Genomic DNA, 72,089 nt, shown 5'->3' with positions numbered 1-72,089 from the left:
AGGGGAAGAGTGTCTGCAGCCTGGCTGAAGAAGCTCAGCACAGGCTAGTGAGAGATGCAGGAGAACATGCCAAGGACTAGGGTTGTTGCTCCAAGCTTTTGCTCCAAGCTTTTGCTGACCATCCTAAGGGGCATTAACAGTTCTGCTGAGATACAGGTGCCTGTGGCAAATGTCAGCCTGTGCCTGGGCCTCTTCTTCTCATTCACAGCAACTTAAGTGTCCCTGCGTGACCATTTTGGACTGATCCCAGCGGTGCTTTCTCAGCTTTCTCCAGTGGAGAAGCTCATTGTTTCCTGTGAAATGGGTATCCATTTCAGGTGAGGATGCCTTATTACTCAGTGCCTAGGATATCCTTGGTTAGCCCTGTAGTTTCATGTCTTAAGTACTTCCTCCCTATGGCAGCGGAGAATATCAGGCATGATGCATTTCCCATCTGCCCACTTCAGCTTTTCTTAATTGTAAAGAGGTTGTGGTGGTAATATTAGTAGGTAGTATCAGAATCCAAGACGTTGCCCATTGACATACATGAGTGAAAGGCCATGATAAGCAATCAGCACTAGGATTACTCATTCTGAGAATCTAACCTATGCTTAGCTCACCAGATGATGTCGGTATTGTAATAAAAGGTTAGAGCAAGAGTGTCTGCTAGGATTGTGGATTGCTGTGAAGTTTCACAATCTGAAAGTCCTCTGAAGGAATAAGTCTGTTCTGCATAATAAAGCTGGCTATGAAAATTTGTCCTAAAGTTACCCTGAGAAAATGATTTTGTTTCAGACTCAATAGATATCCTAATCACCAGATTTTTTAATGCATTCTCCAAGCCAGTAATTTCTAAAAGAGGGAAAGAGGATTTTCTCCAGCCACAGGAGGAACTCTCTAATGTCTCTGGTCTCATCAGAGAATTATATAAAAAATAAGCCTGTGCCTATTGTTACCATCTGTTTGGAAGCTGAACTGGTTGAAAACAGTCTTTCAGTTCTTCTTGGTTTTGGATAGATGTGAAATATAAGAGGGACGTGTCTGGGAATGAAGGACTTTTCATCATTTCTGTTTCTGCCCCAGCTAAAGAAGGAATTGAGTCACGAACTTGAAATGAATAAATAGATACCAGACAAACAATCACTTACAAATCTAAGGCAACCTTTCATTCAGGAAGAAACCTAGCCCTGAGCTACTTCATATCTCATCATATTCTGTTCATCCAACAGCAATTGTTTTCCCCACTCTTACAGGAAAAAATATATGTTATGTGAAAGATGAGTCAGAAAACCCAGAGGGACCTTGGAATATCTGGATAATTTCATGGCGTACCTCTTTAGTCTGGAAAAAAAAACATTTGCTCCATTCCCCAGAAAAAGAGGGGGGAAAAAGTGGATTTTTTAAAATTAAGACTTAATTAAAGGAAAAATAAAGCTTATGTGTGGGTTCCAACTCAAGTAATATACTGCAGTTGCTTTAGCTTGCAAACGTTACAAGTGCAGCATAAGGACAGCATCAATACTTGCTTGTTCTCCCCAGGATATAACAACCAGAAAGACACTATGCCTTGATTCAATTTTAGCAACAGCTCAACATAGAAACATAGGACTTGGTATTCCATATCATCCTGCTCCCTTGCAAAAAAAAAAGCTACAGCTGGGATGGAAACAAACAGAGAGCAGTATGAAACTGCTTGTAATTGATGGCAAACATTTTGCCAAAACAAATGAGCCTGATTTCTGCTTAGAATAAGAAATGTCTGTGTCTGAAATACAGCTGCCCAGGTAGAGCCTATGGAGTAAGCAGAGAAAATACAAATGGTCTGTGCTATCTGCAGTTAGCAGCATTGGAGGTGTTTTTCTCCTTTATGTGCATATCCTGGGTGACAGAAGGGCTGCGTGGGGAACGAAGAGGAAAAAATGTATGTCTTGAAATGTCAGTGATCTCGTTGCCTGGAATGGAATTGCAAGCCCAAATCTGACTGTGTGAGCGTGCGGAGTTAAATCCTGGCCCTGCTGATTTGATGTATGCCTTTATACAAGGGCCAGATCCCACATTTCTCCAAGTTGCCGTAGCCTCAAACCACTCACTAGGGCTTTCACTTTGTCACATTCAGCTCCAAAACAGAGCCAGGCTCCAAAACCATTAGAGTAGAGGGGAAACTTCCCTCAACATTCTGGCAACACTCTTCCTAATGATCTCCAGGAGACCATTAGCCTTCTTTACCACAACGGCACGTTGCTGGCTCATGGTCAACTTAGTGTCCACCAGGACTGCCAGGTCCTTCTCTGCCAACCTGCTTTCCAGCTGGTTGAGCCCCAGCGGGTACTAGTACATGGTGCATTTCTGCACCTCCCAAGGTGCAGAAATTTGCACTTCCCTTTGTTGAACTTCATGAGACTCCTCTCCACCCATTTCTCCGACCTGTGAAGGTCCCTCTGAATGGCAGCACAGCCAACAGCTGCATTACTCTCTCTTCCCAGTTTTATATCATCTGCAAACTTGCTCAGGGTGCTCTCTGCCCCATCATCCAGGTCATTAATGAAGACGTTAAACAGTACTGGACCCAGTACCCCCTCTGTGGTACACCACTAGTACCTGGCTTCCAGGTGGACTTTGTGCCACGGATCACGGTGCTTTGGGCATGACAGTTCAGCCAGTTTTCAATCAACCTCACTGTTAACTTATCTAACAAGTACTTTGTCAGCTTGTCTATGCAGATGTTACAGGACACAAAGTCAAAAGCCATACTAAGTTGAGGTAGAAAACATCCACTGCTCTCCCCTCATTCACCCAGCCAGTGATGTCATTGTACAAAGATATTAGGTTGGTTAAGCATGATTTCTCCTTTGTAAATCCATGCTGACTTCTGTTCACCTTGTTGTCCTTTATGTGTTCAGAAATCATGTCCAGGATTATTTGCACCATCATCTTCCCAGGAATCAAGGTGAGGCTGACTGGCCTGTAATTCCCTGGATCTTCCTTCTTGCCATTCTTGAAGATGGGGGTGACTTTTGTTCTCTTCCAGTCTTCAGAAACGTGCTCTGTGACCTTTCAAAGAAGGTAACCATGAGCGGCCTTGAAAAGACAACAGCCCACCTCCTCAGCACTCATTGGTGCATCCCATAATTCTCATGGACTTGTGTATGTCTGGTCTGACTAAATGTTTTCTAACCTGCTCCTCCTCCACCAAGGGTAAGTCCTCCTTGCTCCAGACTTTTCTTCTGGTCTCAGGTGCCCGGGATTGCTGAAGGCCAGTCTCACCAGTAAGGACCAAGGTAAAGAAGGCATTGAGTACACTGGCCTTTTTCATGTCCTGTGTCACCAGGACCCCTGCCCCATTTAGCAGTGGGCCCATGTTTTCCCTGGTCTTTCTTTTGCTGCTGATGTACACATGGAATTCTTTCTAACTGACCTTCACCTCCTTTGTAGATACAACTCCAGGTTCCCTTTGATTTTCCTAACCCCATCCCTGCACAATTGGGTAGTAATTCTGTATTCCTCCTTGGTCACCTGCACCTGCTTCCACCATTTAAACACATCCTTCTTACATCTGAGTAGTCAAGTACTCCTCGTTGGAGCAAACCTAGAAAAGAAATGGAGACCTTTTGGTTGCTCCCAGAGGGATGTCTCTTTGAACCTCTGGCTGCGTCCATGAATCACTCTCACTCCATTTCACTGGCAAGTCAAGAGCCTGTAGTTGTGCACAAAAGGACTTGCTACAATTTTCATGAACCATAGCAATTTTATGTTGTATGTTTGTTGTCCAAATGCAGCTGCTCCTCTTATTGCTCCTGCACAAAAACAGGTTTCTGAGGGAGGAAAGCAAGCTCTGTGGCAGCTGTTTTGCACAACATATAGAAACTGCTAGGATGAGTTGAACTGCAATTGTATGAATTGCATTTGGATGACTTGTACTGTTTGATGTGCCTTACCACTTCCTAGCCCATTTCTGTACAAATGAGTGTCTGTGCCAGGGCTGGTTTTTTCATTAGTATGGCCTGTGTACTCACAGATGGTAGCTCAGTGTAGCCAAAACATCTGTGATATAGGCAATTACCTTCTGATGATACGAGTGTATGAACTAAATCCAAAGTGGGATGTGGATGACAGTCTAGTTGTCTCCAAAGCAAGCATGGATACGGAAGCTTATTTCCTGTGACTCCTTTTAATCACACAACACTTCTCATCTAAAGTAGTCTTCTAGATTTGGTGAGATGAATTGCACTCTAATCTTCATTTACTATTTTCTCTGTCTCCAGGATCAACTAAGCTGGAAGAGAGCAAACTCAGTTTCCAAGCTTAAGAATTGAAAGAGAGCTGCTTCAGATTGCAGCAATATAGTTCTGTGACTGTAGCAGATGTTGCCACATGTATAAGGCTTTTTAAGCCAAATATTAGAACCCTGTGGGAAGACCTGAAGGTACCAGGATGTGGAGAGTATTCAGCAGTCTTTTCTTGCTGTTGTAGGTGAGAAACACATGTCACTTCAGTTAACAAAAGGTTTATCCCTAACTGCTAGACTGAGGTAGGGCTGCAAGAAAAAGATTAAATTAAGGACTTCTGAAGCTTGGAAATGTGGATTCGAGTTTAAAAAGAGAGGGGAGAAACAGCAATTTACTGAATTTCCTGAATTTGATAATGAAATGTTGCTTCTTTTATTCCTGCGTAGGCTCAAACAATGAGATCTTGAATCTCAATCTCTGGTGCCTAGCTACAGTACTAAGAGTTAAAGCATTAGTATGAGCCCACCAAACAGGCATTTGGGCACAACTTGCAAAAATGTTATTACTTCCCTGTGTTCACACTCTTCTTGAGGAGTTTCATCCAAACATGCCTTAGCATAATTGCTGCTGTGCTTAACATCAGTGCTGCTGTGCTGCTCCAACCTCAGAGTGAATCCTTGTTGAAGGTGCCATAGCTCAGTGGAAAAGTCCTACCACCTCTAGCTTTCCATGCTGGAGCTACAATTTCAGGTGGCAAGGACAGAGGAGACAACAGGAGGATAGAAACAGAAGCAGCCAAACAACCCCAAACATGCTTTATATAAAGGACTCTCCTCCTCTTTTGAAATATTCCACCTTTCCAACAAGCAAATCCAAGCCATTGGACCACTTTTCATCATGGACAAAGTAATTTAGAGTCCAGTTCTGAACCTTAGTGTCTAGTCAACCTCTCCTATCAGTGTTTTATGCAAGTCCCTTCATTATATGATGAAAACACAATTATTTTTTTTATTATTAGAGACAGCACCTAATTCTATTTTCAGCTTTTGACACTGACTTGAACACCTTCAAGGAAATGACGGTCTACTTGCTGACAGAGAGAGGGGCCTTTATCCAAAGGAGAGAATGAAATGTCAGCAACATTTCTCCAATTAATATGAAATTGTGTCCAGACTTTCACCCCAGTATCATTAAAAAGGAAATTGCAAATGTTATAGCTGCCATTTAAAGAACCTTAAGTGGAGATTGGTGTCATTTTTCTCTCTGCTCTTCTGTGTTTGTCTCCACAGGGCTGTGTGTGCATGTGTGTGTGTATTTGCCTTTCCAGTGGAAAGAATTAAAAAATATAAACAATAGGGCCGCAGGATATTTATGTTGGAATAAAAGAGTTTGTGGCAGAGTTTCTGCTTATGTAACTCAGCAGCTGGCAGCAGTCAGCAAAAAGATTAATTCCCAGTCCTCTTGAAAGCACCTGCTCTTTCAGGCAAGGTGCCTTAGTGGAATCAGACCTGAATCCAATAACCACAGCATATGGTTATGTCATCAAGGTCTGAAAATGTTTGATAATAAAGCACATAAGGACTATACTGTTTGGCCCAGGATCCCAGAGGTCTTTGATGTGCCTAAGTCTTATTAATCTGAATGAGAACTATGTATTTAAATACCTTTGAACATCTGGACCTTGAACACCAGTCTCAATCATACTATGTTGTTGCAAGTGTTCAGTCAGAGAGAGACAGCTGCATTTCTGTGAATCATGTTCTCTAGAGGCTTACAGGGCCTGTTGTATCAATTTCACAGTTAGTTACAGTGAACTCTTTTTTCTTTGACAAACTTCATACTCCATTCATTTCCTGTAAATCAAGGAACATTTATTTGAAACATGGGACTGGTTGGACATCATTTGCACAGCCCCTGAAAGTGGCAGTTTGGCTTCCCTAGTGTGTATAGGAGGAAGATCTAACTACAGCAGTCTTCTGGCAGCAGCTTAGCACCATCAGCCTATCTCTTAAGCATCTCAACAAGCCCTAAGAATTGCATAACCATCAACCCTTTGGATGAGGCAAATGTGGTAATAGGGGCTTTCCTTATTCTCTCTTAGAGACTGGGCAACCATTTCTGATAGTAAGCACTGACCTCTCTCAAAGGGAGCACAGTGTCAGTTTGAGATCCATTCCAGGGGACCTGAAAGAGTTCACCATACCTTCCCACCTGGAAGAGAAGCTGATGGTGCACGATTACCATTTGAACACGGATGCCTGAAAAGGGGAGGTTCAGCAAAAACACAGTCTGTGGAAAGGTGAACAGAAGGAGCCAGGACTACTCCACTGACAGCTTCAGTGACACCATCCTCATTCTGCCAACCTGTCTGGATGCTGGCAGAAATGGTTGGACCAAGTTCACCAATAGTGCGATCAGGGTTTGGTAGCCAGCCTGCTGGTCGTATGCCCTCCTCATGACCCAGAAGAGGCCCAGCTTGACCCTGCAAGAACAACATTCCTTGCAATCCAGGTATAACTGCTCCAGCAAGGATCTGTGAAACCAGTTGCTAGAAACAGAGACACAATTGCTAAGTGGAGAGCCTGGGGTTCAGGCAAAGCTGTGCTGCTGCAGTTCAGCAAGTTATGTGCTATCTGAGCTGTGGAAAAGGAACTGCGTGCATCCGTGCTGTGCACAAAAGGGGGTTAAAATAAGCCAAATGGCAGCATTTTTGCAGCAGGCTAAGAAGACATGCTCCCCCCTTCAACTAGCCATAGCCTAGTGCTTGTTACACTGTTGTTTGTTACCTATAGTTGCACCACTGCAGAGCTGAGCTCTTAGGAACACAGCTGCCTTCAGAAGGATTTGTCTGTGAGCTTTTGGGAAGGGCTCCTGCCACTTATTCTGGGTGGACGGTATCTCCCCTGGTACAGGATAGCAGCAGATAACCTGGGAGAAGCAGGGAAGCTTCTGGAATCCATTCCCCCGACAGTATGAAATATATGTGTAAAAGACGCTCTGGACGTAGGCAACCAGCAGAACAAAGCAAGCCAGCCTGCCCACACAAGAAAAAGCTCTTGCACAGGTAAAGCAATGAAAACCACTGGAGTCAAGACCAAAATGAATATTGCAGATTTCAGTGGTTGTAATCCCTTAATTGAAAACAACAACAAAGCTGCCAGGAAATGCAGTCACATCTTGGCATTGAACCAGTCTGTCACATACTAATTTATATGCTTTCAGTATAGAAGGAACTTCTCTGAGTCAAAGGGTTAATTGCAAGCAAAAACTAACAAGAGAAGGGACAGGCTAGCAGTAAGCAGTAGATTTCCGGCTGCAAGAAGGCAAGCTATGGTATTCTCTTGTTTGCCCTCTTTCAACAGAAACGAACTGGAATGTTTTCAACAAGAAAGAAAGGCAGTTCACTTAAAAGTGATGGGAAAGAAATGTCTCCCCATACTGCAATGCATTAACCTGTGGAAGTGGCTGTTGCAAGATATCCCTGAGGCTGACCAGCAAGACAGATTAAAGATTATAAAAAATCTGAAATATTTATAGATCGACTGGAAAAAAAACATGATTACATGAGAGAGGACATAGATTATTTATGGAAAGGATAAAAGCACTTCTGCCTTGGCATACAAACTGACATCCTAAGAGACAGAAATTTCTTCTCAAATTTGGTCATTGTTTACTGTGAGGTTCCTTGCAACTTGACCTGGAGCAACAGATCTAGTCCCAGTCAGAGATGAGACTTTAGGCTAGAGATAATATTAATGCCAGCAATTCAAGGGGTGGAAGGTGATCTTCATCTGTTTCACAGAGTTTATCTTTCAAGGCAAAAATTTTAAAAAGTAAAAATACTACTCACAATTTCTTCAGAGCTAAGCATTCCTCCCTAAGAGAACAAACAAGCAAAGTTAGCTCAAGTCAGCATTAGGACAGGCTAGTTTTGGGGGTTGCTTTTTTAATTTACAGTCACCTTAAGTCTGGTGGAAGAAGGGAAGAGGATGGGACCCTAATGTTTCTTTAAAAGGTCAAAACATTTATGAAGTTTTAAAATAGGGATCTTAGGCTCAATGTCTACGTGAAAAGTTGAAGTCATTTAGCTGAGTAAATTTGATTTTACTAAATCAGTACCAGCTCCTAATGTGCTTGCAATGGCCTTCAATCAGCTGAACTTAGTTCACCAAATAAACAAGTTAAATCAATACGATTACAAACCCAACTGTAAATCACTTTGGGTTATCTACTGACATTAAAAATTGCAGAGTTGTATCTTCCCAGCTGAACTGAGTCAGCCAACAACATACGTGTTCTTTGCCTCTTGCAGTTTGAAGTAACCTGCCAGTGTATACTGCGGCCATGAGTCGTTTCAACCACAAAGTAAAAAGCCCGTGGTTCAGCCAAAACTTCACTTCAGGTTTCAGGTTTCAGAGCTGCTCCTTTTCACTTATCCATAGCTGTGTCTAACAGGTGAATAAAGTTTTCCTATACCTTGAGAAACATCTCAAGGATAAGATAGATATGAATGTTTTCTTCCTTAGAACTACAGGATCGTGGAAAACTCACATCCCTTAATCTGCTAGCTATTCTCTTCCTGAGGCAGCCTTGGGCACAGTTTGCCCTCCTTGCTGCAAGGGCACCCAGCTGGCTCATGTCCAGCTTGCTGACCACCAGGACCCTGCTTGTGCTAATTCCGCTGGATCAGCAACCATTCATGCACACAGCTGTATTGCTGTACAAACTGTAAGGGATACGCATTCTTACCCGTAGCCATTTTAGTTTGGGCAACTAAAATGGGAAGCATCTATGTTACAAAAAAAAAAAAAAAAGAAGAAGACAGAAGGAAAAAACAAAAGGTAATACACTGAGACTGTTGGTAAATTCAGTCAGTAATTCTACAACATGGAATTCAAACAGACCAATGACAGTTTGGGTGGAATTAAGTTTAGGCATTTGCTATGTAAATTCCTGTCCCTGGACAAATTGTCCAGATTTCCTTCTTATTCTGGAAAGCGGAATGGATATGTGGGAGGATGCCTTTCGTTTCAGCCCAGTTGCAAGAGAGTTACAGAAAGATGTGGGAGCACCTTAGGAAATACAGTCTCCTGCTAGCCTTGGATCTCATGTTGCAGAATAGCTAAATCGCTCAGAGGAATTGTGTTCTATTTCTCTCTGTCTGGAAAGGAAGACTTGACAAACAGCTCAAGGCAGCCTTTTTGTTTTCCCTGCCTCATCTTTCTCCAGCTCCAGCTCACCTGCTGTTGCAGCAGCAGTTGTGTGTTCAACTCAATCCCTGCTGCTGGCAGCATCAGTGCCTCTGGCCCTTCTGCAGTAGCACTGAGCTGTGTGAAGGGAGAAGAGGAATTTTCTAATATTTAGAAGCAAATTTGCATTGGTGTGAATGAGTATGTGCTATATTTGAGCTACCTTTCATGTGGTAGTAAAGATCCATAACGGAAAGCCAACAGTTTTGTACTGTCTTTGTGCCAGTGCTGAGGATGAAAAAGTAATGTTAGCACCCCTTCCCAGGCCAGGCTGCAGAGGCCCCCTGCTTAAAAGATAAGAAGTTAGCTACCATCACTTCTTTGCACAACACAATCTTAATTCACTTCATGCTAATCATACCCATGAACACAACCCATTTCTCCTTTATCAACTGAACACTTTGTAATAAAAAAAAGTGAAAGAACAGCAAGGAAAAAATAAGAAATAAAAAGTAGGAGAAAGGAACTATGGTTTATGTCTGCAATGGTAACTGCAATGGTAACACTTGCATGAATGTGGAAAAAGTTGAAAGCTAGAAGATCTGTAACATGGAGAGATTGGTAAAGACATGGTGACTCTAAGGTAGCTCCCTTACCACAAGTTATTCTTCCTTTGGGAGCACTCTGTATTAGACAAAACATATGAGGGACAGCTCAGGATACAGCTGAAAGTAAGAGGCTTCCCTTGTTGAGAAGGAACAGCATCACTATCATAATGTATCAGCAGGTCTCCTTGCTGGATGAAATAAGTCAGTTATCCACACCTAGTTGCTTCTACACCATTCCTTCAGGAGTCACTGCAATCAGATCTTAAATAACGTACTCCTTTGGATGTTGTCTCTGTCCCCACCTGATTCCTCTGCTGATGTTGCTGCTGCACCAGCAATGTTGTTTGGTCTGAAAGTAGCCAGGCAGGGGGCAAGCCACATCCATAGCTTAACTGCTGCTATCACAACAAAAACATTGCATTGATGAAAAAAATTATGCTTCATATATGTTCACTATTTTCTATAATTCTGTAGGGGGAACTGAAGGCTTTTGATTTTTAAGATGTACACTTTCTTCCTAAAATACATCTGGTGCCCTCTATGCTTTGTTGTCTTGTAATAAATAAACATAGAAACTAGGTACGCCTTCCACTGGTTTAAAGTCATCAATAATTTGAATTTTAAAAGATCTAGTTATTTGACTCAAAAAGAGGAAATTTGATCCAGGACTAGAGCTATAAATTGAGACAAAAAGAACTAAATAGATTTGACCAGTTTTCCGTAGATTCATGAATTTTGTTTCTGTCCACCCTGTCTACTTCTCCCTAGTCCATGCAAACATACCTAGTTTTGACCCAGCCTTCATTCAGAAACTTTTTTTCTTGTTTTGAAGCCAAATTAGAAAAAAACTCATGAGAAACATCTGGAATTGTTTGATTGCTATTTTTGTACTACAGATTTCTATTCCTGGCCAGCTCTATTCTGCTCCTTACTGTAAAGTGGGCTTATCAAAGGATTTCTCATGCCTTGATCTGTACAGATGTTCAGGTCAGGAGCTATGTCCCATTTTTGCCATTCAGTGCTGTGAAATAGATCTCTTTTCTGGAGAAGGTAACATTCAGATGGTGCCAGAGTACCTATCTTCAGGAAACTAATATATTAAAATATTAGTATTATATTATTATAGTCATAAATAATTATTTATAGTTCTTACAATTATAATTAATAGCAATAACTAACAATAATTGTTACTAACAGCTGCTTACCAAGTTGGTTCACTTTGGGTTGCATGAAAGGGAGATCTGAAGCCACACCTAATCCTGGATTATAAGTGTTCACTCTAGGCTTTAGCACAATAAACCACCATTTGCAAGGTGGAAACTTCTTGGCTGGCAAGTGAGAAATTGAACTGGAGTTTACAGGGTTAGAAGGATGTGCTACACTTGTGGGAGGAACACACAGCCTGCTCACGTGAAGGTAACCAAAACCTCAGGAGTGCAGAAAGAATTAGCGGACTTCAGGAGAGGATTATCCTCTCCTGTGCATGGTGAGTTGTTGGTTCCTGCTCCCAGCCTACAGTTGACTTAGGGCTCCCACAATTCCAAATTACATCCCAGAGTAAAAAAGGTTGTGCATGGTATCTGTGTCTGCTGGGCAATGTTATGCAAAGCACCATACATCTGCAGCAGCTGCACAATCTGGAACGTGAAAGCAGGCATTTTCAAACCCCATTGCTTTACATGTTCTTCATAAATGGAAAAGAAAAAACAACACAAACCATTTTAAACAGCCTAATATTTTTAGACAATCAAGTTTTCCTTTCAAGGTTCAATTGGAATTCTACCCCTGTGTACCATTACAGGAGCTTTTTTATGACATTTCTGTTAAAACCCGAAGACAGTTCCTATCCAAGTGTACTTTCAGCTTCTGAGTTACAGGCATTTTCTCCACACAGTAGAGCAATGAATCAAAGTATTTAAATGGAGACTGCTGTAATATTTCACAGCCCTGCTGGAGACAGAAACACGGTAGCCAGACTGCAAACAGCCCTGTTTCCTCACAGTCCTGTCAAAGGCCATGCAAGCACTCACATCTCTCTTTAGCACTGAAGCCCATAAAACATACTACGAATGTAAATCTAAGCTGTGCATAAGTATTTGCAGGATCAGAACATGGAGATTTACCTTCAGCTAGTGCAGGTATTTTAGGTGAGTTCTTGAGCATCATGGTCCAGCAAATAAAATATTGCAAACTTTCTGATTCTCACTCAGAAATGGTCTTTGGGTTTGCAGTGTTTGAGGGAAAAAGTGAAATTTGAATTCATTGAAGTTTTTGTCCACTTTTTTTTTTTTTTTTAAATTTACCCACAGAAGCTGTAGCAACCCCAGACTATTTTGAAACCTAGGACAGGGAAACCTATCGGACAGCTTAGACGCTATCTAAATTGCACTTCTTCACTTTTTTTTTCCCCTCTCTTCTTTTATTAAATGACCTGTCCTAGGCAATTAGCCAAACTGGAATCTTCATAAGTTACTTTCCAAATATTCTCAAGAGTACAGATAACATCATGCAAGATTTTTATCCTGGAAATGAAAACTAATACTGATTGATTGCACCTCACTGTAACACAACTGATAGAAGGAATATAACAGAAAACTTTGTCTGATAAATTAAATTATAGGCTTTGTTTGAGAAGAAAATGTTTTTTATATCACCTGGCTAAAGTTTGGCTGTTGCTCACAGGAAGGACTCCTCCAGTGTGCCTTACCCATGGATAGAAACAAATCTGTGTGTAACAGAATATGGCTTGATTTAACTCTACTAGCCTGCAGCTGACTAATTAGGTCTTCCAACAAGCAGATTAGCTAAACATTTTCTGTCATTCAGGAACAAGACTTGGCTAACAGTAGAAGTACAGGTCTATGTTCATGTATTCAAGATCACCCTCAAAAGTACCATCTTGGACATGGTTGTCTTACTGAGACAGCACCTAGACGATCCCTGAAGTCTTGTCTTGTACTACCAGTCTATGAAATTGTACTAAATGAGTTTTACTCACAAGACAGCATGGAACACTGGGCAGCACAGCTGCCTAGCCATGCCTTTTACTAATGAGAGAGTGAAGAATATGTATCTACAGCACAGCCCTCAGCTATGTTCATTTCAGCACACCATTCCCCATTTACTAACTCTCCAACATGTTATGAAATCACAAAATTACTTTCTACCTAAAGCAGGAGATCTCTGCCTAGGTCTAGATCACTCAGGTACTGTTTTTAAATCTGCACACTACTGGGGATCCAATCACTGCCTCTGGGACAATACTCCAGGATTTGCACCTTAGTCTTGGGGACATGTAAAAAGCAGAAATGAAAATACAGTTAATCTCAAGTTTTTCTTTGATAGTTCAGCTGAGTTAGCACATAAACCCTGCCAAACAAGAAGTGGGACTGAACGTACTTACTGGCAGAGAAAAGGTTCTCAGGTTGCAAAGAAGCAGAATTACAGTCTTCATTCTCTGAATTGCTACCTGCGTGAAAAAAAAACTATTATTCTTCCTCTCCTATGTGCTTTCAGGAGAGCATAGCTTGTTATTACTTTCAACCCTATCTATCCCTGCAGCAAGTGACTTCTCCACTCCAATCTCAGGCTGTACCAGGTTGTGCCTGAATCACACATGTTTACTTACAAAGAGCTCCAGGTGTTTGCAGTGTCATGAGCACCCTCCCCAGTTTAAACTCTGCACAACAGACCAGCCAGAAGTCATTTGGGTTTTGCCCACCACCCAATGCTTCATCAGTTGCATTATCAGTCACACACGTCATTATGTTCTAGAAGTGTCTCCTGCTTAAAACCAAAACTCCCCTAAAAGAAACCCAGGAAAACAAGCATGACCTAAACAAATCTGAACAAGTATCACTCTTCTTATATTAGGGGAAGATCATGAAGAAAAGTCACACTTTCATGTGAAAGCTGAGCAAAATATGCTCTAGGAAAACTCCCACCACAGTTTCACAGCATATGCTAGGGATCCATTTCATCTCGACAAAACAGGTTGATTTTGGAGGTAATGTTTTCAGCTGATGCTTTTCCCACTCAAGATGTAAAAAGAGTCTTCAGAGAAAAGTTTCATTATTTTGCTACAGTGGCCATCAACATCAGATTTTCCCACTTTTGTTTTGAATTCTACTAAAGTTTTTTAATGCTTCTAACTAGCAACAGTGCAGGCCCTTTTTTTTTTTTTTAAGCTAGAATCTGGCCTTTATCATTCTTGAAATAGGCCTTCTCATGGAATTTTGCAGTGCTATAGTGAAAATGACATAAGAGCTTCAAAGGTGAGTATAATCAGTTTACATGTTCTAAATTAGATTCCTCCACTGCCACTGTTGGTTCAGTAACATTCTTGGGAGAAGTTGCTTTATACTAGACTGAGGTCATATTGGCCAACATCCTGAGCACTGTGGCTGGGATTCATGTTACCTAACTTCAAACATAAAAATTAGGCATCTAGACTAAACTAAGAGTCAAGGCTCTCTCTGAACTCATCATCTCAAACAAGATGGCAGGATGTCAGTGCAAGGGAGGTATTCATCCCACTTCTCTGAGAACAGAGTGATTTGCCACCTGGAGATAACTAGAGCCATAGCTTTTAGTGGTCTGGAGTTTGGTCAGCACATCCCCTTTCCAATCTCAGTTCAAAATTAAAATATAAAACTATTTAACTTTGTACTAAACAGTATTGATCTTCTCAGCCAGCATCAAGCAGTGTCAGAAAACCTTGGAGCCCCATATTTTATCTTTTCATGGCAATCAACAGTCTGTAAAAAAGGATTAAATCCTTTCAAAGGATGAAAGAGTCCGTCTAATTCTAGAGTGAGGCAACTGGCTGCAAAGCTGTAATGTGATGTCTGCAGCACAACAACATCAGGGGTTTAAAGAGAAACACACAGCATCAGCAAAACAGACTTCACTTCATTTGTTTGTACTGACTCACAAAAAAAAAGGGATTTCAGAGCTCACATATGACTGTAATAATAGTCCCCACAATGGTGTCACATCCAGCAAGTAAAGAAATCAGACTCCTTTCTGCACAAGCCATACCTTACACATGATAAATGATCTCGTCTTCTGAGCCAAAGGGTAAGGAAAAAATACAATGCACATGCCATTGAGTAGTAAAGGCAGAGAACCACCAGCTTCACCTGATTCCCCAGGTGCGGATCAACCTCTCCTGTACTTCCCAGGCTAGAGCTGATTTGTGATGCTGATTTGTGATGCCTTTGCCTTGTTTCAGGCGTGCATAAGCGCTGCACAGGTGAGACTGAGCATTCCTGTGTGTTCCAACTTGTCTCTGACTGGCCTCACTGGCAAGACATGAGACTCCACTGCGAGAAGCAGCAACCTTAGCTTGCCTGCCCTTGGCATAAATCAGAAGCCTCATCCAAAATCTGCCAAAGCCACCAAGCCATGGAGCTGTGACCTGTTGTATTCATAGTTTCAGCCTGGGCCAGAAGGCAATCTCTCATATGCTAAGCACGTGCTTTTAAATAAAGCAACCACTGTTGATGCATGTCTGGGCAGGAGGAGAAGGAGGCTGGCATGAAGCTATAGCTGAGGGCCTGTAAGTATACAGGACCAAGGAAGACAGCAGGAGCACACAAACACCCTGCAACGCTACAGTGTCTTGCCTGCCCCTGTGGCAACCAGGATGAGATACAGGAGAGTCATTTCTCATCAGCCTGCTTCCTATCTACATTACTATTACCTCGTGCCACAGGCTTTAATGACAAGTGTGGAAGTGTTGCCATTTTGAAAGACAGACAGGTCTGAACTTAAAACAGTCTAAAAAGATTATCAGGTTTTGGACAATCAAAAAAGTGGCCAGGAGGTGCAATCACACCAGTCTTTATAAAAATCTGCTGTAAACAGACTCAATGCCATGGTCAAGAATGAACATACAGGTTCACTGCCCTTGAACTGGACTTGACATGATTACAGGGCAAACTTTCTTTGGTGCTTTTGCTCTAATCCCTTAAAGGCGGGGTAGGCCTAATCTGGGGATCTTTAGCCCATGAATGGAGCACAGTACAAAGGTACCCCAGGCAGAGGTCTAGCCATGCCAGCTCACATGGCTCTACGGTTTGGAGAACACAGGCAGTTGTGCGTTAGTGCATCTGCACTATCTTTGTCCATCATGAAGTAACTACATGATGGAGAAACTTAGTGTAGACACTTGGGTGTGCTCAGGAATTATGTCTCTGTCAAGAGATCACCTATTATGACAAGAAGTACCCGAACAGGTTAAGTGACCATGCTTTCACCTTCAATACTCTTTGTACGAGACGTCTTCCTTTTGCTTCAGGTTCAGACTGATTGATACAATTGCCTCTAAACAAAATGTAAATTCACCCTGCAGTCTTGGCCAGGACATTCGGTCGGTTTGGTAAATGTAATCAGATCCTTTTTTGCTCTGTTCTGGTATGGATGAGCTGCCTTCTCTTTGCAAAAATCCCAGTTCATGATAGGAGCTAGGATTTGTTCCCCTCCCTGTGGACAGTGCTGCACACTGCACCTATTTTTGCAAGGCAGTTACGTGTCTTTTGGTGAACAACAGTCATGAAAAGAATCCCACTTGTTCATCTGTTAGTAAAACCCATCACTCTGTTAATAGAGCTAAAGGAAACATCTTTCTGGTGGTTACCAAAAGAGATTTAAAACTTGTCAGGGAATACAAAATAGCTCCATTTCATTTTCCGGAAAATAAAAAGCATTACAGCTTCTAAGTACACTGAGTTTGTCAGTCATCTCATTCCTGCTCTTTGAGTCTGCATGCATTGGCATGGACAGTAGGATGCTCCGTCTTACCCTCCTCTTCTCCTCCCTGTGTGCCAGGAGCTGTCTGGAGCCAGAGAACGGGGTTCAAGAATGCAACCTGGTCCTTTGGTCCACCTCAGCTCTGAAAGTATGAAAGAAGGCCCTGATGCGAGCGTCTTAGCCTGCACAGCATATGTATTGCCAAGGAAACAGTCAAGTCCCATGGGAATAACTATGGGAACAAGAACAGAGTTTGGCCCAGTTTCAGTGTCAGTCCATGTATGAATGCTTTGCTCCAGGAATAACAAGAGCAAGGCAACAAATCTCTTGGGCGGTTATGCCAATTCCCTGCAATAATCTGAAGGTCTGAATGCTGTGGTTACAACACAACAAACTGCTAGACCCCCCATTAATGGTGCAGGCTCTCCTGACAACTACAGATCTCTTCGGAGCAAGATAAGGAGAGGCAGGGCACTTTTAATTCACCAGATCGACTATTCCCTTGGAAGCACTAGGAAAAGGTACTATCACAGACAGAAGACTCACCCTGCAAATGCAGGATGAAGACATAGGTGCTAGCTGCTGCTGCAGGGATGAAGTGTACGAGCTCAACTGGTACTTGCAGTGTCTGCAAAAGGAACAAGACTCATAGCTGAAATCAGGCCTGGCAAGGGTTCCTACTGCCCCAAAAAATCTTGCATGTGCTGAAGGAGGGAGCAGGAAAAGAGCATCTCAAGTACTTTATTTAACTTATTAAATAACATTTGTGATGCTTCTTCACAGTAGCCCCTGCTCCAAAGGTTGTTACACAGTCACTTCAACACCATGGAAATCCTTATCGCCACTAAGAGAGGTAGCCCCATCTCACGCTGTAGCCCGTTGCAGTTCAGTTATGCTTTCCTTGTGCTAGCTGAAGAATACATGCAATTTTACTACCGCTCAAGTCGGACAGTTTTAAGTATTTTTTCAAGGATGTTTTTCATCTGGTCTATTCTTAGACCTGGCTGACTGTTCAGTTGCACGAACATCTATGCCAGTACAAGCAGAGGAGTAGGAACTGGAATGCTAGGGTGGGGAGAGGGTGGGACCTTCCCTTTAAGCACCAGTGTAGGCATACAAAAGTTTAAAGTGACCAGAAAACCACAGGTTTTTTTATGGAAAGCAATACCTAGAAAAGAAAACATGTTGTTAATACATAACCTTGAACATAAAGACCGTGTCCCTGAGGTTTCTAAATGTAAGCTAAGTTCTTCAGAAAACCACTTCCCCGTTCTTCAGAAAACCACTTCCCTTTTCTTTCCCTTTCTCTTCCCTCTAGTAAGCTTAATAACACACAAAGCAAAATAAAAGTTGAGTCCTTGACAGGCGACGTTACAACACAAAACTGAATAATACAAATTAGAGCTTTGTAGTCTCTAGGTCTGTGATCCTTGTTTGAGGCTTAAGCATCTGGATGACAGATTTCTGGGGACTTTAAAGATAAACACTGAAATATAGCAAAGAAGTAAAAATGCAGGAAGGGAGAGCTGTTATGAGACAAAGCTTAGTGGAAGAGATTTTCAGGAGTTAGCGTAATTCAGAAAACTTACTCCTACCCCTCCTGAAAATATGTTTATATAAGTAGACAATCATTCTGCACTCCTGTCCATCAAAGATTGCCAGGATAAGGCAGCTGGGATCTGCCTGCCTAAGGGAAAGAAATTTTACTGAAAATCTTTCTTTCTCCCTTGGCTAATTGCAGATTCTGGCTCTTTTCTGTAACATGCTAACATGACTTTGCAAGCTGATTCGCCCAAACTCTCAAGCAAAAATTTGAATACATGATTCCAAGTTTCCTTATTCGACAGAGTGTGTGAGCAGATGTTGCTGGCAATGGGGTCTGTGTATGTTCTCAGTGAAGAGCTCATGAAGTGCTTTTTTGGATGGGGATAGATTAATGGACTGAGACTCCGAAGGTGAGTACAGATAAGACAGTCTCTGCATTTAGCAAAATCCTTCTTTGAAATATGTTCTCTCTCCTAGCTTTCACTTTGGCTCACATCCAGTTTTTGGGTGCAGGAGGAAGTGATCATACATATTTGATCATCAATTCCTCCTAAACCTCAGCTTAACCCTTTGCTAGAGTACCAGTCTATTTTAGCCTTTCCAAAAAGCTTTATCTCTCAGTGAATCCCAGAGGAGCCCTTTGCAGATCCCTGACTCCTCAGAGGCAAACAGCTTCCAATCCACTTATCAATATAGTGTTACACTCAGTTTCTTAGTAGAAGAAATATTTGATACAGTCAGAAAACACTACAAATAGCAAAAAACATTAGCTTCTGGAATACAGATAATATAGAGAATATCTGTCAATGCATCTATGGATCTTCCTTCCCTTTCCGTTGCTGGCACACATTCTGTATAAAACCTACAGAACTATGCTTTATCACATGGATATGAGCACACTGGAATTTGCAGGTTTTGTGTGGATTATTTCCTGGACTTCACAGTGTCACCATTGTATTTAATGCACAGGCTCTGGACTTTTCAGAGCTAGTGGAGAATACCAGGTCTTCATCCACCTCAAAATATTTCCAAACCCTGTCAGCAGACAGGTTGGGATCATCAGACTCAGTAACATCCTTGAATTAAGGCTTGGCCATCTAAATTGCTGGTGACACAGAAATCTGCAGATCAATGACAGCCTTAGCCGTGACAATATAGATATCAATAACTTACTAAGTCCATAGGGCTTTCTTGAACCAGCATGGAGACGGGCTCAGCAATTCAGGGGAAGCTGAGATTCACCAAGAGATTTTTTTTCCCGTTATGAAACAGACATGTCCAAAGATTGCCCTCCTCATTTCCAGATATTTCTGGATCCATGCAGTTGAGTTATCCTGGTCTGCCCTTGTGTACACATGTGAGGAAATAATGAGTTTTCCAGCACCTTTAATTGTCAAAATTTGTTTAGGTATTCTGTAATTCTGCTGTGAGAAGCTGACATGCTCTGAATGCTGCCAGACTTATGTTGAGAGCAACAACCACTTCCATACAGGTTTCCTCCCCAATGCTCATGTCTCTTTCTTGAACAAAACAATTCAAAGACTGTAATATAAAGCATATAAGAGTAGTCACAGTGGATCACACCGAAGGCCCGTTTAGTCCTGAATCTCAGCAACACACAAAACCAGATACCTAAGAATGCATGCAAGGTCAGGACAGACCTGCAACAATACTACCACAGAATATTATCACAGACATTAACAGTTTTGTGGCTCTGGAAACTCCATAAGCCACAAGCATTTTTCTATATATTAACCACCCTCCAGGTGGGACAGGACAAGTTCTCTTCCATGAATTTGCCCTGTCTCCTTTTGAATCCATGCAAAATCAGCCCCATAACATTTTGGAGCAAGGAGGCCCAAGGCTCACCTACATATTATGTGAAAAGCTATGTCTTTCTTTTGTTTTGAACATGCTATTTTTTGGTCTCATTTGGGGTCTCCTATTTCTTTTACTATGAGAAACAGTAATTTCCTTATTTACTTTCTTAATTCCTCTCAGAGTAGACCTCTATCCTATTCCCATTAGTCAACTCTTTTCCAGCCTAGAGCATCCTTGTCTGCTTTTGAAGGTGCTCCACACCTTCAAAATCCTTGCATTATGTACGTACAAAGCACCACACGTCCCTGGCATCAGTTAGAGACCCTGATAGCTACTGTAGCACAAATAATAACAAATAAGGAAACTGCAAAACCAAAGCTAACATTGTCCAAAATTGATTAAAAAATAACCTGAGGGATCAAAAGCTATCAGAGTATCCCATTCTATAACCTTCCCTTCAGTGCAAGGCAAAAATCATAGCAGTTTCCCTTTGCATTTCAACCAGGCTTACTTTCAGAGAAATGTGTGGGCAGGGCTGCAAATCAGAGAAGACACTAATGTTTTACTGCTGTATCAAAAACTCAGGTCATTGTGTCAAAAAATCACCTGGGTACAGCTGAGCATCAGTAGAACTTGCTATCAGAAGCCTTAACTGTCCCACTTTTCCTTCTGGTAAACTATGTCTGTGGGATTTGAAGCACCTCGGAAACAGCAAAAAGTGAATCTCATTAATCATAAAATCCTCTTATGACTGGACTGACAGCTACTATGAGAGTGTCAGCCTCGAGTGACACAGACACAGAGAAGAAGCTTGTAATGGAAAAGCTGCCTCACCTGTAACTAGAACATTATGAATTAGAGGCAATAATTGGCCCTACAAGCAGAGAATAATGTCATCATTATTGTTACTACTTGTCACTTTAAATCTTGGTATTAGATGATAGCTCTAAGATGTTCACAGCTAAAAATTCCTTGCTTCTGCCCATGTGAACCCACTATCCCCTGTCTGTTTTAACTGGAGGCTGCAAATAGCCTTCTCTCTTGACCACTATCTGGAGTGCAATTTCAATGTGAGAAACTGGCATGCTCTGAATATGGCTAGGCTTACTATGAAGTCAACAAGGATTTCTGTGCACAATGAGTTTTTGAGCTTTAAAAGGATGATGACTTTCATTTTCCAGTTAGATTTTTATCTACTGAGAATAGGCTCTGTTGACTAGAGGAAAAGAAAATCTGCTACGCACTCATACAACATTTTCTTGTACAAGAGCAACACTGGAAATAGCTCAAATTATTAAGATGAAGAAAGAAAAAGTGAAGAAGTGTTTCAGTTAAAATTTGTTAGCATCTCCAGGATTTCTGCTATGTGAGGCCTTCTTAATCTGTTGCACCTGTTGCACCTTTCAGTTTACAAACTTTGTAAACTGAAAAAACTCATGTTAGATATAAGTTACAAGTTCTTAAAGGGAAGCAGTTAGCCACTGGAGGAATAGGGATGGCAAACGACATGACAGCATATTACAGTTTTAATAGTAATTTTTTCATTTCATTACAAGATGCAGATGTGATACAGGAACTGCTGAATGAACTCACAAGGCCTGTTTACGCTAGCATTCATATTACATGAGCATACATTTCCTCTTGCCTTGAACTCTACACTCTGATTTGGTGCAGCAGACTTCAGTGTAGATAGGAAACACCAGAAAATGCCTGCTTTGGCAGATGTACAGAGCAAATGGCAAGACCTCCAAAGTCAACATCCCTCACTTCTGCAGAAAATGCTATAAGCTCCTGATAGTAACCAAGAATTTGGCTACAGAAGTCGCGCAAATTTTGGCCTGTCATACAGTACTGGACTTTGAGCTGACATCATCCTCACTTTGAAACTTCTAAACTCTCTGTGCATGCCTCTGAAATTTGTGTAGGTTTTTTTTGGTGGTGTTCCTCATTAAACTGGGTCTGAACAACCTATTCAAATACAATTGTTCTTCCAGAGAAGAATCTGTAAACACAGATGGTAGCAGGATACATCTGGAGTTGTCTGCAAAAACCATAATGGGAGTTAACAGTGTAATCTGACCAGGACAACTGAAAGGTAATTTAAGGTAAACTGCATGTCATCAGGACTCATATATCACTTACCAAATGTTTGCTGTGATGCTTGAATAAAACCCTTATTTGTCCAGTGGGTACCAACTTTGTATCTCTGCCCCTCTCACCACCTCTTGTTTGGCCTGGCCCACATCACTTCAGTTCTGGGTTGCTGGCTTTTTTTCCTTAGCCACTTCCTGCCCTGCTGGTTTTGGAGCATTTTGGAGGTAGACATTATCTCTTACTAAGTGGGGTATGTCTATCATCTGCCTTAGGCACCTAATGTCAGTGATCTGAATCACGGTACTTTCCCTGGAAGTGCCAGGTACAGAGGAGATAGTGTGCACCGAACTTCTTTCCTTGAACTACCTGCAGGAAATTCACAGTGTGAATTTTCATGTCAACATGATGGGGAACATTTTCACACTCTCTAGTCTCATCAGACTACTGATAATGAATTAAGATAATACGGGAAGCTATCTTCCACACTCATCTGATAGTGTAACTCCTTTTTCCTGCCAGGCAATAATACCCATTTTCACCAAGTGGACTTTCTTGGCAATCTACACTTGTAAGTACAGATGAAGTTTTCCTATCTCCTGTACTAGGCCAAGCAGTACCTGTCTTCAAACTGAGCGGTGCCTTTTTCAGTAGTGAAGCAGCTGAAAAACAAGGAGGTCTGCACATAAAGAACTGAGAATTAAATATAAAAGTAGATGAGGGCATTTAAAAGCCGTCAGCACCACAGTTACCAAAGAATGACTTCCTTTAACATCCAATTGTATCACATGAAAGATGGGGAATCAAAATTGTATTTGCCTAACTTCCTTGATTTTTTATTTTAATGCTTTTCCTCACAGAAAAAAAGGAGACTAAATCTGATGAGATGTAATTAATCACAAGGAAAATGTGTTAGTTCAAAGTCCAGAGAGTTATCACTTAATTAAAAAGTACTAAAGAAAAGCAAAGACTTCTGACCAGCATTAAAGTGAATTTCATTAAAATCAAAGCAAGACAGAGCTGCATTGCACTGTGCAATAGACATCATTTCCAAGAAGGACTCTGGGCTAGCTGACAACCAATGCAGTTAATAGATCTTTGCTGGGAGAAAGAGAAAATGTCATCGGCCAAGCAGGGTAGTTAAAGCAATCTAACAGGAGACAGTGGCAGGACAGGCAGCATCATGGTACCTCAGTCTTCTCCACCTCGTGACTTGTCTCAAGCACCTTGCAAAACAGTGGCTTAAATCCACAGCACATCTTGCAACTCTGATAGTTTGAGAAGGTATGGTTAAGACTACAGTAATTTATTAGGCTTTGGAGTAAAGCATATGGAGAGATAAGTGACACTTGTAGTTTAGCACTGAGGGAAACTACTGGATCTAAGAGCAGGAGAAATTCCTCAGTTTGTAAGCAATAAATATGATTGGTTTGCAGTCCTAGAAAAGAGAAAAAAAAATATTAAGAAATTAAATTTGTGATTGTGTTTCCTCATATCTGAACACTGTCTACAGTGGGTCAGACACTATCCAAATTAAGTCTGCAACCATATAATATTTCTTTCACTCTGGGAGAATTTGTGGTATGGTAAGAAGGTGGGAGTTGGAGCATCCAATTCCCTTAGGCTCCTTTGGAAGCCAAGACTGTCAAACCTGAATACTGAAGAAACTCCTGAGATAGCATTGCTATCTATATAATTAAAAGAAGAATAATTTCTCCCATTTCTGAAAGTCTTGAAACTTAAGATTGCATAGATGCAAACTGGCAAAATAAATCAATTTCCCAGATGAAAAGGCATTCTTCAAATTCCTTACTGGAAGTGTATTTTACAGCCAAAGTATAAACATGATTTGAATCAGAGAAGGCGACAGAGCTGGGAGGTCCAGCCCCTGAAAATACAGTCTATAAAGTAAGGAACCAAGGAAAATGCCAAATACAAGCCTGCCTCTGAATCTTAATAAAACAGTCCACCTGGAGAAAAATCATTTGTGAGGGCCTTGGGCATGATACAAGGAAACTGGAACATAGACTCACCACATGAGTTAAATGTAGCCATGGACAGATGGATTGTCCCAGTTCAACATTAGAGGCTTTTCCCTCTCTAGCCTTTCAGTGCCTGTTTTTCTCACCTAAAAGTGTCCCTGCTAGGGTTAAAGGCCAGCAGGTAAAAGAGGTGCCTTTTATAATGGCTGTCTTCACATAATCCTGCTTTGCTGCTGATAGTGGAAAAGACTGAGGGTGTTCTGCTGCAATGCCCTTTTCAGCAAGTGCTATGGGAAACTTGATCGTAGACACCACAGAGGCTTGTGGAAAAGCGAGCTCCTTTGCTAGCCTTCTTGAAAGGACACACATGTTACTGTCACTGAGAATAGTCTAACCTTCTTTTCACCTTCCTCTGTGTGCTCCCATCTCTTTGTATATCTTTGTTGCCCCATACCAGCCACTATAAAGAAAATTAACTCTATCTCAGCTGAAACCAGGACAAAAGCTAAATATAAGTTGCCTGGCTTCCCTTTTGAAGACCTCTTAGAGCCTGCTCATGGCCTAACCTCATGGAGTACCTTGGGAGCCATAGCAGCCTCTCAGGACCCCTGCAAACTTCACTGCATCAGGATTTCTAAGGATTATTAAGACTGAGGCTAGTCAGATGAGAACATTTGTCCTGTCTGCAATGATTAACTTCTGCATAACTACCACATTGTTCTTCTCAGCCCTCCCAAGCACTCCCTTTTGCTGAGATGCCTCCCAAGCTAAGCTGCAGGGATAACACAACAATGTTTGCCATGCTAATCAATGTTGTCTCTTTGTTGTGTGTGGTCTTCTGGCCCTGTCTGTTTGTTCTTTTGTGCCTAACACACAAACTGGATATCCTCTGGAGACAGAGACAGCCTTTATGCTTTATTTTGGACTGCCCATAGAAAACCATACAGCAGAAACATGGGCAAGGTTCTTAAACACAGCATCAGGCAACTTCATTATAACAGCTCTTAATTTCAAATGTGGTTGGTGGTAGGTCTGATTCCCTTCAATCCTGAGAACCTTTGTATCAGATGGGATCTGGAAATATGTATAAAGGGGTCTCAAAAATGCACGCGCACACACACACACACACACACACATCCATCTATATTGATGACATGCTAAAGGGAGCTATCTAAAAACCTTAAATGTGCTGTGTATCTGTTTCCTGGCCCAGCTTTCCATAATCCAGCACGGATATCCCTGCAAGGCTCTGGATGCATGTTTCTAACCCAACTCTCCCCCTCTGCTATCCTCTCCCATGAAGTTGGCTAGTGCTCTCATCCACTATGCCCAGATGCTGCCAGAGCACACGTCTGCTTGCAGCCGAAGTGAGATCAGCAGGCACGGCTCGCCAGGAGCAGCACACCCTGCTGTCTCCTCCCTTGCCCTACAGCAGAGCATGTGTCCAGCTGTTTGCAAGGAGAGACATGGCAGCAGGAAAAGAAGTGTCCTGTGGTCCATTTTTGTGCAGCACAAATGGGCAGAAAGGAGGATATTCTGCAGGCTATGGTTTTCCATTGTTTTTAAAGTTCTGTTTGTGATGAGTATGGGCACAGCTCTGGGCAGGGATTCATGGTGATACAGAAGAACCATTTTGCTGTGGGTACACCAGCTCTGAGAACCAAAGTAATAGCCATCAAGGGAGAAACCATCCCTTAAGGCTGCCCCCAGCTTCAGAAATGGCTGGAGCGCAGCCAGCAAGTCAGGGAGTGCTGTAGGCAAGTAGTACAAATCTCCCTATGGCACCCTGTGGAAAGTTTGTGTGACCAGGAATAAGGAGGTCAGATCTGTGAGCTGGAAGTGTTTGGTAACACGTACGAGGAGTCTGTGGAGGGAAACCAAGCCGCTCATGTTGGCCAAGCCTCCCTGTTCTTGGGAGTCAGATGGCAGACTTCACCCAGGCTTTCAACCCAGAACCCACAGGATTTTTTTAAAATGTCCTTTTAACTGTCCTTTCTATTTCTGGAGACAAAAGGGCAAGGAAGAGTCTAAATCAGATGCATGTGATACATTGGGATAATTTAAACAGTCACTTGGGAAGAAACTGAGACACACTGATTAGATTTTTCTAATTTGGACAAAACACTCAACAATGTAACATTGGTTTTTGACGGTCTGTGGAAAGGAATCAAGCTCTCTGAAGTTCTGGGAAAAGTTGGAGGTAGTTAGTATGTGCTCAGAATTGTTTTGGTTTGTGAGCTGACTTGTTGTTTGCCTTTTTTCCTGTTACCAATTTTGTTTGCTGAGTGCATTCGGAGCGTGGTGTGCCCCACCTGCTCTGCTGAGTCAGACACTGTCTTACATCTATGGTAAGGATTGCCCATAGAAAGCGATCTAGTGAGCCTTTCTTATGTACAGGCTAAAACATACAGACTCTGTTGCCTTCTGAAAAGCTCCTTTGAACTATTGTGGCTATATTTTTTAATTGCAGGTTCTGACTTTTCTACAGAAGTGTGATTGAGTTCTCACTCCTGATTATTAAGACTTCTGAAGTTCTCGCACAGGTATTCTTTGATATCAAAAACTGTAAGAACTGTAATAATTACCAGTAATGAATGGAAGTGCTGAATTAGCAGAGAGTCAGACTGGCTTTTTTAACACGTGAGCAAATCTGCAGTCAAGGGGAGAACTCCTGCTTTGTCTTTGTTAATTTTGATATAGAAGGCTATAGCTGAGGGTGCAATTAATAAAGTGGAGTTGTGCAAGTGAAATCACAGTTCCTGCAGCAGATAGAGAACAATCAAGATTTTATTAGCAAGAATACAAAAGATGGACAAAAGAGAGACAGAGGTTCAGTTGCAGAAAAAAACAATGGCTATGCAAAGGCCATATTTAAAAGGTCAAAGATACAAATTTATGAATCATTTTTGGAAGTTGTTTACAAACAACTGAGGAGTTGCATGAAAGAAACCAAACTATTCCTTGCAATAGAGATAAATGATAAATATTCTGTATTTTTCCACATTTGCCTTACTAATCAAGCAACAATTATTTTCTGGCCTCATTGGTATTGTTTATTTCTCATAATTAAACAGATTTTTCTTAACACTGTCAGGACAGTGCTGCAGTAGTAGAAAGTTTCTTAGCAACATCCTGATGTTGTAAATACAGAGCATGTTTTCATTATCAGAGTAAAGTGATTTCTTTGATGTGTACAGTGACAATATGATATATTCAGCATTAGCAAGATGTGTAAGACAGAGCTTTTGGTTTTTTACCAAATACCTTTCTCCAAAGCTGGCTCTAACTTTATATTAGCTTGGCCTAGTGTCTTGGCCTACAGAGCTACAGAGCCTACTGAGCAGTTAAACCAATATCAGAGGCCCATAGTTTGACCTTCAGCATGTTGCTATGTAGTTGTTAGGGATGTAACACTGCTCAGATAAAGCACAATTAGGCAGGTGTTACGGAAAAAAGGAGCTATTGGCAAAAATAACACAACTAAACTGATACAAGAATATTTGCTCTACTACTCACTACACCCATCATTGAGCAATAGCTCAGAGAGGTCCATGGGCCAGGAAAGATCCAACAGCCTGGAAGATGCTCTCCTCATCATCAATCTCATCCCACCTCCACCCGAGAGGGAGGATGGCATGACTCTGCCTTGGAGGATACCTGGCCATGGAGGACCTCAGGGACGCCTGGGACCAAGCTCTCATGGCCAGAGCCACCGCACTCAGCACCCTGCTCCTCCCGACTGCTGAGAGCTCTGCTCCTGTCTACACGGAAAGGTGAAGTAGAGATAACTGCTTTTATCTGACTTTGTAGTGTTCTTCGCATTATTAGTTACTGTTTCACAGAGGAAATAAACACTCAAACTCCTTCTCATGGATCCAATTATGGTGTCGTAATTAACATGTGTGCTTGGTCTGTCCTGAGCTAAACCAGTATGTTAATAGAAGTGGTGTCAGAAATGGGATCCAAAGGAGATTTTGGACTGTACAGCTGCACTGCTGTCTCACAAACATCTGTGGAGCTGAGACTATCTACAATTGCTGAATTATTTCTCTTGGGTGTAGTCTTGCATAGCCAGGGGTGGGTGCTTTTGGATAGGGGTCTGGCGAGAAAAGCGTGTAATAATCCTACTCAAAATAGTTATAGCATATATAAAATAGCACTAACTTACTGTGGGCAGTGTGCCTTGCTTCTCCCTCTCCTGGTCTCCACACAAAGAGGGCTGGCATCTTGCAGTGGTCTTCCGCCAGGCTGGGAGAGGGACTGAGAAACAGACACACACACCACCAGGGATGTCAGAAACTGAAACCACATGCCCCTTTTAAACAGCAGAGTTGCAGAATCTAAAGACTGTTTTAGATTAGTAGTAAAGGAAAACCTACTAACCTGGTTATTACAATGCTGCAGAGCAGGGGCCAGCGGCTTGGAGCCAGACAGCCGCTCGGCGCGGTGGCCAGTGATGGAACTGCGGGAGCGCAGCCGCTGAGGAGCTGCCCACCTGGCAACACAGACTCCAGCAACAGTGAAGGTCATTGCCAGGACCCTGAGGGCACCCACAGGACTCGCTGTCCCTGCCCTTCATCCCCAGGACTCCCCCCACCCTGCCTACGGCCTAGGATGCCATTTCACCCCCCGGGACCATCAGCCGCTGCCCCAGCCACACTGCAGCAGGTCTGGCCTCCAGCTCCCCACAGCCCCAGCCACAGGCCCTGCTGAGCAGGACCCTGCAGGTCCACCCACAGGCCCACATCCCAGCCCGTCCTCAGCCCATCCCCAGGGAGATTCCCAATGCCCGGGGCTGAGGCTGCCCCCAGGCCTGCTCTGCTCCCAGCCGGGGCAGTGGGATGGGCCCTGGCTGCCAGGCCCTGGCCTGCTGCCCCTGGGGAGCCCCCATGAATGCTGGTGCCCTGACAGGGGCTCTCGCCTAGGAGAGCTGGCTTTGGTAAACCTCCCACAGTGACACCCTGCCCCCAGACAGGTGGAGCAAAGGGATGAGGGAGGCGACACTGAGGTAGCAGGACCTACAGGACTACATGGGTCCAGTGGCCTGGCACACATCGACCCATAGACCAGCAAGTCTTGGTGGACACAGGAGCTCAGGGCACCCTGCTCCCTCCCACCCTGCGTGGAAAGGTGCAAGTCAACGTTAGAGGGCTCACCAGAGGCCAGCAGAAGATGTATGTAGGAGCAGTCAAACTCCGTTTTATTAAAGGAACCTGGAAACCACATGAAGTTATAATGGGGTATGCCCTTGCATCTTGGGCACCTGTCTTTTGAAGAATGGGTATTTTAAGTATCCGCAAGGACATCAATGAGTTTTTGGTATTGCTGTGGTAGGAAAGAACAATGACACCCCTTTAACTCCTCAACAGCCAGACCTCTCAGGAGGGTCAGAAGCAGAACTGCTACAGACACCACTTGGATTGATGCTGGTTGCAAATGAAACAGTAGCAACTGAGATTTGCCTAGGTCCCATACATGATGCTACCAAAGAACTGGAAAGTCGAGGGGTGGTTGCTCAAATCCATTCACCCTTCAACAACCCTGTCTAGCCAGTGGCAAAAACCAAAGGCAACTGGAGCTTATCATACACTATTGAGGTTTGAATGAGTCCCTGACTGTAAAAGTGCAGTTTATCTATACATGAAGAGGAGTACAATACACCTAAAGCCACCTGCCTGAAGGATGGAAGCATAGCCCCATCTTCTGTCACGGACTTATACAAAAGGTTTCGGAAGAGTACAGTGCCCCAGGTCACCTGCAGAACATCACTGATATCATAGTATGGGGAAACACTACACAAGAGGTGGATAGCAAAGGCAAATAGATCATTAGAATTTTATTAAATGCAAGATTTGCCATCAAGAGGAATCAGTTGAAGGGATCTGCATAAGAAATAGTTTCTATGTGTCAGATGGTAACACGGGTGCCATCACATTCTCACTGATGTGACTGACAAAATTGTAGCAATGGCACTGCTGACCCATAAATAGGAAACACAAGCTTTTCTTGGAATGATGGGATTTTGGCAAATACAAATCCGGGGACATGGCCAGCTCATGATCCCAGCGTACCAAGTCATCAGGAAAAAAACCTCATTCGTGTGGAGACCTGAGCAATAACAAGCCTTTGACCAAGTAAGAAAGGAATTATACATGCAGCTGACTGGACCCCATCAGAACCAGTCCAAATGTCTGAAACATACCATACACATGAACAGAGGTCCAGTGGAGTTTATGGAGGAAAGCATCAGGACACACCAGAGGTAGATCTCTTGGAAAACCAGAGCTAAGGCTACCAAAGATCTGTGGAAAGAGACAGCATCCCAACAGGAGAGGAAATATTAGTCACCTGTGAGGGGATCGGGGCAGGATCTGAAGTGGTGGGCTTCGAGTGACAACTACTGCTGGCTCTTGTGCTGCCATTGGATCCTGAAAGGAGAAATGCCCTTGACTTACAGTGTGACAAGTGCTATCTAGAGTAAATGGACAGTCTTGATTACCCAGCAGACTCAAATAAGGAAACAGGGATATCTGGGCCTGGTAGAAGAGCTGATCACACAGCCCAAAACTTTTGGGGCCTCATCCAAGGCATTACCATGCACTCAAAAAGCCCCAAATTATGACAATAGTGAATATGAACACTATGTGAAGCTGTTCACACAGGGTAGCTTGTCAGATGCCCTGTTCCCGCACGGTTCTTTACAAATTGTTGACAGTCAGAGAAGATGGAAAGCTGCCTTTTAGAGTCCCTTCCAGCATGTGATAAAGATGGATGAAGCTGAAGAACAACTGAGTCAGTTTGGAGAAGTCCAAGCCACAAGACAAGCTATTTATGTAGCATTATAGAGGAAATGGCCCAGATTATACTTACATACTGGCCACTGGGATGGCTCACACTGTGGAAACAGAGGAATTAGCAAAGACAAAGAAAGCCTGCCTGGTGACTAAATTGTGTTTAAAAAAGAACACAGCATGACAACTGGAAAAATGCAATGTGCTGGTGAGACACATATATGTCCATATTCCCAAGGAAAGTGCCAATGAAAAACATATCAATAATCGTCAAGTGGTCCAAGCTGTTCAAATCACCACAGTCAACAAAAACCTGGACTGACAACAGAAAGGGCACCTGTTTGTAGCTCAATGGGCCCATGAAACTTAGGAACATTTAGGAGAAGACAACACCTATCTCTGGGCAGATATGGAGAGGTGGACTTCTAGAGATGCCATTACACAAGGAACAAACAACAGTGAAACCTGTGCATTAATGAAAAAGAAAGTTAAACAATGCAAGATACTGAAGCTCAAAAGATTATATTTGAACTCACAATTTGGAGATGCACAGCAAGTAGAACAGATTCGACTTTTGTGCAGTACTGTTAGGGGACATCACTATGTCCCAACCATAGTAAAAATGACTACAGGCTAACTGGAAACTTATCCAGTAGCCTATGCCACTACTAGAAGTACAATGGTAAGTCTAAACAAAAAAAAAATGTGCAGACATAGGACACATAAAATAATTGAGTCTAACAGTAGCTCTTATTTCAGAAACAAAACAATGAAGTTATGGACAACTAAAACATGGACTTAAGTGGATGTACCAAATTCTCTCTTATCCCCAGGTCTCAAGGAAACTAAAGCAACATCTTTAATTATCAACAATTTCATATGAAATCAGAAAGGACTGCAAAATGTCCTAAGATGTAATAAAAACCCTGATCATAAAGAAAAACACAATGTAAATAAGAAGTTCCAACTTAAGAAGTAAATGGATGCAACCTTGAGTGATAGTACAAAAACAGTTTCAACAGTCACAATTTAAGCCCAACTGTAATAACTTAACAGCCTTGATAGTTCTTTTTATTTTGTTTTACTGAGTGATCGTTTGAAGAACAACTTGAAAAGAAGCAATTAGACATAGTGATAAAAGTTACTTTCAGTAATGTTCTTTTAAACAAATGTATAAATAACAGAAAGAATCCAGAAGAAAGAATCGAGAAGATAAAAAGTTTGAAACAAAGGGAAAGCCAGCTAAGTGCTACCTGTACTTTAGCGGTCAAAAGTTGAAAAAATGTGGGTTTAAAAGAGTACATGAAGGCTTGAAAAGTGATAGTGAATAGTAAGATGTTATGATCAAACCAAAATAAAAGTAACATTGAAAGAAGATAGCATAAATAAGTGTTATAAGATACTCATACTTAACTAATAACCAATGGATAGAAAAGTAGAAAAATTGCAATTGACTCTAGTACAATTAGCAGAACTCAAGATACCTGTACTCTTATATCTTTTAGAGAAAAACAATTTGTAATCACTAACTAAAACAGGAGTATTTGTGTAACATCTGCAAACCCACCACTAGAGTGGGAAGATGGAACATGTTCATTCCCACCTGTGCAAAAATTTAAAACCAGTGCTACTGAGGCTGTAATTGGTAGTCACACATATCATACCCCAGTAATCACACTCGCAGATATTAAAAACCTTTCTAAAGATAGTATACAATGGACAGTACCCAGCTCTGAGAAAGGAAGATACCTAAAAAGTAGCATCCAAAATCAAGCAGAATTAGAGATAAAAATTGCAAAATTATTAGAAAGCTTAAATTCCCACAGAGAAGTAGAAATCAAAATGTTACATCAGCATGGGATTATACTTAAGACTGCTTGCAATGAAGCCACTGCACCTGAAGCACACTGGCAAGTTATATTCTCTAGTTGGAGCCCAAATGCTAATGCCTTGTTCCACCTCCTTGCTTACCCCATTGTCATATTATTAGGGGCATTTACAATCATAACCATTATTGTTATATTCCTGCATGCAAAGAGCTGGAGATTGTTGCAGAGGATGCTATTTATGTCACTTCCCACTGTGTATCATTAGACAAGTGAGTGTTATGGAGGTGTAGAGCAACGGGTTGTTTAGTGTCCCGGCCTATAGAGCTGGCGTTGCTTGAGCAGTTAGACCAATATCAGAGGCCCATAGTTTGACCTTCAGCATGTTGCTATGTAGTTGTTAGGGATGTAACACTGCTCAGATAAAGCACAATTAGGCAGGTGTTACGGAAAAAAGGAGCTATTGGCAAAAATAACACAACTAAACTGATACAAGAATATTTGCTCTACTACTCACTACACCCATCATTGAGCAATAGCTCAGAGAGGTCCATGGGCCAGGAAAGATCCAACAGCCTGGAAGATGCTCTCCTCATCATCAATCTCATCCCACCTCCACCCGAGAGGGAGGATGGCATGACTCTGCCTTGGAGGATACCTGGCCATGGAGGACCTCAGGGACGCCTGGGACCAAGCTCTCATGGCCAGAGCCACCGCACTCAGCACCCTGCTCCTCCCGACTGCTGAGAGCTCTGCTCCTGTCTACACGGAAAGGTGAAGTAGAGATAACTGCTTTTATCTGACTTTGTAGTGTTCTTTGCATTATTAGTTACTGTTTCACAGAGGAAATAAACACTCAAACTCCTTCTCATGGATCCAATTATGGTGTAGTAAATAACATGTGTGCTTAGTCTGTCATGACTCAAACCATGACACCAGGTTCCAAACATCTTATATAGGAGTAACAGTACTGTATGGAGCAGCAGATAAAAATCATGACAATCCTGTTTCTTGGGTAATATAAACAAAATTGTGCCACTGCATGGAACTATGTCAACTGTAGGAGCCTGCTCAATATTATAATTTATAATGCACTTTTCATAAAATTTATGATTTCTGGGTTTTTTTCTGTGTTTTGAATTTACATGGCCTCAACTTTGTATCTGAGAGACACACAAAGCAGTCTGGTGGGATGAGTATTAAAAACTTTATCTCATAGCTTAAGATGTGAAAGCACAGACTATTCAAATGATTTGTCCAGGGTCACAGAGACAGTCTAAGAAACTGATGCTATGTCTTCTGAAACATTGGGCTGGTTCTTAGGCTGCTTTCTGAACGCTGTTTTTATCACTTGCCTCGTATTCCACTTTCTTGCGGTAAATTTTTTCATGAAACTGTGTCGCAAAACCAGTCTCGATGGGGCAGGATCTGGCACTACTCTAACATCTTGTCTTAACTTGCAGATTATTTATCACAACTTAACTCTCAAAGCTGTGACAAATAAGAGACATCAAGTCTACACTGACCTTTTAAGGCCTTTGTGTTTAACAAAGCAGATAACATGCAGACAGACTGTTGTGGCTCTCATATTTATTATTGTTTTACTTGCCTTGAAATAATATCTAAATGTTCTTTCACAAATACTTGGAAAGGTCATATGGATCATGCAAACCTCTGCCTCTTCTGTTCACTAGCTGTCTTTAACTTGCTCAGCCCACTTTCCTCCATGAATCACTGCATATATAAAAAATATGGGTGGAAAGTAGTTTATATATGCATCTGTATGCATGTGTATATGCATATCTGACAGACATACCATAATTCAGTATTATAAAATATACCCAAAAAATGTTATCAGTTTTCTTGTAAAGTCTCCTATTTTTCACTTATTCACCACTTTCTGGGCATGTGCTACAAATAAGCAGAATATGATCTGTATCCTGCTGCAGTTAAGTTCTTTGACATTGGACCTTTACCCTGAGTAGGTCTATGTACTTAGGTTGCATCTGAGCCAGAGTTTGCCCACAATCTCTAGCTGTGGGTGTCTCTGTACTACTCTTCCATGGGATTTAGCCTGGACACAGAGAGCTGTTTGCCTTTACTAGTGCCGGCATTTGCTTTGTTTGTCTCTCTGTCCTCACAGGTAAAATGACATCAACAACTCTTCACACATGTTTTTGAAGGAATCTCATTCCCTTGGGATGACAAACATCAGGTGAACGCAAGGTGGCATTATGCTTAAACGCATCTATGGAGAAGGCCAAAGCATAACATGCTTTTATTGCAACTGGAAATTTCAGATGACTAAAGGGGATGCCTCTCACCTCTGGTCTCTTTTGAAGAGCCCAGCCTGAAGAGTTCTGTGTAAATCAGTCTGTTGTAATACAAAATCCTTCTGAGAATATCCCTTCTCTTTCCAGCTAGGCATTTGCAGTCTTCTTTCCCAGTGCAAGTGAGCTGGTGCCTTTTGCCTTCATATGTGTTTGGTTTGGAAATTAGACAACTTAATCCCATGGCTTTTCCCATTGAGATGTATGGACAGTCATTGCTAAGACAAGAAATGTCAATTCGTCACAGCTGGTACATTAAGCTATGTGTCTTCACAGTGTTCCTACTGTGATCAGCATCCCAAGTAAAAGGAGCAAACAAAGTTAAATCTTATTTATATAGTCATGCAGCCTTTCCATAATGCTGCATACTTCTTAAAAAAGAAAAGATCTTGCAATATTCAGAGAATATGGAACAAAAGCATTTCTAAAACTGAGTTCCCCTAGAGCAATATTAATGAAAAGTGAGTGAGTAACAAGATTTGGGGACACAATGACTCCATACACATAAGTTCTGTTCATGCGAGTGCCCTTTTGTGTGACCTTGACCACAGCCTAACCTCTGCTCTGCCTTGATTTCCTTTTGTCACTCCTATTTAGCTGCTGAGCCCTGCAGGGGAGGGATACACAACATCTAGCACAATGCGGTCATGCTTGCTGTGAGGGATTCTCACAGTTTTTGCAATAATAGTGATTTCTTCCTTTCTAGTGGCAGAATTGTGTTAAACTGTGTTTAGATTGTGTTAAACTGTGTTTAGAAGCTCCCGTTTCTTCTCTTTTGCCATTGATAGTCCTTGGAAGGCCCTGCTGGCTTTTTGCTGTGTAGGTGACACTGTTTTGTTTTTATTGCTTGTGCATGGGCAATGGAATTCATGAGTGGATTTATCCCACTGTCAGCCTATACATGTAAAGAAAATGGAGCCCTGGCTCTAGCAGAGCATGGAAAGATGTGTACATTATTGCTTCACTCCTCTAGAGGGAACTCTTACTGTGTTTTAAATCTCTCCATGCATTTCTCTGTAAATGCTTCAGGCTGGCCAAGATGAGGGAGGACCTACAACCTCTTTTGCCGGAATGAAACCTGGCAGAATCCCACTCACTGGAAACCAGCAGTAGTTGTCTTCAGGTGACAATGACTTCCAGTTTTTCCAGAGCTCCTTTCTTAGCCTGACCTGGCATTTCCATCCCTAAGAACACACAGGACACAGTGGTAAGTATCCCCCAGAGAGCTGGATTTAGATCTTCTCCAGTCCTGCTGCTGTGTGTGCTATATCAGGTCTCCAAGCTGATAGGTGAAGCTTGAATTCTCCTGTTTGTGTATTGGCATCAGATAACAGAAAACTTTGTCCTGAGGATTTAAGGCAAGAGACTGCCTGGGGGGGCAGGGGGAGGACTGGGGAGAAGTGCAGAGAACAGCAACTGTACTGCAAACACTTCTAACCCACAATCCCTCTGCAAAGCTAGTTTGTTAGCTGCAAAGGCTGAGGCCCATTTTCCCCGAGGGTCCTCCACTAGTTCCCATAAGCCCACCTGTGGTAGGAACTGTTACTTAACTCAGCAGTGTCACTTCCAGGCCCAAGTAGGTTTCAAGGTCCGTGGGTGGCAAATAGAGAGAAGATGACTTCTCTGTGGGAGGGATGACTTCTGCATTCAGAGGGGTGTGGAGAGCAGTCTTTGTGGATATCATGGGGTCTCTGTTTCGGGCCAAGCTGGTCATGGTGAATGAGTGCAGCTCTGTCACAGGACCTCAGGGGAATGACTGGGTAATGGGGCAGGTTCCTTCCCACTCCCCTCTCCAGTTCTATGCCTTTCCTGAAGACCACTGTCCATCTGCCAGCTTCTCTGATTACCCTTATATGGAAAAGTAATAAATTACCACTTCTGTTCATATTGCTTTGGTGCAGTGCCAGCCTTCCTACACTCCATAGATGTCTTTATAGGGAACAAGCGTGACAGAGTGCAGATGCAAACCCAGTGGTGCAACCTTTGACTAGCTTACTACTGGGAAAAGGGACAGCCATGAATATAGAAGAACTTTGGTCTGAGTCAGCATCCTCATCAGGAACAAGCTGGAAATTATAATAAAGAAGATGGAGAAAAGTGGATAGCTAAGTCTGTTGGCATTGCATACCTTGTCTGCATTTTGCAGAATTCTCCAGTCCACCAGCTTGGCTGTCTGGTGTGAACTGCTTCCAAAATCCTCCAAGAAACAAAGCATGTTCCTGCTCATAACTTCAGTTATGAAGTTATGAAGTCTGAAGTCCCCCCACTCGGCTGGATAGGTCAGGTGGTGCAGAAGGCCTGTGTGTGCTGCAACCAGAAAGAAGAGCAATAACAAAACCAGGTTTTTGTTCTTTTCAGGTTTTCTAGATGAGCAAAGATTTGCTGTAGGCAGGGATTTCTGATTTACCAGCTATGCTCTGTGAGGGAAAGACATCAAAACAAATAGTCACCAGACAAGAAAAATGTGACAGATCAAAGAGAAATTACCCGCGTTCCTTGTTTGTAGGCAGCTGGACGTGAGGACTGCCTTGTGTTAGTGCTGCCAAGGGGCCTAGGTATGTGATAGATTCAGTTGTAACAACAAAAGTAATCACAGGAACTAATCTGATTCCATGAACCCTGCAACTGGATAAAGTGAGTGATCAAGGAGTGGGTATGGGCTATACTAAGTGGCATCCATACCATGCCTAAAAACTCAATTCTTCCACCACCTGATTCCCAGCTTCTGTCTCATTTGTTTCTGCTACATGGCTCCCCCAAAGAATTTGTATATGTACCACAGGGTGCTTAGTTCTCTCTTAGTGCTGAATCCAGCACTTTTCTGCTCTGCTGCATTGCTCTGAGAGAAGTCATGGCAGATACATGCCAGAGGAGTACACTCTTCTCGAGGAGCAAGAATGGATTAACAGAGCAGAGGTGTATTAGGAGCTTGCTGGTCCAGGGAAGAAGCTGCTTTCACTACTTCCTTTTTTCTGCCTTAAACTGGATCTGTTCATACTGCCTTTACAAATGAGGGTAGGACATGAACCCAAACCTAGTCCCTAACTGGTGTAGACTCAGTACTTTTTCATGTGGAATTGTTTCATCCACGCCGTATATTGTGACCTGTATCCCCAGGACTTAACAAGTAATTGCTTGGTTATTTTAACTGTATTTGTTCTGGGGCAGTTATTCCTTTTCTCTAGCAAGAAGGCCCTTTTTGCATATCACTATGACAATGCCATGCTGCTAGGTATGTACATTGAGTGATGTGTGTCTTGAGGAGGGCAAGAGAGATTTGAGCATGCAAGTCCTGTTGAGACAAAGCTGAAGGACTCTCATGTACGTGCAGTACAGTACAACTCAGTCCAGACAGTCAGCCAGCTTAGACCAAACTGTGCTCACAACAGCTACCTTTTCAGAGGGAAGCCCAAGAGCTACATCACAAGTGTGCGACATGATCAACAAGACGGCTTGAGCCCAGGAGTGAAATGGGGACTGAGCCAGCTGAGCAGTTGAATACACACAGCTAAACAGGCGGTAGCATGCACTCGCTTATGTCAGAGGGCAGCTGGCTCTGCTTTTTGCAATTGTAATTTCTCTGGAAAGCCTTGCAGAAGCAGATGGCATGGTAAAGTACATGTTTTGCAGCAGTCTACGCAGCAGTCATACATGCCACTTCTGGTTTGGTGCAATCTTCCCAGTCCTGCACGTGCTTGCACTGATGTGTTCTCCTCAAGTTCACAGTCCACCTCTCTTCGTAGTCCTTTAATGAGGACTGCTAATCATAAACATGGCTGGCTGTGCTCCGTGCCTACTCAGGAGACAAACAAAGGGCGAAAAGTCCCATCACTCTGCTGTGTGGGCAACCCCACAGCGTAACTCACAGAGTGAGGGAAATTCATGCTCTCAGAACTTCTATTCCTCTGACACCACACCACATCCATCATCAGAGCATCATCCTTCTCTAGCACAGGGGAGAAGAAACCCAAAACACAGAACAATCTGTGGAAACAGGAAAATGCTGACTTGTGAATCCCAGGTTATCATGTGGCCCGCTACTGGGCTACTGTACCTAAATATTATCCCTTACTTTTCCTACACCTTCACAGGGCCAGGCACCTCTGCCTGCTGGGACTAGAGGGGAAGAGGACATCTTTCCCATGATAGCATCTGTTACTTGGCACTGGGGAGAAGTCTATATGTACAGCTTTTGGAACATAATGATTTCAGGCTTCCAGAAATAAGTTATCTTTGCCTCAGGAGCAATCTTCCCTCAGCATGGAACAAATGAGAAATGTTTTCTCATGAGCTGAGAAACCATTAAACCAAAACCCACTGAGTGTGAGGACATTCCTAAACTGTTAATTAGACTCTGTCTGTCACCTCACTGTCCTGGGATCTGGGATCCTTTTAATGCTCATTTACTCAGTGAGACACTCGGGCTGTGTCTACACTGAGAGGCAGAGTGGGTCTCACAGGGGTTCTAGGTACACTGAGCTGCAGTGTAGGACAAAAATAGAGAAAACCAGCAAAGACCCATTGCAAAGCCTTAGCTTAAAGTCTAACTCATTCAACATGTTAACAAATGAACATTCAAGGACTGTGTACCTTGGGCTTCAGTATAAACACTTTAGCAATAGCTGGTATCTTTTAACACACTGGGCACGTGCATACAGTTGGTGTATAGTTAGACACAAAACTTTACGTCTGTGCTAGACTTCTCAGTTTATCTAGAGGCCTTCACTTTATAAACTGAAATCCTCACTGTCACTACTGAATATTTTGAATTTCTGTTAAGACAAAAAGTGTTAAAGTTGTTAGAATAGAAAATCAAAGCTATTATTTGTGTATCTACCATCTGGAAAGTTTCACATTTTAGGTTTTAAGTTTCATTTAAGTTTAGAAGTTCAGAAAATGTTCACTTAAGAACATTTAAGTTTCACAGACAAAGAAAAGGGAAAAAAAAGGACCAACCTCCAGCCCTTTTCTAAATGCAATGAGCAGAGAGAACCTTACACTTTTATAATTGTTTTTAACCAACTCTTTAAGGTAACCCTAAGAACCAGGACATTTCAATAAGCCTTGTGTAAGTGTACTAGAATTGCTCTAATTTGGAAGGTGAATAACCAGTAAACAGGACAATCAGCTAGAACATATGAGAACGGCTGGATCACATTAGTTTTTCCAGCTGGGAATCCTTCTCTGACAGTGGCTAACAGCAAATACCTGCAGAACAGAGCAAATGTAGCCAAGGTTCTCCAAGATGCTTTCCCAGCCTCCAGTCATCTGATGCCTGGGTATTTCCAGTACTACATGCAGTATTACTGTGCATGACAGCCCTAGATGAACTTTTCTTCCATGAACATGTCTGATCACTTCTGAAACATATAATCTTTTGGCATCTAAAATTCTTGTGTCAAGGTGTCCCACCTTTAAACTACATGTTCTGTGAAATACATCCTTTATTTTGTCTTGAGATTTTGGGTGTATCATAGATACATTGCTGTCACCATCTAGACTGGAGATGTGAGAAGGGAAACTTCCCACAAGTCTCCTCAGCACACCAGGGTACATCCCAGGCTGCTGCTTGGGTGAACCTGCTAGGTTTGTTGGCCACATAGCATGGATTTTGTGTGTTGTTAGACATCAAGTAGGATCAGAATAATGAATCCCCTTTTCTTGAGAATGCCCTGAAAGGTTTTCCAGACAAGAAGAGCTCCTCACATAGCAGCAGCATGGCTGGGAACACCAGTCTGTGCAAAGGCACACATAAAGCACTTGCAGAGCCCTTTCTCTTCCTCATAGGGCTGCTGTGGCAGTCTGGGGAAAATGGGGTCCATCTTGTCCCAAAGGATGCCTGTGTCCACCTAGTCTAGAAGTCCAAGGTCTCACTGCAGGGTTATTGGCCTGCAACAGTGGGGCAAGGAGTGGGAAGAAAGGGGAAGAAGACCCACTGCCTAACAGTGAGAAAGCCAAAGCACCTGCCCCAGGGTTAAGCCTAAGTTTCATGTGGAAATTACCTCAAGACACTATAGAAATGCTTTGCTGCGCTCCTCAGCACAGCAGAGTTCAGCCTTTCAGACCCAAGGGATGCCATGCTGACGGCTCCCTGAAATGACGGAGTGACCAGGGATCAGAAATGGGAGAGAAGGGTTGGTCAAATGAGGATGTTGCTTTGTTCCCTTTTCTTTCCTAGGACTCTACTTGCTCTTGAAAGTGATCTTGAACTGTTTTTTGCCATCGTACCTTTTACAGGGATCCCGATTTTTAACACACTTGGACCTGAGGTGACTGGAAAATTCTTTTCTACTCTTAATTACGTTCAAAGTGCCTGGCAGGAAAAAGGCTGATGAAATAATTTTTATGAGCACTGGGAGACCTGCTTTCAATTGCTGAACCATCCATGGTCTCTGTAGGTGAGTCATTTAATCTACCCCACTATCTCTGTTCTGCATTTCTTAACTAGACTCTAATGAGAATAGAACTCATTAATGATTGTTGGATAGGCAAGCTGTAGGAAGGTGTGGGCCCACAAGTGCCTAGATAACAAAGAGGGGGGGGGGAGGAAATAAGATGCCAGTTCAAACCTATACTCACCAGCAGTGTCTTGGAAAAAAAAAGCAGTCTTTAACCTCTGTCTGAGATTGTTCTTCAGACTGCCTGTGTCCATAGCCAAAGCAATGCTTTTGGCATGTTACTTCTAAAGCCAAGTGCTCAAAGCAGCCTAGCATCTTCCCTCGGCACCAAACCTTGTGTTCACCCCTGCACAAGCAGCAGTCACATGCGAATAGCCATCCTGCCGCTTCAGCAAGAATTTGTCCGAAAGTAACCTTTCTCCCCTGAAGCAGCGGTATTGTTTAATTCCCTTCTCATGTTAGTCTCATGGTGGGCTGCTTTACAGTGGCTGTCAGGCAGCAGCTATCTAAGTGAAAAGCTAAGCAGGGAAAGGAGCTCAGAGGAGTCAGTATGCAAATATGTATATAATCCGTGCATAAATACATACATATATATGTATATATAGTGATTTTAGAGAGGGGTGGTACTGGAGACTGCTGACCTCAGAGAGTTCAAGCCTTGCTTTCCCCTGCAAGCAAAGGAAGGTTTCATTTCCATGGTAGAAGTGACTGGCACGGGCTCTTTGACATATTTGTATCTCTTCTTCTTTACTCCTCTCTGGTTTCCCCCATGGGCCTCATTCTGGGAAAGCTTCTGCAGAAAAGCAACAGCCAGCCTGAAGATGTAAGAGGGTCAGATTGTGATCGCAAAGGAGACAGAGTTCAGGAAGGAACTGGAAAGAGCTGTGCCCCTGAGCATTCATCTGTAGCCTAGTGGTGGGGGAAAAAATACATTTGGGAAGCGGGTAACGTGACAAGGATGCAGTGAGTAACTTCTCACTTCCCACTCATGCCATTTGCATGCCATTTCTTCCTAGTTGATATTGTTTTCAGATTGCTTCCTCTTGTAAAGCAAGTGGTTCCCTTCTCTGCCTGCTGGTGCTAGCTGCCCCATGCCTATCCACACCAGAAGGGGAAAGGCACATCTGCAGAGGCTGTGGTTTTCATAGACAGTGTTGGTGTCTAGCTCCTCACTACCACTGTTAAAAAGAGCAACTGACATTTTAGCTCCTCTTACGGCTTTCAGACAGCTCTAGGTCCTTCCTTCAAGATTTCTCCCTTGTAACTGAGCCCTCACCTCCTCTTGACGACTTATCTCCTCACCATGGGGCCTCTGAGGGAGACAAACAAGTCTCCCAGGAACTGATAATGTGTAAGAGCCATTTTCAACATGTGGTCAGAGGGAGACATGAAGCCTACCCACAGCTCTGTGAAAATACCCCAGGCTAAGGGCCTCTTTTCTTCCTGTGAAAAGTGTACAAAGGAGATGTCTTTTAGGGAGCAGTAGTCAAGGTTTGGTCTCTCCAGGAGAAGCAAAGGCTCCTAAACCTGTCCATCTGATTCTGCCATTTGCCAAGAGAGCACAGCAGATCTCCCAGAATAGCTGAAGCAACCCACTAGCTGCTCCATACAACATGAAGAGCTTGCACACAGCTGCTGGAAGTTTTCTTTGGCCAGGGCTGGCAGGAAATTAAAAAATGTGTGTGTATGTATGTATGCACTGTATAATACATTGTAGTACATTGAGCAGAGATGTGATGGACAAGTCTAGCAAAGGAGACTGGCAATCCATTCTTCTCATATCAGCAGGACCTCAAACATCCACAAGGAGGGTACAATGCCAGACCACTGGCCCTCCTGCAAGGCTGCCCTTGTATGCATATCCCTGGCAGTGTACTTGGTAGTGCTGTAAAAGGCTGTTTTCACCTCCAGCTTTATTCTGAGGTATTTTTCAGTCAAAGAAGAAAAACATCTGAGCCTAGAAACACTGCCTGTCAGTTGTAATTTGTGAACAGAAAAGAGAGGAAAGGAGGAGATTCCTGAGTTTACTGTTACGTTGCCTATGCCTTTGAGGAAAATGTGTTGTTCTCATGCTGCCTGGGGGAGAAGAGGAAGATCTGGGGTCAGTAACAATCCAAGACAACACCTCTGGTAAGGGATGTGGTCAGAAGTTGAGGAGCTCAGACCTAGCTGTGCTGTGACTGAGTAAGAAGGACCCAGCTAGCTAACTGCCACAACTTCATGGGGTTGGGAGGGTGAGTATGCATGGTATCCCAGCACCACACAGCAGTGACTAGCTTATCTTCAGCGTTCAGTCTTCAGAGTACTGAGTTACTAGGAAAGCTTTTTTTTCCCCTCTCTCTCTTTCCCTCACTGGTTTTTAACTTTAACAAATGTGAAAGTTGCTGATAAATACTGCAAGTGAATGATACAGTATTTAGTCACTCATGCTCCCCTCCGTTTGTGAATTTATTTGTCTCAGCATTGTTAAAGAGCAAAGATCTTTCTTACATTGCTTTTTCACACAGCAATGGCTCAAGCCTGAATATTGACCAGTGTCTTCTCCTCCTCTGCATCAATCCTTGCTGCTTCCAGCTGCTCAGGGTGTTGCACTGGACCTTTCTCTCTTTCTGGAAAAGTTATTTTTGGGTTTGTACTGTGTTGTTAATTCAGCAGAGGTAGGAGGAACACAGCTATGTTTCTTGTCAGCCTGCTTGTACTAAAGAGCTGTGTGCCTGGCTACTCTTCTTTACAGCACTTCACATGTCTGTGCATGGTGACAGCAATATTGACAGGTTTTCTCTTACAGGAGAAGATGGTGCAGTATCAAAGTTACCAAACCAATGAAAATGCTTTGGTAAAGGCAACAGAAATATTGTTGACAGAAGCTGCCTTGTGACATGTTCTCCTGTGTCAATCCTTAACCAAAAGATGTGGTTTGCTCTTGGTCTTGGATCCAGACTATTCTTCTCTAAGCTTTGCATACACTGTCTTCTGGCATAACTCCTGTCACACTGCAGATGGGTTTCCTTAAGGCAGAGAGCTGTGTGATGTTTCCCCCAAAGTAGCAGCACTTGAAATCCCCATCTTGAGTGCTACAACAGTGATTTAAGTGTTCCCACAGGTCAAAATGTTTCACTTGCTCAGGACAGACATTTATCAAAAGATAGGAGTAAGGGGTCTTGTTGTCTCTGCTTTAATGTGATGTCCTTTACTACTTGGCTGTATTGATTCTTTCGAAGTGAAAATGTAAAAAGGACTTGTATCATAGGAAAAAAGTTCAGGAAACTGATTATTGGAGTTTCATTAAGCTCAAATGCACCACTGACCAAGCTTGACATGTAGGGAGCGGACAATTAATCCTCTTCTGCAGTCAGACTGTTTTTAATATAGTTACAGGGATTCATCAAATCCCTGTTCTAAATCTTCAAGCATCTCTCCCACAAACAGCTGAATTTATTTCCACTCACCATCAGTTTACATAATGTAAGAAAGTCTAGCCTGGCACAGTGGTAGGAGAGACCTGAACTTAATGCAATGTTTACTCCATGGACAGCCTTTCCTTCAGTCCAATATAGAATGTGCTACTTAATTCAATGACGAAAGTGTTTCTCTTCAAGGATTTAATATTCTTTGTCTCATCTCTAGAAACATTAAATATAGGACTCAAACTCAACTATATAAAATATACATTTGGGGTTTTTTTTTACTAACCCTAGGCAAGCATATAAAAGTTAATTCTCCCAGCAACACACATACAAGACCTTGTAGGGAGAAATGCGTTCCTGCTTAACAACACTGTATGTACATCAGCAATGAATACTATAGAAAACAGGACACCGAGTGAAGAGGATATTCTCTGCAGGATACGGATCCAGAGTCCTCAAGACGCCATCAAGTTGCACAGAGGAAAGTCCAAATAGGAGACTACTGCTATTTCTTTAAATGAACATACAGTGCAATCAACAGAAGATGGTTTCACAGGTAGGTCCTCTTATTCTGATAAGTTAGGTGATCAACTCATGGAGGACTTGGAAACACCTATCTTGTTATCTCAATATGGTGCCTTTCTTTCCCCACCTGTGGTGGCTTTTAGACCAAAAGCTGAGGTTAAAGGAAACCTAATATGAAAGGCAAAAATGTTGCAGAGTCCTTAGAGAAGTAGCTGATGCAGGCTTATCTCCTAGCTGGCTGGAGGGGGGATAGTCTTGCAAAGAGTAACACACAAATTCACCAGGCTCCTATGAGGCCATGGGACAGGGAGCACAGGGGCATTGGTAGGGGGAAGGATGCTGAATTCTGCAAACTTGGTCAAAAGAGAAATGAAAGGAGAAATGGAAAACAGGATTCAGCAGCAAGCTAGTATAAGTTTGGGGAGAAGGTCATAGAGGCTTAGTCATACCTACACAAAGATGTCCAACCATCTGGTCCAAACTTGGTAAGGAAATACAAGTTCTCCTCTCTGGTTATTTAAAAGCTACTCTTCAGAGTTCTTTGCCAACTTGGTTACACTTTGCCTGGAAGAAAATGCTCCTATGTAACCACAGTTATTGCTACACCTAAGATGCCCAAGGAAGTCTTGAAGGTAATGGGACTACTACCTTGGCAGGTAAAAAGGTGCCATCATGGGGATCCTGTCAGAGAATGGCCGAAAACAAACAAAGTGACGGTCCGGGACCAGTCACTCAGCAGAGGAACCACTGAGTAACTGAAATGTCTCAGAGAGGGCTGCTTGAGCACTGACAAAAAGCCACAAATAAACCTTGTATAGAAGGTTTGCCCTCTTGCCCTCTTCTGATGCCTCCCATGCAAATTCAAAATTATGCTTTCAAATGCAGAGGGAGAAAAATTATACCCGATTATGAATGCGATTGGGTGCTTAAGTCTTCCATTAAAAAGCACCCAGCCACAAAAATGCTATTGTTTTTATGCTCCAAATTTAAATCTACATGCATTAAGTAAGGGAGTAAAGTTACTGTCAAAGGAATGTTCCCCAGCATTTCCCTGATTTCTCCCCAGGGTCTTCAAATTCACTCATGTTAAAAGAAAAACAAAGAACTACAAGGCGGCGCATGAACACAGTTCTATAAATAAAAAAGAAAAGAAAAAAAAAAAAGCAATCATCTTCCATTTCTTGAATCAGCCATTGTGTAGGCATTTGCTAACTCCATCACTGCTCTGTGCTGAGGCCATTCAGAGAAGACTGACATTGGAAGTAGTCTTTCTGTTGCACTGAGCCTGGTCTGTGTCTCCTGTCTGAGGCCTGGGAAATAAAATCAGAGAGATTAAGATCTACTTTTTACTCTTGTATTGAAAAATCTTGCAAGCAAAGGGTAAAATTTTGCCAAGATAAACAAGAAAATTTGGCTTAATTTTGTGTCTGGGTTATAAATACATTAAAAAGGGGGAAAAATTAGTCATATATAAATAATAGCTCAATTGCATTCAAGAATATGTGGGTGGGTGTTCTGGGTGGAATAATTTGCTAAGGCAGAGCTCTTCTTCCTTGCTTTTCCTCTTCCTCTTAATTTATTCTTTTTGCTGAATATGTGCTTCTACTTTTTAACCTTTATTTATATCTTGCTTTTCATTCTGTAATCTGGGTAATCTTTCTATAGTGGGTCTTTATATACTTTTCCTTAGGATTGATTTGTTATAGACTAACCATTTTTAATAGATATCAACACAGTGTAAAGCACTTAAGTGTATACCTAGCCTCAGGTGCACACTTCCATTTTCTTGATGTCAGGAGAATGTGTATTTAAAATTGAAGGAATGCTTAACAGCTTTACTGTGCTACTCTTGGTATGGCTGAGTTCACTACATATGGTACAGTACTGTACAACCTGCTGCAACACCAGACCCCCTCTTCCCTCTTGCCTCTTCTTAGACATTTCTGCTCTTTCTTTTTGCTTTTTGTTTTGTTTTTATTTTGACTTCTCTCAAAATTGACACTGACATGTAAGATAGTGCTCCAAAATTTAGACTTCTGTCAAGTCTCCTGGCTGTTGAACCTCCCTGTACAGATCAAGAAACCACCTGCTCTAGCTATGCTATTTCCCATTTCGCAGCTCGGCAGCAGTAAGGAATTTAAGAATCAGTGTGACCATGCCTGGCTTCAGAGCAAGACCCAGCAAGGGTCTGGAAGGGGCACACCATCTGACATGTGGGGGTAGCATGACACACAGAGCAGTGAGCTGGAGTTACATGAGAGCATCCCTGAGATGGCTCCCATTGCCCATGGGAACGTCTGGCCTGCCAGCAAGAAGGCCAAGGGAAACAGTGGGGTTTGCTTGGGATTGTCTTAGTCTCATACCCTCCTACAGGAGCCCCTAGATGTTGAATAAGGTATTATTATGTACCATGTCTTTCTCTCTCTCTCTTTTTTTTCTTTTTAATTTTAATTGGGTGCTATTTACATCACTGCAATTATGCTGTTTGTTCTGGCATCCTGTAGATAAGCGAGTCTGTACTGGCCAAGAGATGCTGGGAATATTTGTGAGAAGTCATCCAGAGCTGGTATTTAACCTAGTGTCTGAGCAGATCATGACCTGACATTGTATGCGCTCAGTTTGGTAACGATGCGTAAGAGGAGCAAAGGCAAAAAAGCTTGAGCTGTGCTTTAATTTTAAAACCAGGGTATCATGCCAGGTGTTAGGAAAGCACTCAAGAGCCCACATTGTCAACAAAAAGACTTTTCCCAGCCTCAGTGGGGTTTGGATTAGGCCTCACACTGTGAGGGCAGAGTTGGCCTTTTCACCAGGAGCACAAGCCTGGTAGCCCTCTCCTCAGAGTCAGCCATGGGAGAAGTTTTTAGTCCCAAGGGTTAAGGGAGCCTTGTGCAGCAGCAACCTCCCAGGCTGCAGGAGGAAACGCCAAATGCCACAGGAAGGAAGCAAGGGCCTCACCAAAGCCTGAGGACCAGGCAAGGAAACCTTTTGAAGTCTTTTTTTTAATGCTTGTTTTGAAAATGCTTGGCTATTCTTAGCATCTTTTCAACCTGTTCTAGCATGGGAATCTGTTCCTGTTGCTCCTGATTTCCATGGAGCGCCTGTGTATACGATGAAGTGAAGCTGGCACTGGCAGCCCTCTCTGTTTGGGAGTGTCTTTGTTTCACTACTTAGAGGATTCCAGGTTTACAGCTAATTGTGGGTAAAAGAACCTTGGGTAGGTGGAGCAACGCGAGACGTGTCCTCACTTCCTGGCGCTTTTGAGGACAGACACATGGCCAGCCAGGCTGTCTCACTGCTCACCAAGTGGTTCGACATGGTGGGGTGATGAACAGTAACAGAGACTCTCCAGAGTCATTGGCGAGAAGCGAGACTAACGATATCAGGTTACTTCCCACAGGAAGGGCCTACAATGAAGAACACCGTGTTTATCTGACATGAATGGTTGGGAGATTACATCATTGGACATACACTGCACCCACATACTAACACCTGCTACACCCAAAGTGGTCCCTGTTTAGCATCTGCTTTTCTGATGTGGATGCATTGTTCTGGCTGAGCTAACTTGAAATGATTTAGGGAAGCATCCTGAGCATTGCTGAGCAGAGATAGCACCACACACGGATATAAAGGCATTGTTGAGACAAGCTCTACATGGGATGTTCTGCCAAATGGTTCCCTTCCCTTCCTCTTCTCATTTCCTTGTTCTCCTTCAGTCACTGGAGAATGCTAATCCCTTTATTTGTTTATGTGTAAACTGCTGACATTCCAGACCTGCTACAAAAGACATTTGCCTAGAAGACTTTTCTGGAAAGAGGCAGCAAGAGAAGCTGGAAATTTCTTTCCTGAATGATGACTTGGTGGCAGTTGGATTGGTTCCCTTGGACCTGAGGATTTTAATATTGCTATGTTTGGATTGATGGAGTCAAAATATGGACAGCCGTGCATTGACAGCTGTAAACAAAAAGGAAAATACTACAGCTACTTTAATTCTTCCTTTTATTGAAAATTTGTTTTCAATATCTGTTTCTGATCAGCTTTAGAAACATTTGCAATGTCTTGCTCATCCAAAGCAGCAAGCTTCTGACATTTTGTTCGCAATACACAGAAAAAATCAGACACACAACTATATCTGAAGGGAGAAAAGCATTTTCCATAGCTAGTCATCACAGTTTGTGAAAGAAAAAAAAGCGTTGGTATACAAAGATGTGGGATTTATACAGGCCTTCATGATTTCAAGGCTCGTGGAAATCAACCACCCACTTTACAGACATGGAAAGAGGAATAGTTTTCTCACTGCTGAATCAATTGAGTGCTTTCTCAGCTTTCATAGAGGAACTAATCTTGGACTTCAGATGCTAAGCTATTATTCTTGCCCCCTGCAATCTAATGTATAAAGCATATGCCCCCTCATGTGAAACCAGGTGCCGCATTTCAGGCACCTATGAAGAATATGGTGCCTCAGCAGGGGAGTCAAATCAGCTAACTACCAAACTTCTAATTGAGTATGGAAACACCTACAGACAGCACATTCATTGCTGGTTCCAAAAATTTCTCAGAATGAAACATGTAGGAATAAAATCTAGGCATGAGGTACTTGAGTCAGGACTTCCTTGCCTTGCAGGTACATTGGCTGAAATCCTTTTCTTCACCCTTTCTTTCCAGCCACAAATAGCTCTTTCTGCCTGTTCAAGCCATTGGTCAGCCATGGGACAGTCTATCCTCCCCCATAGCCCTCTCCAGAGACAGTTGGCAGGGTGAGCAGAGATCATCACCTTTCCTGCTGTGGCTGGGAATTGCAGAGCAAGATGCAAGAGTAACAGGACCAGGGATGGCTCTGAAGGCTCACAGAGGAGACCTGGGTTCTTGTCCCTGCACCAAAAACTATTTCTCTGCTGTACCTAATAATGTGTTTACTGTAGTGAGGTTCCTGTGGCTTTAAAACAGTAGTAATATCATGGTGCTTTTAGGAGATGTGGTCACAGGCCTTGTCTTGTACAACTGTAGGAGTCCTTCCAGTCCCCCAACCCAGCCGCTGACACGGGGAAAGCAGCAGAATGGCCTTAGAACACCTGCTGCTGGCATTTCCATGCATTCCCTCTCTGCAGATTGGGTTCCTCCCCTGTCTTCCATCTCCCATTCATACTCCCCAGGGTACTCCCTACCCCCTTTTTCTCCCCCTCCAGTTCCTCCCTCTCCCTCCATTCATCCTTTGCCTTTGTGCCCATCCATTTTCCATTGCATACCTCCCCTCCGTTTTCACAAGGAGTGAAGCTCTGCTCCTGTCAAAGAGCAGTCTCTTTGACCAAGTAAGTGTTGGAAGCAGTCTCCCAAGCCAACTCAGAGCTGCTCTAAATACTCCTAATATTGTGCCCCACCTGCATGTCACTACAAGTCTCCTTAATTCTGGTGCTCCCCTTCCAAGGGCCTTGGTAGAGCCGCACTGTGTATCACACAGAGCAAACTGTTCTGGTGACAACCACTCTTGAGCTCAGCTGTGCTCACATGTGGGTCAAAGTGATTTTTTCCACAGTTACTCCCTTAACTGGTAGTGGTGGTAAGGGATTGGTGCTTGCCTCCTGTACCCACAGGGTCAGAACATCTCCATTTTGGTACAATGAAGAGCAGAAGCATAGTTCTAACATTGCCAAAAAAGAGGAAATGAGCCTTTTGAAGTAAGGGCTGTTCTTAAAAGGGCATGAAACTTGAAAACCACAAACTGCAGGTGACCAGCTACTTCTTTTGTGATAGGGATACTTGCTGGGATAGTGATTTCTTGATATATGATTTTTGCATTTCCCAAAAGGAAATGGGGAAAGAAAAAAATCACACATCACTTTAAAAAAAGTCTTACCCCATCTTTTCACCCCAGAATCCAAGTAAAAGGCTGTGGCCTTCACATAAAAGATATACAGCAGATTGTTTCATCAAAAGGAAACTAGTGACTTTGGCATCATTTTGAGAATTTTATTAAAACCATAGGTTTCCATTCTGTACAAAACAGAGGAGCTTTCTTTTTAAAAAAATGTATTAACCACATAGGAAATAATGCAGTGTAAGTGGGCTGTTGATAAAAATCTCTGAAAGCTATATACAGGATTAATACCACACAACTGTATTAATGTAGAGACTGTCAGCAACTTTAGCAATATATACAAACTACACACATAAATATCTTATTTACAGCTAATAAATAACATCCAAAGCTAAATCATGTGTCCTCATGTACAAGAACCTTCACTGTTTTGTATCCAAGTTCTGTATGTGGTTGTATTTGATCCTGTATTAAAAGCACACCTGCTCAGACACTTTATTTCCAAAGAACTTAACTCTTAAGAGAAAATTGCAACAGAATGTGAAGTCTATAGGGAATAAATCATTATATTTATTTTTAGAGGTCTCAGATGCAGTGGCTCAATACTCAACCCCACCCTCAGTGACTCATCACATCTCTGCTGTAGTTTAAGGGTTAGGAAATCCAATGTGAGCAATTTCAGAGTTACTAATATTCCAACATATTGCACTGTAAGACTTTTATCCCCAAATATACTAGCAGCCATAGCTGGAAAAAAAACAAACTATGTGCACATAAACACATACATGTTGGTTTTGCTTTCAAGACAGGATGATATTTGAGAAATCACCACCTCCACACTGTCTTGCACATGCAGGAAAAGACTACAAAACCCAGCATCAATAGCTCACATTACACTTCTCCAAGTGTCTACCTTCAAGCCCTTCTGCCTCCCCAGTATTTTGTTTATCTTCTAGAAAGCTAAAAAAGAAGGCTATTGAACCTTTCAGAGCACTAGAAAAATTATGTGTTGCTTAAAAAAGGGGAAGCAGAATGCCTTCAATATATCTATTTTTGGCAACTTTGGCATGTCTAATTCAAGTGTTTTTCAGAGCATTCCTTCTTGTGCATCACACAATCAGGCTCCTTTTAACTGTCACAGCTACTGCTCCTTGCTGAATTCCACCTCATGTCAGAAAACCAAGCAGCTCCTAGGATCTAGCACTGTATCACAGCCAAGCAACAAACTGAGGTGGGTCACTGGCAGTCTCAATTCCAGTACAGGGAAGCATGAGCATGCTTGTCACCTGTCAAGTGGATTCACTTGCACTGAAGACTGCATACAGCAGCCACGCAGCTGCATGACTGACATTTGGTGTCAAAGAGCAGAGAAACTGTCACAGTTTCAGCATACGGGATGCAAGCAAGTGGTGGGAAAAAGAAAAAAAAAATCTGTTTCCTGCAGTTTCTGGTAGCTCAATTCCTTTGCAGTTCCTTATTCACACAGTGTTAGAGACTAGATGTTTCATTTACAAGGAATGAAAGCACAGATGCAAAGTTGAATGTCTGCATAGGACACCAGTATTGCTGTCTTCTCCTACAACTGCTATTTATTCCAGGGTAAGCTGCATAGAAGTATATAGCTTAACAGATCATACCTATTGCTAAGCAGCACTGGCATCTACCCCCAGTAAAACACATTCATAACCACAAACTAGAAAATTCATCCCCATATTAAGTCAGTCCCTGACTCCTTTTAGTAATATACACAGCAAAAGTGTTTTTTCATATGAGAAACCTACTCATTTGCTAAACACACACTTCAAGACAATGAACTCTAGCCACTGAACTGTCTGAAAATTCAGTTAGCCAAGCCAGAAAAAACCTGTCCAATTTCAGAAGACTCCTGAAAAGAAAGAAGAGCCAGGTACAGGGCTTTGCTTCTTTTCAATACCAGAAAATTGCTATAGATGATTTGATGTCAAGAAACCTTGTCACAAGGCACCATGATTAAGCAAAATTACTTATTCCTTCCCAGCACTCAAGCCTTTGGCAAGTTGTTTTGCGGGTTTCTTTAACTATTTGCATAATGTATTTTTATGGTTAGTAACTTTGTATGCTGAGACTTCCTTACAAGAAGTCTCCTAAGATAGCTAGGAATAGCAGGCAAAAAGCCAGCAGTGGATAAATATTTCTATATATTTGGTTCTGAACATCCAGTCCACAGGGATGAACAGACTCTCCTCCCCCCAGTGTGGAAAATCTTCATTTTTGTCACTTAAGCAGATTCATAAGCAGAATTTTCTTTAGAGGCTTTCTTGGCACTGTGGGGAAAAAAAAAAAGACAGATAAGGTGAACAGGAAGATACAAGATACTTGTTCCTTTTTGTCTTGTTTTTGAGACTCAATATTAAAGAAATACTACTTAACAGGAAAATTATGTGCTTGAGCTTTTCCTGGCTGCTGCTTTATTTTACACGTCAGACACACACAGAGCTCTCAAGGCCTCCCCAGGTCATTGCCCTGGAGTGAAGGTCAGCACACATGCCTTTTTAAGCAGAACTAGATCTCAGTCTAGAAGTGTCCCCATGAGACCTTTCACACACAGCAATTGCACTAAAACAAATATAACCACTTCTCCAGCTCAAACTTCAGTGGATAAAGTCCAAATAAATCTGGCTCCACATTTGAAAGTTTACTCTGTGTCAGAAAAATTATTGATCAAAAAACTAAAGTGCACCAAGGTCTATTAAACACAAAGACTCAATCTCTGATCCAGATCAGAGATGCAAATCTCAGGAAGTCACTCACCTGGCAGTTGCCAGCAGAAAGCAGTATGCCAGGAAGAGCACCTGCGTATGCCTGCTCAGTTTCTCTACCAGCCTCCAAATCTGCTGCTGGCCAGTGAGGAAGGAGAGCTCTGGACTGACTCAGTATGGATGTTTGGATGTTCTTCAATTAAGGGTAAGTGTAGGGCATCTTTAGATAGAGGCATGCCTTCCTCTTTGTGTTAGTGTCTTGTCTGTAAACCCTCTAACAGTCATTTATGCTTGGCCACCGTGTGAATGTGAGAGGCAGTGACTTGTACTTGCTTTTCAGACATGCTAACAAACACACAAGGAGATGGTTAGCAGAGAACCAAATTAGGGGTTTTTAAGCTGCCAAAGCTACCATAAGCAAACCTCAGGTTAGTCTGAGTTGTGATGCTTCTGAAGTCTTGAGAAGACAAGTCAACTAAATCAGGAAGTTTAATTAGATCCTCCTGTTACCACGCAAGTTTCCCCCAACCCAAAAACAATAGTGATCACTCATACCCTCCTCTCTTCCTGTTGACGGGCTGCTCCAAGCATTTCACAAATATTGCTGCCTCTTCTCCCTTACTGAGACGCGAGGTGCCATCTCGAGAACAGAACACCACCCTGTGGAAAAATATTGGACAATCACATAACTGAGCCAGACATCTCTTTAACCACAGGAACAGGACTGGTGCTTGGAAGCAGTCTTTATACTTTGTCATACAAGGCACTACTACTTTACAAGCCTGTCAAAAAAATTTTTTTAAAAGAGAATTCTGTGACAAAAGAAACACCATGCAACAAAAACTAGTAAATGCATTATGCATAGACCTCAAACTGTAGCCATAACTTTTGCTGGTCCTTTGCATAATATCTTCTTGTGTCTAAGAGATCAGAAGCTCTCTCTCAAAGTCTCTTGCATCTTTATTTACACCAGTCCTTGTGTGACTTTTTTGTCAGGTGAATGATCTTAGAAGAAAGCCTTACTCCCTCAAATGTTTGCAAACAAAGTAGGTTGCCAATTCCAGCAAACCTGAGCAGTTGCTTTTCTATTTATCAGTACTTTCCCCACCCCTATATTTGTTCAGCTCTGATAACTGTTCTTTGATAAAGTGACTGCCTTGTTTATTCAAAGGAGGAACATAGTATTCACAATACTGTACATATGACATGCATACTCTGTTCTGGGTCCATTTGCTGCTAACAGATCTCATGTCTCATGAATATGAGTATTTCAAAAGATTCAGGTCAAAGCAGTTATGTTCAGACTTCGCTGTTTTAACATTCATGCATTAGCAACGTCCTGCAACAGTCATGTGTTTGTTTTCTCCCACCATTCAGGTATTCCCAACTCCTAAGAACTTCCAGCTTAAAGAAGCAATGATTTCTTGTGCAAATGCACTTTTGGAAGGGTTTCTAAAAACCTCCTTCTAAGCATGCTCTTTGCAAGAAAGCCTGTGCAAATATCCAGCAAGAGAAAGGAGGAGAGGAACTGCAAATACAATCAGAGATGCTGGTTCATGGAGATCCTCTACTGCATATTATAAGTAACCTGAGGTACATGAGACAGTGGTATGCAAGTGAATTATGTGGGAGTAAAACTACAGATTGCAGATCCCAGTGGAAGCAAACAACTGAACCTGGCTGACAAACGCCAGTTTGGTGCCACTGGAGCCCTGATTATCAGTGCTGCACCCATTTGTAACTGCTTTCCATGTTTTGTCCCGCCCTGCTAAATACCAGGAATCAGGAAACACTGTCAATTAAAACTAATATAGCTCATAACAATCAAAACAAGTTACTTTTTCTGAGTTTCTCCTGACTTCACTCTGACTCTCTGGATGTCGAATGTAAAGGGAGTCCACCAGTCTGACCAGCTGAAGAAGGTGTCTTTCTCCCACTGCAGCTTCAGCATAAGCAGGTCACCAATGTCCACTTCTGTGTAGATCAGGAAGGAGAAGGTCTTGTTTGAGGAGACTTCAGGCCTGTGGGGAGGGGAATAAGGAAAAAGAAACAAAAAAATGGGAACTGTTGGACAGATAAAGAAAATTAAGGGGAAACACAGAACCAGGACTTCATGTACTTCAGAGAAGACAGCATAGCTTGGATGGATAGAATAAGGAAAAAACACCTTAAGCTTTTGTACAGGCACAAGGAAAAGCTTTCTGCAGCAAGGCTGGTAAACCCTGGGACAGGACCGCCAGGCAAGGGGTGTCTTCTCCAGTGCTGGTGGCTCTCAGAGAAGCCAGACAAGCACCAGCCAGAAAGAGTTTAGGTTCCCTGGAGTAGAAAACAGACTTTGGTGCTTTCCAGCCCCATTCCCTGCCAGTGCAGGTGTGGGGATGTAAGGACAGACTTCTGCTTATTTGCAGAGCTGTGGAAACAAATCCCATGTCTCCCTCAGCTTCTGCACTGAGGCCTTCAGACCCATCAGACAATTAACTCCAGGTTGCAGTCTGCTTTTAAAGAGCTTTAACACAGCTGGAAGATGGCATAAAGATACTAAAAAGAGAAGAAAACAAGAAACCTGCCACACCAGAAAAATTCTCATTAGGCTGAGCCACAGGTCAAACTTCACATTTCCATATTTTAGATCTCTTATCAAGAACAGGTCCTATAGAGCTTAGACCATTAGCTTCAGCAGTGGATGCATCCCCTTGGATCAAGGACAAGAGCAGATTCTGGGACCCTGTACGATTTCTGTAGCTGGAGCTAGGACTAGTTTTTTCAGCCAGGGCTTTAACAGATTTAGGTAGACTCAACAGTACATGGCAGTTGTTTCTGTAACTACTCACAGTGTGAAAGCAATGTTCTCACTCTCATCTAGAGTGCCATAGAGAGATATCAGGAATGGCTGGTTTGTCTTGGTTGTATTAGTCTTTCCAAAGAAATGGATCTTAACCTGGTAATGAAAGACTGGAAGAACACAAAAGAAAAGGCCATCAGGAAAAAAACTCAACCTCCAAAGAGACTGCTGGTGACAAAACTACCCAAAAACCCCCATGCAAATCCTAAGCTGGAATATGCCAACATCACTAAACTGCGGAGTTTAGTTGCCTGCAGGTATCCAGGGAGCTATTTTTGTGAGGAGGTAAAGATTAGGATTCAAGGGAATCATGATTAAAAACACCTTTGCAGTTCTTGCAATTAAACTCCACATTTAAGTTGACTGCCCCTATAACAACCCCAGAGTCTGCAGTATCGCCTTCAAACCTGTTATAAATGTGTAAGACTTGCTGTCCTTGACTTGAAACAAGTGAGCTGTGCCCTCCTCATACAGGAGCCTTGGTAAAAAAATTCAACCCACTGACACTGCAGATTAAGCACCAAATGCCAACACCACACTAGTCTTGCAGCTGTTCTAACATTGCAGGAATGTGCCCTGTGATTGCTGGTCCATCACACAATGAGCATATCATGTGGCATAGTCAAAGCTAGGGAGGAAAAAGTAGTAAAATCCAGCTCAGAAGCTATTTCCCTAGCTGAAAGCTTTCCAGTTCTTTCTGGCAATGTCCTTCTCAGACCTACCACTGTGGCAGTGGGAATCAAGAAGTGCTGTGATATTTTAATGAGGACTAGTGCTCCTCTGGCAAAGACACTACGAAAGGCACAAGTCTGATGGTTGCACATCTTAAAGTTGCTCATCAGGCTGAACTCTGCTGATTATTTTCCCAGCAGCAGGACAAATTCATTTGGATGAAAAATACTGAAAAAAATTTGGAAGACTCAGTTCTTCCAAGTGACAGGGCCACAGAGTAAATCCTCTTAATTGTGCTACTTAGAAACTTGTTACAAAATACCTTCCTTTTTGTATTCGACCCCCCACCTCCACACCTTGAGTAAGATGACACTGTTTTTCTGAGACTCCACTTTAGCTTGCACCTAATGGCAAACTGCAGGTAAGCTTCACCCCTGCTCACCACAGGTACCAAAGCAGCAATACTGTCATCTGCAGCATGCACCCACCCTGACACACAGCTGAGCAAAAGTACCAGTCTTGCTCACCGCTAAGCAAGCAGGACCTACCTTTATAGGGCATCTGAGCACGGGTCTTCAAGTACATTTTGGTGTTTCTCTTCGTTCTCACTCTGTTGACCTTGTAACCCAAATTGTTGCAGCGGTTCTTCCGGCAGCTCAGGCAGAGACCCTTCTCAAAGGCTTCCTTTGTGTTGCAGCGGTAGGCCATGCTGGGCTTTTCTTCATAGAGGAGGGAGTCAATGAAGAGGTGGATGGATCGTTCATGAGAGCATTTCACCAGCTGATCCATATCTTGAAAGAAAGAAAATGTATAATATGTATACACATATATGATATAAACCCTGAAGCAATGCTGTCAACACGCACAATCCACTACGCCAGAGCTGGGCTTTTAAAAGGGTGACTTTTAAAAGCACTTAAAAGTCCTGTGCCTCTCAGAGATCTTTGCTTGCAGGAAACTTGGAGGCTATTGAAGATCTCTCTTTGGATGTTATACTGTTTGTTTCAAAGCAGCCTCACCTGCAAAGCCTTTTTCAGCAATCAGACGGAGTGCTTCTCCCAAGTTGCAACCTGGCTGGAAACCTCCACCATTAGGATAAATATCGATGTGTCCGACAGGCTTCTGGATCCCAATGCTGCGGTCTGGAGAGCCTCGAGTGTAGGTGTGTAGGACATCCACAAAGTCAGCATCATCCGGGGAGAGGCGGGTAACGGCATCAGCATACTCAAAGGTAGGACCAGCTGGATCCAGCCCTTTGTGGGGCAAACCACAAAGAAAAACTGAGATTGTCTGCCAAAGACACTGACAGTGATAACAAATGCCGAACTCAGCTACCACATTGGGCCAGCATTTTGCATATGGCGTTGGTGTCACTGCAGACCTTACAGTGGGATCATTTAAGTAGCATTCATGTATATAGGAGGATCAAATACACTATCTTGAAATGCTGTTACTGTTTAAAAAATAAGACGTATGTAAGCATATGTAGAGAAGCCCAGATAACTTCCTCACAATTCTAGCATTTCCAGTAGATGGAAGAAACAAGCTAGTAAATATTTTCTCAATGTCTTCCTCTCTTGTCAAGAAACAGAGGAATTGTAAAATTTCTATTTGAAGTGTCTGAAGCGTGGAAAATGTCTTGCTGCTAACTCCCTGCTAGGGGAACAAGTGGGAAACATAAGCGAGAGCTTCACTGTCTACATGCCTAAGGGGAAGGAGATAGTTATGGTAAACTGTCAAGCTGCAGCAACACTGACATCAAAACCACCCAGAACTATTCTGCCAGTGAACAAGTACTATCTCTTGAATCCAGACAACTACTTGAGAGATGGCTGAAGGCAGAGCTGAAGGCACATGTCTTTTCTGCAGCCCTCAGCTGGGGACAGGCACCTGGGTTGCCCACCACTGGTTAGCCTCACCTAGTCTGAGCTGCCTCCCCCTGCTGTGAGGGCTTCAGGGACCACATCCCATTGCTCCCTGTGCTCAAAGGTGATGCTGCTTTCCAGGAAAGGGTCATCCTGGGCACCAAGGGCAACCATAGGGGCATAACAGAAGGCTATTGGTATTTGAGTGATTTGGCAGCCTCAGTGAAAGTAACAAAGCTGCTGCTGAGAGAAAGGAAGGGTAGAGGGACTAGTGCTTTGGCCTCCTGATTTTAATCTGCCACATCTCAGGACTCAGTCTTTCCTGATGTGACTGCTGCCTAGCCCACCCCCCAGCATGTCTGTGGATCTGTGATCACAGCCAGGCTCAGGTGAAAGGGCAAAGGGTGCCAAGAGGAAGGGAACTAGGCTCCCATTTGAATGCCGCTCCCAAGCCCTCTCAGCAGCGAAGACACCACAGACGAGTGATTTTCTTAGCCTCGTTTGCTGATGTTGGCATTTCCTTTGTCACTGAGATCAGTGCTAGGGGCTCATCTCTCCAAGTGCTGGGCTCTAAACCAGCCCCAGAGTGGCCATGCACTCTGCCTTGTCTAGCACACTTCTCAGCCTCCAAAAATCACCCTAAGCAGACATTTAAGCATGCCTAGGAACTGAGCAAGCATATTATACTTCCCTCCCCTTCCCAAAACTCTCCCAGTATTATTTTCAGCCTAGAGTATTATTTGAGCCTGTTAGGATTAATTCTTTTTAGTAACCCACAGTGGATCTCTTCTGATTATCTGTCCCATGTCCCTTGGAGCCCATACAAACTTCCTGCATCCACAGCATCCTATGGCAAAGAGCTCTGCAGGCACTACACCCACTGCTGCAGGATACCTCCTGTTCTTTTTGAACAGCTCCCACCAGCTGTAAGGGATGATCACCTGAATGAAGACAACCAGCAGAAGTTCTCATGCTGCAAGAGATACTGGGACCTTCTCCAAACCATGGATTTGGCCAGTCTTGATCACATCCCCCCCAACTAGTCTCTTTTCACGGCCAATGAATCCCTGCCTACTCACTCATTTCTTGTGCAGAAGCAGATCAAGGCTTCTCACCCACCACCTCTGTTGTTCTTTTCTGAACCTTTTCCAGTTCTACTACAGAAATATCAGCCCTGCTGATTCAATAAAGAAAGAACACATAACCTAAGTACTGCCAACAAGCAGCAATTATTCTGGTGATTTTCCAGAGGAACATAATTTTTCAGCACGGAAGAGACAGGATTCTCCACTCTACAACCACAGGTTTTCTTACCAGTAATTCTGTTCACCTTCTTCTTGGTCAGGCTCCCAGCAATCCCAGCAGCATGAGCACCTAGACTGTACCCCAGCAAGTGGACATTGTTGAGAGGATAATTGAATTGCTCCTGCAGAATAAAGCAATTTGTTTAAAGTTTGAAGGCAAATGGAAAAGCCATCAGAAGACACAAGGGAAAGTGTTTTGTAAACACTGGGATTTCTTTGAGCCATGAATAATAGAAGAAACACTAAATACAATTAACATAATTTTGTGCCATACTGGGTCGCTTGAGTTAACTAACTTAAGGCAAAAATCTAAGCAGAGAGAAATGCAGAATGAAGGACAGAACACAGAGCTGTATATTATATCAAAGATTTTCAGCCACCCCCTCCCTACCAGTTTCTATATCTCCTAAGTATTTCCCAAAGGCAGCACAGACTTCTGTTTCCCAAAGGCTGGCTGCTGTATAATATAGAGGAACCTGTCTTTCATAGCTACCTCTCACAGAGCCTTTAGAAATACTGTGGACTCACAGGGCTCCACAGACCACAAGATGAAGTTTCTGGAATGCACTATAAAAGGCCTCCTTGTGTAAGAGATAACCATTAAATCTGGGATTTTACTAGTCCAGCAAAAGTACTGTCTGCAACAGTACTTAACTCCATCTACCCAATAGGAGATGATCAACACAGCTGCATCATTGCTGTTGTGCCTCCTAGGACATTATGTACAATGTGGGACGTGTGACTACATGTCTTACCTCCATCCAGTCAATAAACATAGCAACATCTTTTCCCACCAGCTTAGTGTACGCAGCGGACACTGGGTAGTGCTGCTGAGCTCGAATGAGCCAGTCCACCACAATGACGTTTGAATCGGGTTCCCTCTTGTACAGAGCATCCACCAGCTTCGGGACCCAACTTTCATACATTCCTGTCACCTGTTGACGTTTTTTTTAATTAAAAAAGGAGATATCTTATTATCTCTGGTGTATAGACACCTCAGCTGATGTATCTAGCGCAGTTTATCAGGAGTGTGGTTAAAAGGGGAGATTCCTCCCCTTTCTTCTTACCGTCCACCCATGGATCACCACAAAGGTTTTACTGGTATGGTTGAAGTTGCACTGTGCCAGGCTGTCCACCTGCCCAGGAACCAGGTAGCAGATATCCTCATTGGGCTCTGCAGGCGTCCGTAAGGAAAACTTGCTCTCAATTCCCTTGAAATTGGTCTCAGCTTCTGCTATGCAAGAGCACAGGAAACATACAGCAGTGTTTTAGGAGTATTAGGACTAACAGTTCAGAAGTCACAGGTATGATATTGGAGAGGTATCAGGAACAGTCAAGAAACGGGACGTGTTTTTCATTTCCTGCAGCACCCCTTTTGTGCCACAACAGCCATGTAAAGAGGAAATCAAAGGGTGAAAATTGCTCCCCCTCCAAGGTCCTGCTAAAACAGTGACAATCTGGCCAGCTGTCAGAGGTATGAATTCCTTCTAGGAGTCAGTATTTTCCCCATTACATTATTAACAGGAAACCTGTGAATTACCACAGCAGTGCAGAAAACCACATAGGACAGTCATAGACAGTACACGCAGGAAAGTGGCAAGTTCCCACCATACTATTACATATTTTGGTGGTGCATCTTCCACATCACTTTATCAATAATCACTGCCTAACAAGGCTCTTTATAGCACCCAGTAGCTGCAGTGCATTAAAAATAAGAGCTGCAAAGTCACCACTGTATTACAAAAATGCTAGTTTTAACTTTCTACCAACAGAGAAAAACAGCAGGTGAGAAGATCAGACACCCATTAAGCAAAGCAGAAGCCTGTCTTTTGAAGGCAGTATTTTTTCAGATCATCTGATAAGCAACACTGCAGAAAAAAAAATCTTCCTCTGCCTGAAGCTATTTAGAATCAGGGGGGAGGCAGATGTGAAGATCATGTACTGGTGGTAACAAAGCATGTGAAGGCCTGAAAAGATCACTTCTTAGAGAACTCCCTCCAGCTTCAAAACGTAAGTTTTCCTTTTGTTCCTGCCAAGGCAAAGAAGTAACTTCAGGCTTCATGCTCACTACTTCCTTTGTCTGGGAAGAAACTTAAATGCCTCCTCTTTTTTACATCTGATTCAACACTTAAGTACCTCTCTATCCAGCAGACCCTGTAATTAACTGTGGACTTAAACTCCAACGCTTTTTGAAAACCGGGCCCTACTTTGGCAACTTGCATTTAGCAAATATTGATTGCCTGTTTTCCAAGTGCAGCTGAACTCAGGCCAACTCGGTCCTGCTCAGTGTTGTGTTTCCTGGCATCATGACCACCAAGCTTTCACAAACTCCTAAACACACATTAATGAATGGCTCCAAGCCACCATAGGGAATGCAAAGGGACATGGTGAGGACCTCATGCCAGACACACAAAACAGATTCCCACTCCCCTTCTTCCATTGCAGACGAGAGTTTCTATGATAAGTGGTATATTTGTATGTCTCCATAAAGCTGTGCTGCATCACTTAGAGGCAATAAATAATGAACTATTTATTTTTTTCTAAAACTTAGTTTTTCTGGTCTTCTCATTCAAGCTACCGCACTCAGCAGGGCACTGACTTATGCCAGACCTCACTCAGCCCTCAGGTAGCTGCATAAAGTCTGGGAGGTTCCTGCTGTGCTTGGAGAGCCACAAGAAATCAGGGTCTAACCTCTTGCGTGAGGTATAAAACCAGCACACAGGCTGGCAATAAATGCTTGTGTACAAGCCTTGGAGAGACTGCCGTCATCCGCAATCAACGGCTTAACATTGCCCAAGTTCATCAGGACTTCTCACCTGCCAAAAGCAAAGCATGTGCAGGGAAGTAACAAGAACTGTTCACTGAACAGAGGCAGTGCTCAGCTTTAGGTTTTGACCTTGACTACGCTATGCTGGCTAGCTAATCCAGGATAATTACACCGAGGGCCCCCTTCCTCCTAAAGAAGGGATAAAGTTTATGAAAAACACCTTTCTCCAAACCAGCAGAAGTATTCACATAATGGTGAATATAAGACTTTACCTACTGAAAGCAAAATTTGCCAAACTAACCAAATGCTGATCTCTGAGAAGCTGCCCCTTTCTTACATTTTTGCACATTCAAAACTTCATTTTCTCACCAACTGAGAGTACAAAACCCCTTTCTGAAACAAATCTTTAGACTTACGCTATTTACTTTTTAGCCAGAAAAAAAAGTCCCAAAGGCTGATTGGTTAAATATCAACTATAACTTTTCACTCAGCAGTGAATCAGTAAAACCTTGAAAAGACCAAGAACAGTTTTCAACTGTAAGGCATACATAATTGAAAGTCCTTGCATTGTGTATTCCTGCCCAGCACAGGAAGGCGAACAAGAATAGTCCACCTGCTCACTAGTTAATAGTGCTTCCTTTCATACTTAGATATCATTTCCCTTCTGAATTAAACTTATCTGATAATCACCCAAAATCTAAATTAAATTGATATCCTGTCTTGTAGTGTGTTTTCAACTACAAACACATGCTAGAATTTGCATATATGTTCAGACTGCATTTCTTTTGGAAATAAGCTTGTAATAAATTAAATTTACAATTCTAAGCACACTGTACTTAAAGGTACACTTAGAAAAGTGCACCAAACTTAGAAAGACTGCAGTACAGTGGCACCTGCCACTGAAGATGTGTGAAGCACGCTTCATGCGTGCTTCACAAGTATCGGTGTGTTTCAGCCTAAAAATCTTTGGGTGGGATTTAAGGACATAGGAGCACTGAGGTGCAGTCACCACCAGGAAAGCAGCAGCTGCAAAGCAACAGCCCATGAGTTAGGGAAATGGCAGAAGGCCACTCTGCTCATTTAGCCATGTTCTATGAGGAATCAGAAAATCAGAAGAAAGTATTGTTAGCATTTTTTATGCTCACAAGAAGTGTCACATTGTCTAATGTCCACATATGCTCAGTTCCCGGCAGCAAGATACACTCTGGATGAGGGAAGTGTGGGTGGTGGGGTTTGTTACAGACCTTTTAAATGACGTGCTCATTAAGAAGCTATCCTCAAAAGTTGCCTGAGATTGGCTTTGCAAATTCTGTATGGCTCAGAGCATTAAATAACTTATCTGCACCTCATGTTGTGCTGCACACATGCTGCAGTACTACCTCATCTCCCACCTTCTGCAGATTAACTTTTAGAAATACAGTACAGAAGTATATAATAGTATGTACACACTCACCAAACATACTGACATCTATGTGTACCGTGCTTTCAAACTGCAGCAGAGAAGCTACAAACCATATCACTTCAGAAAACAGCATTTCCCACTTCTACTTTTGTACCTCATTAAGCATCTTGGTCTATTTAAAAAAAATGATTCAGAACCAAACTTTGCCATACAGACCTTTGTCACAGACCTTTTCCTCATAGATTTAAAGTGAGAAGTCTCCTTGAATCATGTCCTAACTGAGCTAGTCAAACGGTTGGGTCTCATTCTTACACCCTTACACAAAGCCAAAGAAATGCAGAGACAGTCAATGTACACACTCACCACTGGTTAGTTAATGATGTGTTTTAACCCAAATTAATTAAGCCAAGGAAAAACCAGAAATGGGGAGTCATCAGCCTGTTTCTGAAAGGTGGACAGAAGTTTACCTGAATTTGCATCAGGTTTTACATAATGCAGATAGAGAAATTAGATATAAAGAAATTTATGTGCATCCATACTGAGGCACTGAAGTAGTTTTTAGTGACAAGAATGCCAGTCCATTTCCAAAGAAGGCCTTGAAGAGAAGCAGACCTCGAGGTAAAAATGTGTAGAAAAAGATCCATGCTTTTGCTAAAAATCACACTTTCCCAGGCTTAGTTCAGCAGAGGTATAAAGGCATGTGGTCCCTGTTGCAAGAGCTTCCAGGTGCACAGCTGCAAATACAAGCCTCTGTTACAAAATAAAAGTTTTCTGGCCACTGCTATATGCTTACACCTAACAAGGTGACCTACAAGGGGATTATTTAGGGAACTGGAGAAGGGAGTGGAATTAAGAATTAAGCCACCAATTTCAGACCCGAGCTGGCTTTTCTAACAGCCTAAAGGCTGCGTTGCCAAACTCCATCATTTTATCATACTCTGCAAACTTTCTGATGCTTGTCTTACACCTCCACTTATATAATCTCAGTTTTCATATTTTAAAAAGCTGTCCTGTACATCAAGGTATAGAGACTATCACAGAACTCAGAAGAAAGCACAAAAAAAAGGTTAGAAACTGGGAAAAGTCAGTCATTTCATTTTCCTCTTTAAACCTCATGACACTTTAGACTTCCAATTTGTGAAACTCCATTCAGTTAGAGACTCCTATCAATTTTGAAAGCATCCCACTGACTTGAAGCATTCTGACACTGTACAAATATGAGTTTACACACTAATCAAGAGAATTCAGCTTCAAGTTTCCTTCGTGGGAAGCCCAAGGTGACCTGGCAACTGATTTTGATGAAGAAAACTGTTTATCGCTGGTCTGCTGGGTGGAGAATGTGAGTTTTGAGGAAGTAACAGCACCTGGAATATTAATCAAAAGTTAAACTGCCCGCATCAGACACAGGATGCTAAATATAACAATGCACTTGCCAGAATCAGTACACCTGAACTATGGTTTTAAAAAGGGAATCTTTGAAAAACAACAATTTCCTAGCATTATGTACACAGAAATGGAAATACTGTATGACACAGATACTGTAATGAAAACTGCTTTTGATTGCCTCTGATGGCACAAGGTTGGATTCAAAGCGAGAATACATTCCTTTGGCTGTGCCCTAGCACCCCATCCTCTTACTTTTGAGTACTTCCCTTCAGCTTCCTCATACACAAAAGGAAATAACAAAGGCACCCTAACTAAGCCTGGGAAAGTGTGATTTTTAGCAAAAGCATGGATTTTTTTTCTACACATTTTTACCTCGAGGTCTGCTTCTCTTCAAGGCCTTCTTTGGAAATGGACTGGCATTCTTGTCACAGTGAAAAAAGCAGCAGTTTCCTTATTCCATTTTAGTATCACACAGTTGCTCTAAGAGCTACAGCCACATTTTCTGCTAAGGCCATGGACTTTTAAAGATAGACATTATGTGTGGGAGATCAGTGTAAGAAAGTAAGACTGCAACAGGGCACTGCTAACATAAGTTTGAGGAGTAGCAGTCTCCTAAAACTAGTCTCTTTGCTCATTAAAGCTGCAATCATGTTGTGATTGACTGAGACATCATTAGTGAACATCTAGTAGTCAACATTCGCACATGTTCCGCTTTCTCTAGCCTGTAGGGTGCCTATGCACAAATGCAGGTACAATCGGTGTAGTGTAAGAACAATCATGTATGTATATACAGACACAGTGAAAGTATACCCCTCTGTTCACTTTTTCTCTAATGGGTTCTGCTGCATTAAAGGCATTAACTACAACTCAAGCACATTACCATGACACCGATGAAACTCAGCCTTGCCTTAGACAATTCAGACCAAGAACGGTGAGAAGTTGGGATGCAGAGCTCCCACGGGATGGGTGGCTACCATGCACAACGGAGGGCCCCGGCCCCGCAGGGAGCCGAGGGACCCTACCGCGGTGCCACCGCTGTGCCAATCCACCTCCAGCAAGGGACTCGTGGAAGCCACCTTGCTCCGGGGGGAAAAAAACACATCCCAAACCTCCACAGCCCCTGCCATCAGCCCGGCAGGTTGTGCCTGCGCTCCGGGCAGGGAACCGGCTCCGGGCCTGTCCTAACAGGATGTAGGTCCCCCCAGCGCGGCTCTCCAGAGCCTTCCAAGGCCACCCCACGACACCCAGCTCCCGCAGCACCCCCAGCACCCCGGGAGAGCCTTGCAAAGCTAAGCTGCAAACTCCCCTTTCCCGCCATGCCGGCGACACTTCCCCTGCGCACACCCCCCAAAGGCAACAGGCATGCCCGGCAGCTCCCCCGACCCCCGCCCCCGGCGTGCTCCGGGCCCCCTCCGGGCTTCCCGCCCCCCGCACCGCCCGCGCCCCCGCCCCGGGCCGGGGACTTACCGCCGGCGGCCGGCGGAGCCGTGCCGAGAGCAGGCACCCAGCGCAGGCAGAGGCAGAGGGCGAACAGAAACGCCTTCCTCCCCATCCTGCCTCCTCTCTCCCTGCGCTCTGCCGCGGCAGAAAAGTTTCGGTGCAAAAAATAAAATAAAAAATTAAGTTTTTAGTTTTGTTTTTTTTAAATACAACTGTAGCGCAAAAATAATGCGATAGCAATGAATAACTCTGTGAGCAGCCAGCAGCCCCGCAACACACCGGCAGCCAACCCAACCGTCTGCCACCGCCGTTCCCTCCCCGGGCCCTTATGTCCCCGCCAATATGCAAATATGCAAATGAGCCGCCGCACCCATTGGGCGCGCGCCGAGGGGCGGGGCCGGCGCTGCCCGAGGGCGGAGGGGGTGGGAGCCGAGCCGCGCCCGCGGGGCACCGCGGCTCTGCCCGGCCCCGGCACGGCCCCGGGCTGGGCACGGCTCCGGGCTCGGAACGGCATGGCACGGCTCGGCCCCGGCACGGCCCCGGGCTGGGCACGGCTCCGGGCTCGGAACGGCATGGCACGGCTCGGCCCCGGCACGGCCCCGGGCTCAGCGCGGCGTGGCACCCTCCGGCACGGCACGGCACGGCCGGGCTCGGCACGGCCGAGACCCAGGGGCTCAGGCAGCGCGCATCAGTGTGCATACAGCCCTCGGCTCTGAGCCCTCGGGCCTGGCTCCCTCTGCCCGCCCGCATCTGCCCCAGCTCTGCCCTTTCCCCGCCGCGCTGTGCCTCGCCAGCCCTTGCCCGCACGGCCACGATGCGGCCCCGGCGCTCTCCCCTTGCACTCCCTGCCTTTGGCAACCTAGATCTGCTGTGCCTCGAGTAAGATCTTCCTTCTCATCCACGCTTTTGCACCAGGAACCAACTGCTAACTGCATTTTCAGCTCTGTGCCTGCAAGGGTCCTTCCGCTGTTTCCTTGAAAAACCTTTGCCAAAACCTTATTTTGCCAGCCCTCCGGGGGATACAAGTTTGGAGTGTAAATTAATTCTCTGGAGATTGCATCTGTACTCTGGAGAAATGCAAAGTTACCTCTTTGAGCTTTTCAACTTTCTCTGCCCTCCTCTCAGTAATACGGTTTGCAGGCAGCTTTGCATTGGCGGCCACTGGGTGAAAGATCAGTTACGTAAGGACATGTAATAGAGAAATATTAAATTAATAACAAGACTAGTTTTCATTTCACTGTGCAGTGTGTTGTCAAAGGCCCAGCTTGATAAAGAAGCTCATGACGCTTACAGGGGATGAGGACTCCCTGGGTTTTGCAATGTGAAGCAAATGGGATTCACTTTGAGGGTAGCTTATTCTTCTCAGACCAGGCACTTTAGGAGACTAAAATATACCTGGTTCATATTAGTGAGGCTATTTAATAAGAGGTTGCCCGAGTGTAGCAGAACTGGGTCACCTTTGCAACGTTAGACTTCATTAAAAGACCAGTGAGATCTGTAAGTGAGAATACATCTCCCCCAGGACACAACTTGAAGTTCTTCCACCGCCAGCCCCTATTTATATCCAAAAGGCATTGGAAGAATTTAATGAGGGTGCAAACTGATCGTGCTGAGACTTTCTTTCCAACACAGACAACCGGGGCAGCAGGGTCCGGGAGGGGGGCTAAAGCAGTGGGTGAGGCAGTGGGAGAGGGTGGGAGTCAAAGGCAAGGGATAGGAGGTGAGGAGGTTGGGGGTAAGGAGAGAGACCAGCCTTCCTCACCAGAGGGTGGTGGTGTGAGCAGGGAAAAATACGGTTTGCGCTGCAGCTTGCTAAGTATTGAGCGTATCCTCTGACCAGTGTTTGAGAGTCTCTCATCAAAACAATAGCAAGAACTTTCTCATGTCTTTTTTTTTTCCCAAATGTGGACTAAACAATGCATTTTCTCTTGATCTAATTTAGTTGAAACTCTATAGTGTAATTTCCCCCTTAGAAATCAGCCTGACTCTGTCTAGGTTCAGACATCCTTCCTAGAAAATTCCAGTCCCTGCAGGCAACATTTGGCAAACTAAGAGTACAAACAATTTAAAGCAAGCTGCTGTAACGGAGGCTGTCAGGCCACCTTAATCATAGGTGATGCTACCAACCCAGTCAGAGCAAAACAGAGCACGAAGACTCCTGTTTTGCACAGCTACCTCCATGGCTACTGCAGCAAAAAAATTACATTACAATATGACTGTGGGAAGACAAGTAGTGTAGTTTTAACTGCTGATAGGATCAGATTAAGCAGGTAGAAAAGAGCAGCGGCAATGCTTGGCAGGCCAGCCCTGGGTGGACTGCTGGGCCCCACTAACCTCTGCTAATCCACAGGCTGTAATCGGACTTTCGGTTCATTTCCAATACAGGTCGTGAAAGCCATCAATAGCAAGGGCAGGCAGCAGATTATAAGTACTGAGTACTTGTACTGGTTACTAGTACTGAGTACAAACTACTCAGAATAAAATCTAATTTGTCACACTTAAAATGATCGTTTGCATAATTTTTTGTTCCTTCTCATGCCCATGCCTCATTTTAGGACAATCTGAAAGAGTTATGTAAAGTCTCCACCTAAAACAAAGAAGGAAAATTAAAAACAAAATACTAAAAGAAAACGTTAAAGTGATGAAAGACAGGCGGGGGGATAATTCTGGTTTCTCAGATCTCGATCAAGTTGCCTAAGTCTTTTGTAAACCCAGCTGCAAAATAATCTGAAATAGATGGGACTTCATGAAGGCAGAATGTGTCCCTGAACACTAAACGATGTGCAGTTGCACCAGTCTGACACAGCACATTTTCCAACACTTAAAAACTTTCTTTCCCTTGCAGATAATCATGATCGGATGGAGAAGAAGCGTCATGGCATCAACGCAATGTGCTTCAGTGCAATCATTAACTGGATTTGAGTTTTGCTTCCTCTGTAAAATACATAATCCTATAGGGGAAAGCAAAGCTCTGTCTGTAAAACAGAGCTTGATTTATAGTACTCAAGGATTCCAAAGTGGGTGGAAGGTAATAGAGTGAGAGCTAAAATACATTATTTCTAACAAGGGGCAGGGCGGGGGGGAGTCTAGAGAAATGGAGACAGGGGTTGCATAACTAGGCTGGTACTTGCACCCACAGACCATGTGGAAGGTTAAAGTCAAAACAAGCCCATAAGGGTCTCCAATACAACATGGGCAGCGTTGCTTTGTGTTGTGCAGCTGCGCTAAAACCTGAGCAAATTCACTGCCCTCACACAACAGCAAGCAAGAGGAGAATCAACCCCAAAATTTCATTTCCACAGCAATGCTCCAAAGAGAGCTTGAAACACAGGGCAAAAGGGGAGGGGGGGGGGGGGGGAGAGACTAACGCTAACTTTGAAAATTCCTGTGCTGATTTAATTCTATTCATATAAAAGATTTGACAGCTGAGGATGAGAGGTCTTCCAGCAGGAGAGGTCTTCCGACAAAAGTATCTGCTTAGAAACAAGCAAAAAATATGTTCTGCTCTCCTTCTGACTAGGAAATGCAAGTAAGTAAGAAGTCTTTTTTTCTCCCTATAAATATTTAATTTTTCTCTTCCCCCCCTAGAAGAGAAGAAGTGAAATTAAATCCAAAAAGTCACAGTTAGCTTCCAGGTGATTTCTGTGCTAATAAGTTCAACCAAACAAACAAAAAAATAAATCCTTTTCTCCTACTTTAAGTTTATTCAAAGTTATCAATTAAATATTTTTTTAAATCTTATTTTGTGAAAACCAGACATTTTAATTAAAACCCAGTTTGGGGATAAAAAATGACTCTTCCCTGCCTGTGTCCATAATGACTAATTGCATGGAGGTCCTCTCGTCCTGGGCTGAGCCTCTTTGATATGCTTTGAATAAGAAGCAACACGGCATCAAGCCGTCCAGGGGCTTGAGGGTGACCTGTGGCAAGCCTGTCCCACCAACACTGATCTACAAGCCCTTTCTGTGGCACAGTATTGCCTGCTTTTCCACACTGGCAGTGAGCGTGGGGTGCCGGTACCTGTCCGTAGGGGCAGGGGCAGCCCGGTGACAGGCAGACATGCAGGCAGGCAAGAGCTACAGGTTGCAGGAAAGTCTGCATGTCATGGTTATCGTGACTCTCCCTAAGTGTGCAGCAGTGGGAAAGGTGACAGCGGGAACCGCCTGGGTGTCTGTTTAGCAACACAGTCCTTGCAACTTCGCTGTTGTTGGTACCTGGAAGAGCTCAGCTGAACGCACAGAGATATGGGGAGCTGTGCAGCAGCTGCAGCTCTGACTGCAATAAACAGGGCACCTGTTCCACCTTTTCTGTTTTGCAGAGAGGCTCCTTCAGTGTTCAGTGCCACACAGGCAACAGGAGGAGGGGATCCTCCTTGTGTAAAATAGCCTTT

General features: G+C 43.2%; 1 protein-coding gene across 2 annotated transcripts; it reads right to left on the bottom strand.

Moving 5' to 3' along the window:
* Positions 1–51,421: 51,421 nt before the first annotated feature.
* On the bottom strand, positions 51,422–67,992 carry LPL (lipoprotein lipase). Of its 2 annotated transcripts, none has more exons than XM_072859911.1 (10): positions 67,727–67,992; positions 61,772–61,938; positions 61,460–61,639; positions 60,715–60,826; positions 58,555–58,788; positions 58,084–58,326; positions 56,853–56,973; positions 55,860–56,042; positions 54,577–54,681; positions 51,422–53,586 (listed from the first exon to the last, which is right to left on the bottom strand). In XM_072859911.1, the coding sequence occupies exons 1-10, from the start codon at positions 67,809–67,811 to the stop codon at positions 53,541–53,543; spliced, it is 1,476 nt and encodes a 491-aa protein (XP_072716012.1). In that variant the 5' UTR covers positions 67,812–67,992; the 3' UTR covers positions 51,422–53,540. The 2 variants fall into 2 exon arrangements, with proteins under 2 accessions (XP_072716012.1, XP_072716013.1); XM_072859912.1 differs by having other exon boundaries at positions 61,772–61,935.
* Between the last annotated feature and the right edge of the window lie 4,097 nt (positions 67,993–72,089).

Source organism: Ciconia boyciana, chromosome 4 (genome assembly GCF_034638445.1).
Source record: "Ciconia boyciana chromosome 4, ASM3463844v1, whole genome shotgun sequence".
Lineage (NCBI taxonomy): Eukaryota > Metazoa > Chordata > Aves > Ciconiiformes > Ciconiidae > Ciconia > Ciconia boyciana.
Note: the sequence above shows the minus strand (reverse complement) of the source record. Positions and strands in the feature narration are given on the sequence as shown.

Bases quoted from the DNA above. Each gene is read 5' to 3' on its own strand.
- LPL (XM_072859911.1), bottom strand. From the start codon at position 67,811: ATGGGGAGGAAGGCGTTTCTGTTCGCCCTCTGCCTCTGCCTGCGCTGG. The intron at 56,974-58,083 runs GTAGGTCCTGCT...GTGTTCTTCCAG, and splicing joins TGCTCAGATGCCCTATAAAG to TCTTTCATTACCAGGTTAAG. The intron at 53,587-54,576 runs GTATGAGTGATC...TTTTCCCCACAG, and splicing joins GTCAACAGGAAGAGAGGAGG to TGCCAAGAAAGCCTCTAAAG.